The following is a 72,089-nucleotide window of genomic DNA, read 5'->3' as shown; positions in this document are numbered from 1 at the left end:
AAGTTGGAGAAACAGAAGATGGCTTGAGTATTAAAGGCTGCCCAATCCTTGAAGGACATGCACTGTATCTTTCTTTCTGTCTCCATCTACCACAACATTTAGCACAGGTGCATGGCAGAAACTCAATAGGAATTTGTTGAATTGGATGGAATTAAAAAAAGTGTCCAGCTCACCATTCCTCCCTCAGCCATTTCATTCTCTATGTGATACAATATGCAGAGCAGATGAAGTCACAAATTCTAACTCATGTTCCTCCTCAATCAGATTCTCACTACAACACAGGGTCTTTTTTTGACTTTTGATTTTTAGGATTCATACAATTTAATGAGTCTAGTTTGAAAGTGAGCCTCCCTCATTCCATCCCTACTCTGTGGCCCCATGCTGGTCCAGTGATGCAGTCTTGCAGGTGATCCGTTTCTGGGGCTGGAGGGCAAGGTAGGTGGCAGCATGAGGGTGGTGATGTTTTTGGTAGCTGGAGTCACTGTGAGCCCGCTGCAAGGTGTTTCACCCACTGACCACACGGCATCCAATCTGATCTCTCTCCCTTAGGTTCTCAATGCTTTATTATCTTCACGCTAAGAACATAGTTTTAAAAAGATTCTGAGATGCTTTCCTTATTATTAATACAGGTGCTTACTTAGTTCCAGATAAATACAGAACCCCCCCTCCTTTTTTTGAATGTGTTGTAGCTTTATATGAAGCTAATGGAGCAAGGCAATGCTCAAACGTCAAATTAAACTGCACAGCTCTGTAATCACTCAGACTGACATGGCATAAAAGGATAATTAGTAGTTCATTACATGGAACATTGTTTGTTCAGCTAAATTGATTTCTCAGCTGCCCATGTTTTCTGTTTACTTAGTAAGCGCTCCACTGCACATTTTTATTTGAGAGCTAGGAAATCCCTTTCCCTGAACTTTTTTTTTTTTTTTATCAGTGCAGTTTTAAAATATAATTTGCTTGAGCTGGGTGAACCTCTGAATGACATACAGGTGTACAGTAACAATCCTGAGTGTGGACTGATGCTCGGAACATAAAACCGGCTGTGGTCAGAAACCTGCGAGACTACCTAAAGGCCGGAACATACCCGGTGGCTTTGTACCTGGAAATGCTTTTGTGGCTGTTTGCTTTTCAACTGAAGAGTGAACTCCCCTCTCGGAAAGGGAGGGAGTGAGAGAGAAATTGGAATAGACACCTAATCCCCTTACTGTTCAAAGTGGAAATTTTCCAACAAAGTTTTTCTTAAACCCTTCATGTTGCCTGTTAATGCCAATATAAAGGAAACAGTGGCTGTTTTAGGATTTCCTGCAATCCTGCTCACCATCGGTGGGATTTAGAAAAAAGGCTAAATGCTAGCTTTGAAACTTTCTGAAATTGCTCCCTTACAAAGATAATGTGCATTTGCTAGGTTGGTGCAGTATAGCTACCCATTGTACAGAGCCTTTGGTTCCTTCCATGTCCTTTGCACTTCTCTCTGGTGAGTGAGGCATCCACGGACATTTTTCTGGGCAAATATGGATGTCCAGATGTGTGGTCTTTGAGTCCATCAGCATCTACCTCCTAACATGCAGCTCACCCGGGTTTGGCCATTGCTTGCTTGGCTTGGCTTGACCAATGGGTTGATGCGTTGAACTAAATGACCTTGGAGTTTTGACAGCCACCAGGAGAGGAGAGAAACCAGGTCTGCAGCAAGTTCAAGGCTTGAGCACATGGTGGAATATAATTCAGGGCGGCACATCAGACTGAAAGATCTGCCACAAAGAAGTTTGTTTCCCGAAAGATTCTCAACATTAACTAGATTTTGCTAGTCCTTGGAGGAACTCAGGAATCTGCTTTCTTTGATTAAACATCGACATTGTCTTTATTAAGTGGAGAAGGTGAGTCTTTTGAAAGAGGAGACCTTTTGAGGTTGGGCAAAGGAAAGTTCAGTGGCTCACTCTGGTTACGTATTCTTTTATTTTTTTTAAAGATTTTATTTATTTATTTGACAGACAGAGATCACAAGTAGGCAGAGGCAGGCAGAGAGAGGAGGAAGCAGGCTTCCTGCTGAGCAGAGAGCCTGACGCGGGGCTCGATCCCAGGACTCTGGGATCATGACCTGAGCCGAAGGCAGAGGCTTTAACCCACTGAGCCACCCAGGCGCCCCAAGGTTACGTATTCTTTTAAAATACATGCGTGCATCTGGGGTTCGAACCAAGGGAACCAAGAACTGTATTACATTCCACCACAACCAAGCTCTGGTTTCCTTTCCTTGGCGCATTAGAGGGCTTTTATAACACAAACACAGCACATTGAGCAGGCGTCTCTCAGTTACCAATATTAACAGGAGGAAATAGAGCCTGCATGAATGCAATCCAGGATAATCCCAGGGGCTCACCTGTGCTTTTTGATTTAATCTTCTTCCCTAGCAACGCTGTCAGGTGCTGGACTCAGAGTTGAAGGTGTACACAGAGGAGGAGCATCCTGACTTTCGAAGAGAGCACGGATGTACTATACAGGTGTATTCTTAGCACAGAAAAACCCAGCAGAAATAGGAAATTTGAAAATTTTGTAATGCCAGTTCAAAGATTTTTCTCTACAGAGAGTAATTTGGGGGTGAAAGTCCCAGGCAGGCCATTGTCTTGTAGGCTTCGAATGTGGAAACCAGTCAGTGTGAAGATCTGTGATTACCCCAAATGGAGTGGGACCTTGCTCTAGTTAAACAACAATGCTAATGAATGGGCTGCCATGAACTGCAGCCCTGCCATGTGGCTGGCACCGTGCTATCGGTTTTACCTCTGACAGTATAGTACCTTCCCTCCCCACTGTCATTTGACCAATGGGTTGATGTTTGACCAAAGGGCTTCCTTTCCCTTCTTGGGCCAGTTCAGTACTCTGAGTAAAGACAACTGGGTGGTTACCAATATTAGACTGTCCTTTATTGCTGAGTACCACCTGGCGCCGGTCCACTGTTCTACCCTCATTACATCCTGCAAACCCCTTGGTTTCTCTTGGCCAGGACGTGGACCTTCTGGTTCCCCTTTGTCATCCCCTATCTCATTTCTCTTGTTGTTGTTTGCCTTGATTTTTGTCAGTCAGATTAGCTGTCTTTGGTACCTCTGCCCCCAATAATCTCTACCACTAAGGGGGAAATGCGGGCTCAGACCCAGCCAGCTTCCTAAACTGATGCCAACAAAGGCTGAATGCATGGAAGCAATACTCCCCAGCTTGAGCATGGAGCAATTCTATTAAAGTTCTGCTGTCAGAACTGAATTGTCTAGATGTTGTGTTGCAAATCTCTGGGTTTTTGTTTTCCACCAACTCTTCTCAGTGCCAGAGAGACCCAGAAACCATTTCTCTAAGGACAAGTCCTGGGCTTCATACATCTGCCTCCTTAACCACATTCAGGATATTCAGGTGTGTGGTCCCCCTTTAGGGAAGCTCTTGCACTGGGCCCAAGCCACAAGGTAATGTTCTGCCCAGATAGCTCTTGTGGATCCCTGACTAACTGTCCTTGCTATAGTCCCTTCTTAGCTTCCTTAGCACCCAAATCACCTCCTTTTTCCTCCCCTCTCACTAGCTGTTTCTTTGTCTCCTCTTCCTGGCCCCAAAGAGTTGGGGAGACCAGAGATCAGTGCTGAGTCTCATTTCTTTTCCTGCCTCTTCCTTTCCTTCCTGACTCTGTGTGGGTGCTCCTCTCACTTGGCTCCATGGTTTCAAATCCTACCTGTATACACTGATGTCTCTCCATGTAGTATCTTCTAGTCTTGACCTTTCTCCTGAGCTCTAGGTTTACAGCGACATGCCTAATCAGAAATTTGGGGTATAAAAGACATCCTTAACTTAACAGGGGTTGAAAGGAATTTGGGATTTCTTTCCTGAAAATTGTCTTTTGCTTTCCTTCCTCTAAGTTAAATAGCTGCATCCAGTTGCTAAAGCTAAAAACCTAGGACTCATCCTTGACTATTCTTTTTTCCTTACTTCCACATTTAATCCGTCAGTGAGTCCTAGAGGTTCCTGTATTCAAAACGTATTTCTGGCGTGTTAACTTTTCTCCAGCTTCAAGCCACCATCGTCTCTCCACTAAACTCTGGTAATACCCTTCTAACCAATCCTCCCTGTTTCTGTTTGAGCCCCTAAGTCTATTCTTAATAGAGCAGGCAGAGTGCTTTTCAAAAACAAAATTCAAGATTGTATCAATTCCATTTGAAAACTCCTGTGGTGTTTACTGTGCTTAGAATAATACCTAAACTTCTCATGGTCCACTAGCTCCACATGATGTCACCCACTGTCACTCTCTGATATCATTTCACACTTTCCTCTGTTCCCTCAAATTCCTACAGCAGAGTCCCTGCACTTATTGCTCTTTCTGCCTAGAATATACTTCCTCATATCTTTGCATGATTGTGTCTGCCTCGTACTTTAGGTGGCAGCTCAAGTACCCTCTCAGAAAGACCTTTCCTGGACTTCATCTAAAGTCACACTCAGTCAAATTATCCTTTATTAGTTCCTCTCTAGCAATAGTCATTCCTTGTCTTTCGAAAAAAACTATTTTTGGATTGTTTACTTTTTGGGAGTAGGATCCATGAGGACAGAGCCTTTGTTTTGTTGATGACTGAATCCCTTGTGCCTAGAATAAGCCTGGTCCATAATAGGTGCTCAATAAATGCTTGTTGAATGAATGAAGTCCAGCATGCTTGTCTAGACTGGAGAAGGGTCCCACCTTGCACCTGTTAACACTCATATCTCTGCTCTTCCTCCACCAGTATCTTTGGAGCTGGTGTTCTCACCTTTTACTCTGCCCTGTCTTGCTGTGTATGGCTTAGAGAACTTGGATGTTTCACTCCTGAGTTCACAAAGCTGGGTTACAACAGCATTTTCCTCCAGTTTCCCATTGGAATCTCTTGGCTTTTCATCTTAAGCTTCTGAGGCTCTGGATGTCTGCTTCAATCACCATTTTCATGGATGACTTTGGTTTGTCAAGGTCTTGCTTTCTCCCTGATGCTGGCCTAAACCACTAGGTCTTGCTCCATATTCCCCAGGGCCAGCTGCTTCCCACATTCTGGGGAAGCAAGGCATCAGGGGAAGCATTTTGAAGCTAAATTCCAGCAAAGCCTGAAGAATGCAGGTTGACGCTCTATCTCAAGAGACATTTTCTATTGCAGTCATATTCCATGCATGTTCACCACCACTTCCTTAAGGCATTTTATTTAAAGAGTCCCCTTGACCCTTCCTGGTGGAGAACAGCCCCATAACTGAAAATCTTAAGGCCCATTAAAATTCAAAATCTGGTGGTAATATAAATGAAGGAAAGCAAAATTTGCAAGATTCCCTGCTGGGATGCAGTGTAAAAGACTGATATGGGAAAAGAAGGGTAATGGAAGCCTCACAATCAAAAAAGAAATTCCACTCTCATGTCCTGTCTATTGTTTGGCTTTTTGTGAGTAGGTGTGAGTACATGAGCGTAAATAATTTGCATATATCTATACTCCAATTACTGGCTTATAGATGAAGTATGTAAAATGTAGGTGATATTTATGTTTTACTTTAATGAAAACTTATAAAGTGAGTAATAGTTATTTGAGAACCTAGAATAACTTTTTTGGATTTACTTGGATGATTAGGCCAGAAACACATTCAGAAAAATTATATATATATATACACACACACATATATCTATATGTATATATATATATATATATATATATATATATATATATAAATCTAATAATATCTAAAAAATATCTCTGAAAGAACAAATTGCTAGTTCTGCAGCACTTCAACCTGTCAAGCAAATATATATGAACATGTTTTTCTTTTGAAAGGCATATTATTATGTACCTGATAAATCAAAATAAGTTTCTCTGAGTGACTTACATGTGTCAAATACATAAAATTCAATCCCACATATACATCACCTGTTAAACAAATCCAACTTGGGGACAAAATAAATTCAGTTATGCAATGCCTGTAAAAACAAAACAAAAAAAAAAATGAAAGGATGTTTATAGGGGCACCAGGGTGGCTCAGTCAACTGAGCGTTCAGTTCTTGGTTTCGGCTCAGGTCATGATCTCAGGGTCACGGGATTGGGCCCCATGTCAGGCTGCCCACTCAGCACAGAGTCTGCTTGTGATTCTCTCTCTCCCTTTTCCCCTTACCTCACTTGTGTGCATGCTCTCTCTCTCTTTAAAATAAATAAATTAATCTTTAAAAAAAAAGAGATGAGATAAAAACTGAGGGTTTTGGAGGGGAGGTGGGTGGGAGTTGGGGTGAGCCTGGTGGTGGGTATTAAAGAGGGCACGTATTGCTTGGAGCACTGGGTGTGTTGCATAAACAATGAATCTTGGAACACTGAAAAAATAAAATAAAGTTTAAAAAATACGTTTTTATAGTAAAATAATATGAAACTTGTTTTAAAAAGGAATTATATTCCACAATATTGATAATTGATCACTTATGTAACTATTCTGCTATATTAATGGACATTTAATATTAATTTATTATATTATTGTTTATATTTTTATCCACATGAAAATATTTCTTTAAAGTTCAGTTCTTTAAAGTGAAATTATTGCTTAACTGACTGGGTGGCTCAGTCAGTTAAGCATCTGCCTTTGGCTCAGGTCATGATCTCAGGGTCCTGGGATCAAGACGCGCTGTGGCTCCCTGCTCAGCAGGGAGTCCGCTTCTTCCTCTCCCTCTGCCCTTCCCACCCCACCACCTACCACTCTCTCTCCCTCTCAAATAAATAAATAAAAAACATTTAAAACAAGAGAGATTATGCATTTTTTAAAGATTTTATTTTTAAGTAATCACTACATCCAACATGGAGAGATCAAGAGTTGTATGTTCTACCGAATGAGCCAGCCTAGACTGTGGCAATTTGATTAATAGATACTATGAGATTTAAGCTCCAACCAACATTGCATGAAGTTTATAAGTTTATACTGTCTTCACTACTGGGCTCCTACTTTTGCTCATTTGATGAGTAAACAGTTTCCTCACCCTTCTTTTTACGTGTGTGTGTATGTGTGTGTGTGTGTAAACTATCACCACAACCAAGCTAATAAACATTGCTACTACTTCTAGAGGTTTCCTTGTGCCCTCCTATAATTCCTCACTATCTCTCCCATCCCTACCCTACACTGTCCCCAGGCAACTACTGGTCTGCTTTTGTTTCTATTCCATTTTCTAGACTTTCATTTAAATGGAATCAAATAATTTTCCTTTTTTTCTCTGGCTTATTCTACTTAGCATTATTATTTGAGGTTCATTTATGTTGCTGTGTGTATCAGTACTTCATGCTTATTGTTTATTGTTTATTGTTGAATAGTATCACATTGAATGGATATACCACACTTTATTTTCCATTCACCTGTTCATGGATATTTAGTTTGTTTTCAGATACCTCGGCTATTAGAATTATGGGTCGCTATGCTTTTACAAAGTTTTCCAAAGTGCTTGTAACATTTTATATTTCCACAGTGAGAGTTCCCATTGAACAACAGCCTCTCCAACACTCAGTCTGTCACATTTTTATTATTTTAGGGATTGTGCAGTCATATCTCATTGCCATTTTAATTTGCATTTCTCTAGTGACTAATGATGCTGAACATCTTTCTTATTTGCCATCTATATATCTAATTTGCCATCTATATATCTTCTTTGAGGATGGGTCTAACATTTTGTCTCTGGTTTTATTCAATCATGTGTGTTCTTATTAATTTGTAAGAACTCTTTATATATCCTGGGTACAAGTCCTCTACAGGAAATACATTCTGCAAATATTTTCTTCCAGTCTGTGGCTTGTCATCATCATCTATGCCATCCAGGCATCCCTTGATTTTTTTTCTGTACAGTTTGTCCTTTTGTATTATATTTAAGATTTTTTTTTTTTTTCAAAATCCACTATCTGGCTTTATGTATACTAAGTAGAATGTAACCTCCTCTACTAAAATGTAAGCTCCTTGAGGCCGGGGATACTTTTATGTTCATTGTTGTATCTCAGTGTCTATTAATAGTACATGGCAGGTAGATGGGGTGGAATGTCAATATAACTTATTGAATGAATGAATTAATAATCCATATGTTACCACATTTATATAAAGTAACTATATATATATAGGTTATTAAGTTATGATACACAAATACATAGAACAGTGTTTGGGAGACTATATGCTAAACAGGTATTAATGGTTATCCCTGGGGAGGACTAGGACTGGGTAAAGGGGAAGTGAAAATAGACATTTACTATTATTTGATATACTTCTGAAATTATATGTTCATGTCATCATGCATTATTCTTATAAATAAAAATATTAGTAAAGGAAATAATTATTGTCTCAATTCTGATCAAACAACCTTTAAATTTTATTTGAAGATCCTATGCTCTGTATCATTAAGCAGTGCTTTCCCAGGACATTTTAAAGGGACACAAGTCAGAATTAAACAATTAAAACTAAAGGCCAGGTGATTATTATCAGGAAGTGCAAACCAGACTTTGAACAATGGCAGAAATGAAATATGGGTGCATGGTGAATTTCATCATCAGGATTTGGGAAAGATTCAGAAAGTAGTGTCATATTGGGTAGATCAGTGGTGTTGTAATGAGTATCATTTGGGAAGACACTAGAAATTACTTCATAAGGGAACTGGTAATTTGGTATCCAGGAATGAAATTCAGAAACTAGAGAAGAAAAATATACAATCCTTCTGATGAACTGAATTATGACTCATGGGGCAGCTTGGATGATTTTTGCTTGCTGAATTTTATGGCCCAGTAGTACATGTGGCAGTTCTCATATATGGGGTCATTGTAAAGTTTCCAGATGACTCAAATTACAGAAGATCATTCCTTTTGATCAGCTTCATAATCAATATTGATTGTCAAAGGTGAATGTATTTTGTAAGGATTCAGATTTCGTTTAAGAAGACTTTAGGGAATGTTTACAGGACATAAGGATCTGGCATAGGGTCTGTCAGAGATGCAGAGACAAATCAGGGATGGATCCTCTTCTCTAAAAACAGAACCTTGGGAACTGAATCAAAACAGGAATGTAGGGGCACCTTGGTGGCTCAATTGGTTAAGCATCTGCCTTTGGCTCAGGTCATGATCCCAGTGTTCTTATTCTTATTGCTTATTGTTCTTATTCTTAGGCTCCCTGCTCAGTGTGGAGTCTGCTTTTCCTTCCCCCACGCTGCTTGTATTTTCTCAGTCTCTCTCTCAAATAAATAAAAAAATCTTTAAAAAAACCCCCAGGAATATAAATTGCCATGAAAGGATTAGGTGATGAAGATACAAGATAATGAAGTTGTGAAGTAAGACAGTAACCATGGGACAGAGGAGGGGATGAATGAGAGAATAATTGAAGACGGAAAGGAAAGACCATGACCATTGATTGGATGCAGTGACTGTAAGAAAACTGCCAAGACTGTTCACTGAACACCCTAGGTGACTCTTGAGGGAGTGGCTTTAGCAGGATTTGCCTAGTTCCCAGGATTTCCTGGACTATGAGCACAGTTACTTATTAATTATAATATAGCTATTTATTAAAGGGTGTCTGCAACCTCTATGGAAAGCAAGGGAGCCTGCTCAAGCTCTGATCTGGTCAGGACAAGTCATATTTTACTTATTTGTCTCACTCACCAGCCTTTGAGGTCCTTCTGGAAGAGGATTCATAGTTCTCTCTCTATTCCTAGTGTCTTATACAATGCTTGGTATATAGCAGATGCTCAATTTTTTCTTGAGGTGAACATAGAAGCAATGGTTTGTCATTAGAAAGAGAGACCATGACCAATAAATCAATAAATAAGCACTCAAACATCTTCAATTTGTCTAGTAGGATTGAGTCCCTGATGATATGAGATATTCATTTTACAGATGGTGACACTGGGGTTGCACACATCCATTGTATCTCTTGGGTTAATAGGCAGACTGCTCCTGGATGACCAGAACAGCAGGTCTTTCTATGTTGGAACTTACACTAATTTGGGGGGGTATAGATTGGTTATGATAAGGTGCTTCCTCCAAGGTACTTAGAGTCCAGTGAGAGCTCATTAGCTGTACTAGATAGATGCAGAAGGAAACCACAACTCCAAAAGGGTGCGTATACCCATGTGGATTAGCCAGGATCGATTTGGTTATACAGTGGCAAACAATCTCCACATCTCAGTGGTTTCCCAGGACAGTGTTTTGCTTACTCCACATGTCTGTTTTGAGTTGTCTGCAGCTATGCTCCACATCTTCACTCAGGAACCCAGGCTGAAGTGATTATCTTTTCCGTCTTGAATATTGCTGGTCTTTGTGGCAGAGGTATGCACTTGCTTTTCTTCCTGAAAGTCACGTCTATCACTTCACACACTTTGTCAACTAGAACAGGTCACATGGGCATCCCTGAGTTCAACAGGAGAAGTGATATAATCATCCCATGGGAGGGGCAGTGGATATTGATGAACAGAAATATAATCTATGACATCATTCCTCTGCAGTCTAATTTCTCAATCTCAAAACTGACTCCAAGTCTTGGAGGAGAATCTTGGAGAATAAGGAATAGGGTATAGGAATAAAGAGGATGCTCTAAGAGAAGCTGGGATTGTGGAAGAAAATTCAAATAAAGGAAGCATCAGGATAAATGTGAGAGGACTTTTAATTTAGCCATATACCCAATAGGGTAGTTGGTAGGGATGGTTGTGAAGTCATGGAATTTTATTTTTCTCTGCAGATGATATTATCATATGCTTGTCACGACTAGGCTATTACTGTGAATTTTTTAAAAGAAGAAAAATGAAAAGATTTTGATCTAATGTCATCTTTATTTCAGAAAAAAGATAAGAACACTAATTGTTAAGACTGACAAAGATTTAATTTCTAGTTGCATTGAGAGGAAAAAAATTAACAGACTAACAAAATTATAACCTTAACATGATTGAACTCATTACTTTTGAAATGTGGAGCAGATACTTTGTGTTGGTTTTTTAGTTTGTTTATAGAACTGGAAATGACTTTAGCATGTTAATATTTTATCAAATTAAAATTAATATCATTATGTTTTGAGAATCAAAATGTAAATGTAATGTAAATGGCATTATATATGTTAGAGTATGTGCTTTATTTTTTATAAAAATAATACATGTTTATTATCAAAATTTCAAGTAGCACAAAAAACATGAAGAAAGAAAAAATTACTTGTAAATAGCCTAGTATAACATTTGGTGAACACTACTTCAGTTAACCGTATATACATGAGTAGAGATTAACATATAAATTGATAGGGAGATAGGTAGGTAGCTACGTAGGTAATTTTATAAGAAGGAGATCATTCTATACCAAATATTAAAAATTCACTTGATTTTATTTTGATTTATTAGATATTGAGATGCAGAATTTTTGAATTTTTGATAAATGTTTTGCTTCTCAAGAGATATTACTCCCTTAAAATGCTAAGGTTAAAGATTTTGAAAAACCATCAAGACATTAGCAATATCACACTTTAAAACTGAAGTGTTTCATATTTTACAGTGCTCACTGATTTCCTGCTATGAAGGAAGAAGCCTTTAAATGCTCTTATCTTCTCTTCCTCTCTTTCAAATCTATTCGAATCTATTTTTTGTTCTGATTTTATTTAATTTTAATATAATTTCAAACTTATTCCAATGGAGGCATTCCTGTATACATATACCGAATTTTTATATTTTGCTTCATTTTTTCTCTTTATAATTTACACACATGTATATTATTTTTTTTAAACCACATTTAATACATAGTTAAATATGTATTTCTGAAGAACAAGAACATTTTCTTAATCACAGTGCAATTTTCGAAAGCAGGAAATTAAACATGGACACAATACTATTAACTATTCTGTTAATAGTTACAGATACAGAAAGTATCTGTATTCGTATTCAAATTTTATTAACATTTGTCCAATAAGATTTTTACAGATCTTTTTCCTAGTACAGGATCTAATCTGGGATCATGCATTATTTGGTTATCATGTATCTTTAATTCCCTTTAATCTGAAGCAATTCTTCAGCCTCTTATTTTTCTTCATCTTGACAGTTTTGAGTTTAGTCCAGTTATATTGTAGAATGTCCTCCCATTTGGATTTGTCTAATGTTTCTTGATGATTTGATTCAGGTTATGCGTTTTTAGCAAGAATACCACTGACGTGATGTGCTTACTCAAAACATCATATTAGGAGGCACAAGATGTCTGTTAGTCCCAACATTGTTAATAATGTTGATCACATGATTAAAGTGGTATCCACCAGGTTTCTCTTCTGTAAAGCTAACATTTCTCCCTTTTTAATTAGTGAGTATGGTAAGCAGAGATATTCTAACAGTATTTAATATCCTGTGGCATCAAAATTTTGCCCATTAGTTTTAGCATCCATTGATGATTTTCTATTTTTATCATTTCTTCTATATTAGTTGGCTTTCTACTACAAAGAAGAATTTTACTTCATCCACAATTTACTTATTTTTTCATTGCAGTGTGCACTTTTGTAGATTGAATTGTTTCTCCCTCACCTCTCCACTAAGACATGTTCAAGTCCTAACCCCCAGTACTTCGGAATGTGACCTTATTTGGAAATAAGGTTTTTGCAGATTTAACCAACTTATGTTGAGGTTATTAGGTTGAGCCTGAATTCAGGATGACTGATGTCCCTACCAAAAGGGAAAATTTGGACACAGACACACACAGAGAAAAGATTGTATGAAGGCACACAGGGAAAATGCCGTGTAAACATGGAGGAGCAGAGATATGCATCTATTAGCCAAGGAATGCCAAATACTGCTGGCAAACCACCTACAAAGGAGCTAAGAAGCAAAGAAGGATTTCCCTACAGGCTTCAGAGGGAGCATAGCCCTGCCAATCATCTTAATTTTGGACTTCTAATCTCGAAACTATGAGACAACGAATGTGTTTTTTAGTCACCCAGTTTGTGGTAACTTTTTATGGCAGTCCTAGGGAACTAATATAGGATGTGTGGATTTTTTTTTAATATATATATATATATATTTTATAAACATATAATATAATTTTATCCCCAGGGGTACAGGTCTGTGAATCGCCAGGTTTACACACTTCACAGCACTCACCATAGCACATACCCTCCCCAATGTCCATAACCCCACCCCCCCAACCTCCCTCCTCCCATCAACCCTCAGTTTGTTTTGTGAGATTAAGAGTCACTTATGGTTTGTCTCCCCCCCAATCCCATCTTGTTTCATTTACTCTTCTCCTACCCCCTTAACCCCCCACGTTGCATCTCCTCTCCCTCATATCAGGGAGATCATATGATAGTTGTCTTTCTCCGATTGACTTATTTCGCTAAGCATGATACCCTGTAGTTCCATCCACGTCGTCGCAAATGGCAAGATTTCATTTCTTTTGATGGCTGCGTAGTATTCCATTATGTATATATACCACATCTTCTTTATCCATTCATTGTTGATGGACATCTAGGTTCTTTCCATAGTTTGACTATTGTAGACATTGCTGCTATAAGCATTTGGGTGCACGTGCCCCTTCGGAACACTATGTTTGTATCTTTAGGGTAAATACCCAGTAGTGCAATTGCTGGGTCATAGGGTAGCTCTATTTTCAGCATTTTGAGGAACCTCCATGCTGTTTTCCAGAGTGGTTGCACCAGCTTGCATTCCCACCAACAGTGTAGGAGGGTTCCCCTTTCTCCGCATCCTCGCCAGCATCTGTCATCTCCTGACTTGTTAATTTTAGCCATTCTGACTGGTGTGAGGTGATATCTCATTGTGGTTTTGATTTGTATTTCCCTGATGCCGAGTGATATGGAGCACTTTTTCATGTGTCTGTTGGCCATCTGGATGTCTTCTTTGCAGAAATGTCTGTTCATGTCTTCTGCCCATTTCTTGATGGGATTATTTGTTCTTTGGGTGTTGAGTTTGCTAAGTTCTTTATAGATTCTGGACACTAGCCCTTTATCTGATATGTCGTTTGCAAATATCTTCTCCCATTCTGTCAGTTGTCGTTTGGTTTTGTGAACTGTTTCCTTTGCTGTGCAAAAGCTTTTGATCTTGATAAAATCCCAATAGTTCATTTTTGCCCTTGCTTCCCTTGCCTTTGGCGATGTTCCTAGGAAGATGTTGCTGCGGCTGAGGTCGAAGAGGTTGCTGCCTGTGTTCTCCTCAAGGATTTTGATGGATTCCTTTCTCACATTGAGGTCTTTCATCCATTTTGAGTCTATTTTCGTGTGTGGTGTAAGGAAATGGTCCAATTTTCCCAACACCATTTGTTGAAGAGGCTATCTTTTTTCCACTGGACATTCTTTCCTGCTTTGTCGAAGATTAGTTGACCATAGAGTTGAGGGTCTATTTCTGGGCTCTCTATTCTGTTCCATTGATCTATGTGTCTGTTTTTGTGCCAGTACCATGCTGTCTTGATGACGACAGCTTTGTAATAGAGCTTGAAGTCTGGAATTGTGATGCCACCAACTTTGGCTTTCTTTTTCAATATTCCTTTGGCTATTCGAGGTCTTTTCTGGTTCCATATAAATTTTAGGATTATTTGTTCCATTTCTTTGAAAAAAAAAATGGATGGTACTTTGATAGGAATTGCATTATTATTATATCTACATTATTATATCTACATCTACATTATTATATCTACACTATTAAATGTGTAGATTGCTTTAGGTAGCATAGACATTTTCACAATATTTATTCTTCCAATCCAGGAGCATGGAACATTTTTCCATTTCTTTGTGTCTTCCTCAATTTCTTTCATGAGTACTTTATAGTTTTCTGAGTATAGATTCTTAGTCTCTTTGGTTAGGTTTATTCCTAGGTATCTTATAGTTTTGGGTGCAATTGTAAATGGGATCGACTCCTTAATTTCTCTTTCTTCTGTCTTGTTGTTGGTGTGGAGAAATACAACTGATTTCTGTGCATTGATTTTATATCCTGACACTTTACTGAATTCCTGTACAAGTTCTAGCAGTTTTGGAGTGGAGTCTTTTGGGTTTTTCACATATAGTATCATATCATCTGCGAAGAGTGATAGTTTTGATTCCTCTTTGCCGATTTGGGTGCTTTTAATTTCCTTTTGTTGTCTGATTGCTGAGGCTAGGACTTCTAGTACTATGCTGAATAGCAGTGGTGATAATGGACATCCCTGCTGTGTTCCTGACCTTAGCGGAAAAGCTTTCAGTTTTTCTGCATTGAGAATGATATTTGCAGTGGGTTTTTCATAGATGGCTTTGATAATATTGAGGTATGTGCCCTCTATCCCTACACTTTGAAGAGTTTTGATCAGGAAGGGATGCTGTACTTTGTCAAATGCTTTTTCAGCATCTATTGAGTGTATCATATGGTTCTTGTTCTTTCTTTTATTAGTGTGCTGTATCACATTGATTGATTTGCGGATGTTGAACCAACCTTGCAGCCCTGGAATAAATCCCACGTGGTCGTGGTGAATAATCCTTTTAATGTGCTGTTGAATCCTATTGGCTAGTATTTTGGTGAGAATTTTCACATCTGCGTTCATCAAGGTTATTGGTCTGTAGTTCTTTTTTTTGATGGGATCCTTGTCTGGTTTTGGGATCAAGGTGATGCTGGCCTCATAAAATGAGTTGGGAAGTTTTCCTTCCATTTCTATTTTTTGGAACAGTTTCAGGAGAATAGGAATTAGTTCTTTAAATGTTTGGTAGAATTCCCCCAGGAAGCCGTCTGGCCCTGGGCTTTTGTTTGTTTGGAGATTTTTGATGACTGTTTCCATCTCCTTACTGGTTATGGGTCTGTTCAGGCTTTCTATTTCTTCCTGGTTCAGTTGTGATAGTTTATATGTCTCTAGGAATGCATCCATTTCTTCCAGATTGTCAAATTTGTTGGCGTAGAGTTGCTCATAGTATGTTCTTATAATTGTCTGTATTTCTTTGGTGTTAGTTGTGATCTCTCCTCTTTCATTCATGATTTTATTTATTTGGGTCCTTTCTCTTTTCTTTTTGATAAGTCTGGCCAGGGGTTTATCAATCTTATTAATTATTTCAAAGAACCAGCTCCTAGTTTCGTTGATTTGTTCTATTGTTTTTTTGGTTTCTATTTCATTGATCTCTGCTCTGATCTTTATGATTTCTCTTCTCCTGCTGGGTTTAGGGTTTCTTTCTTGTTCTTTCTCCAGCTCCTTTAGATGTAGGGTTAGGTTGTGTACCTGAGACCTTTCTTGTTTCTTGAGAAAGGCTTGTACCGCTATATATTTTCCTCTCAGGACTGCCTTTGTTGTGTCCCACAGATTTTGAACTGTTGTATTTTCATTATCATTTGTTTCCATGAATTTTTTCAATTCTTCTTTAATTTCCTGGTTGACCCATTCATTCTTTAGAAGGATGCTGTTTGGTCTCCATGTATTTGGGTTCTTTCCAAATTTCCTCTCGTGATTGAGTTCTAGCTCCAGAGCATTGTGGTCTGAAAATATGCAGGGAATGATCCCAATCTTTTGATACCAGTTGAGACCTGATTTAGGACCGAGGATGTGATCTATTCTGGAGAATGTTCCATGGGCACTAGAGAAGAATGTGTATTCTGTTGCTTTGGGATGAAATGTTCTGAATTTATCTGTGATGTCCATCTGGTCCAGTGTGTCATTTAAGGCCTTTATTTCCTTGTTGATCTTTTGCTTGGATGATCTGTCCATTTCAGTGAGGGGAGTGTTAAAGTCCCCTACTATTATTGTATTATTGTTGATGTGTTTCTTTGATTTTGTTATTAATTGGTTTATATAGTTGGCTGCTCCCACGTTAGGGGCATAGATATTTAAAATTGTTAGATCTTCCTGTTGGATAGATCCTTTGAGTATGATATAGTGTCCTTCCTCATCTCTTAGTATAGTCTTTGGCTTAAAATCTAATTGATCTGATATAAGGATAGCCACTCCTGCTTTCTTCTGATGTCCATTAGTATGGTAAATTCTTTTCCATCCCCTCACTTTAAATCTGGAGGTGTCCTCAGGTTTAAAATGAGTTTCTTATAGGCAACATATAGATGGGTTTTGTTTTTTTATCCATTCTGATACCCTGTGTCTTTTGATTGGGGCATTTAGCCCATTAACATTCAGGGTAACTATTGAGAGATATGAATTTAGTGCCATTGTATTGACTGTAAGGTGACTGTTACTGTATATTGTCTCTGTTCTTTTCTGATCTACTACTTTTCGCGTCTCTCTTTGTTTAGAGGACCCCTTTCAATATCTCCTGTAGAGCTGGTTTGGTGTTTGCAAATTCTTTCAGTTTTTGTTTGTCCTGGAAGCTTTTAATCTCTCCTTCTATTTTCAATGATAGCCTAGCTGGATATAGCATTCTTGGCTGCATGTTTTTCTCGTTTAGTGCTCTGAATATATCATGCCAGCTCGTTCTGGCCTGCCAGGTCTCTGTGGATAAGTCTGCTGCCAATCTAATATTTTTACCATTGTATGTTACAGACTTCTTTTCCTGGGCTGCTTTCAGGTTTTTCTCTTTGTCACTAAGACTTGTAAATTTTACTATTAGGTGACGGGGTGTGGACCTATTCTTATTGATTTTGAAGGGGGTTCTCTGCACCTCCTGGATTTTGATGCTTGTTCTCTTTGCCATATTGGGGAAATTCTCTCCAATAATTCTCTCCAATATACCTTCTGCTCCCCTCTCTCTTTCTTCTTCTTCTGGAATCCCAATTATTCTAATGTTGTTTCATCTTATGGTGTCACTTATCTCTCGAATTCTCCCCTCGTGGTCCAGTAGCTGTTTGTCCCTCTTTTGCTCAGCTTCTTTATTCTCTGTCATTTGGTCTTCTATTGCTAATTCTTTCTTCTGCCTCATTTATCCTAGCAGTGAGAGCCTCCATTTTTGATTGCACCTCATTAATAGTTTTTTTTAATTTCAACTTGGTTAGATTTTAGTTCTTTTATTTCTCCAGAAAGGGCTTTTATATCTCCTGAGAGGGTTTCTCTAATATCTTCCATGCCTTTTTCGAGCCCGGCTGGAACCTTGAGAATCGTCATTCTGAACTCTAGATCTGACATATTACCAATGGCTGTATTAATTAGGTCCCTAGCCTTTGGTACTGCCTCTTGTTCTTTTTTTTGTGGTGACTTTTTCCGCCTTGTCATTTTGTCCAGATAAGAGTATATGAAGGAACAAGTAAAATACTAAAAGGGTGGCAACAACCCCAGGAAAATATGCTTTTACAAAATCAGAAGAGATCCCAAATTGTGAGGGGGGAGAAAGAGGATAAAAAGAGTTTCAGAAAGAAAAAAAAAAAAAAAAGAAAGAAACATTTAAAAAGAGAAAACGAATAAAGAAAAAATATAAAAAAGAAAAAAATATATATATATTAGATAAACTAGTTAAAAAACGTTAAAAAAGAAAAAGGTAAAAGTTAAAAAAAATTGGCATAAGAAGAGCAAAAAAATTGAAAAAAAAAAAATTAAATTAACTGCAAGGCTAAAGAATCATGGAGAGAAAGCCATGAGTTCCGTGCTTTGCTTTCTTCTCCTCTGGAATTCCGCTGCTCTCCTTGGTATTGAAACTGCACTCCTTTGTAGGTGAACTTGGTCCTGGCTGGATTTCTTGTTGATCTTCTGGGGGACGGGCCTGTTGTAGTGATTCTTTGCCCCAGGCGGAGTTGCACCGCCCTTACCAGGGGCCGGGGTGAGTAATCCGCTCGGGTTTGCTTTCGGGAGCTTTTGTTCCCTGAGCGCTTTCCGTAGAGTTCCAGAGGACGGGAATGAAGATGGCGGCCTCCCAGTCTCTGGCCCGGAGGAGCCAAGAGCCCGGGGCCCCACTCCTCAGTGCGCCCTCAGAGAACAGCGCCCAATTACTCCCATCACCCTGCCTCTGGCCACACTCCGAGCCGACCGAGCCTGCGACCGGTTCAAGGTAACCCCAAGCTGAGAGCTCACTCCTCGGATCTGTCTCTGTAGCCGGCTTCCCCTTTCTAATACCTGTAAGCTCTGCGACACTCAGCCACCCCCGATCCTTCTGTGACCCTGTGGGACCTGAGGCCACGCTGACCCTGCATGGGCTTCACCCGGTTAAGCCTCTGGAGCAATGTCCCTCAGTGGAACAGACTTTTAAAAGTCCTTATTTTGTGCTCCGTTGCTCTGCCACTTGCCAGGAGCCGGCCCCTTCCCCCGGCGTCTATCTTCCTGTCGCTTCGGATTCACTTCTCCGCCAGTCCTACCTTTCAGAAAGTGGTTGATTTTCTGTTTCTAGAATTGCTTTCTTCTTCTCTTTGATCTCCTGTTGGATTTATAGAGTTTGCAATCTTTAGATAAGCTATCTAGCTGATCTCCTGCTACCTGAAGTAGTCTCAGCCTGCTGCTTCTCCGCCATCTTGACTCCTCTCCTGTGGATTTGTATTTTATTCAAACTGTTGTAACCAATTACCATTGTTACTTATTTTGATGCATTAATTGTCCCAGAGTTTGCTGGAGGGAACCCCTTGAAACTGGCTCATGCATGCTTTTGATATGACCCCAACTCTACAGGTAGGCGGTATCTCTCTTTTTCTCTCTCTAACTCTCTATCTATATCTATCTATCTATCTATCTATCTATCTATCTATATCTATCTATCTATCATAATCTATCTATTGTTCCTCTGAATTTATACTGATAGTTTGAGGTCCCAACTGATACCTCAGGATACATTCTTGGCTTCCTTTTGCTTTTTTTGTATCTGCAACTCCATTTAACCACAAGGAGAAGTCTGGCTCTCATTATGTTCAATATATTCCTCATTCGCTCAAGTCTAAAATGTATTATTTATTCGCCTGAACTCACACAAATTAATTTTAGAATTGTTAATCCATCCCACGGAAAAACACAGATTTATTAACCAGAGTTAAATATTTGTATATAGCTATTCACTTCTAGGGGGTAAAATTTAAATACAGAGATATACTCTAATCTCAAGTATATAATTTATTGAGTGTACTGACAAATGAATACACCTATGTACTCCATACCTCTATCGACATACAAAGGCTTTCCATTACTCCAGGAAGTTTCCTTATGTCTATTACCAATTAATTCCCTCCTCCAAGGCAATATGTTTTCCAGTTTTTTTTCACCATTGTCTGTACAATTTTCAGTTGTTAACTTTTTTATTCCTGTTGGTAATTTTAGTTGTTTTCTTTTTTTCTTATGGTTTCCAGATTTCTCAAGTATATGTTTCCCATTTCATTGATTTTTACTCTTCACTTTTCCTTCCTTTTACTTAATTTGATATTAATTAATTTATATTTTACCTTCTTAACATTGGAACTTGATCATTGTGAACTTTTTCTCTGTTATAACTATTTGACACTATAAATTCTATCTAAGCACTGCTTTAGCTACATCCCATAAATTTGGTATCTTGTAATTTAATTATTGTTCAGTTAAAAATATTTTATAATTTCTCTGGGTCTTCTTTAAGTTATATATAATTTAGAAATGTGTTGTTTATGAAATAAGTCAAACAGAGAGGGCCAATTATCATATGGTTTCCCTTATTTGTGGAACATAAGGAATAGCATGGAGGACATTAGGATAAGGAAGGGAAAAATCAAGGGAGAGAAATCAGAGTGGGAGATGAACCATGAGAGACTATGGTCTCCAGGAAACAAACTGAGGGTTTTAGAAAGGAGGGGGGTGGGGGAATGGGTGAGCCTGGTGATGAGTATTAAAGAGGCATGGATTGCATGGAGCACAATGTGTTACATGCAAACAATGAATCATGGAACACTACATCAAAACTAATGATGTACTGTATGCTGACTAATATAACACAATAAAAAGAAAGAAATGTGTTTTTTTTAATTTCCAAATATTTGGTGATTTTTAAAAAACATCTTACTACTATAAACATTGGGGTACATGTACCCCTTCAGATCAGCATTTTTGTATTCTTTGGGTGGTTGCTTAGTAGTGCAGTTGCTGGATTGATGGATGGTTCTATTTTTTAACTTTTTAAGGAACTTCCAAACTGTTCTCCAGAGTGACAGCATCAGTTTGTGTTCCCATCAGCAGTGCAAGAGGGCTTCCTTTTCTCCACATTCTTGCCATCACCTGTTGCTTTTTCTGTTGTTAATTTTAGCCATTCTGACAGGTGTGAGGTGATATCTCATCATGATTTTGGTTTGTATTTCCCCAACGATGAGTTGTTGAGCATCTTTTCATGTGTCTATTGAACATCTATGTATTCTTTGGAAAAATGTCTGTTCATGTCTTCTGACCATTTCTTAACTGGATTATCGTGGTTTGGGTGTTGAGTTCAATAAGTTCTTTAGAGATATTGAATACTAACCCCTAACTGAAGGTTGATGGAGGGAGGTGGGTGGGGTATGGGCTAGTTGGGTGATGGGTGTTAAAGAGGGTACTTATTGTGATGAGCACTGGATTTTGTATGTAAATGATGAATTATCAAATTCTACTCTAGAAACTAATATTGCACTGTATGTTAACAAACAAAATTTAAATTAAAAAAAGTAAATTGAAGAATTAAAAAAATATTTTACTATTATTTGTTTCTAACTTCCTTTATGGTTAAAGGATAGATCTTGTAAGGTTCCAAACTTTTGAAATTTATCGAGACATGTTATGTTTCAGCATATTGAGATTATTTTGGTAAATGTTTTCTGTGTACTTAAAAAGAGTGTATATTCTGAAATTTCAGGTTATTCTATAAACATCATTAGGTCAAAGTGGGTAATAGTGTTTTTCAGCATTTTTAAGTTCTTACTGATTTTTTTGGTAGCTTTCCTCTCAATAACTACGTTCTGTTAAATGTACAAAATATTATTTTATTCAGTAGCCAAATTTTCTCCAAGGAAAATCTTTGGTATATATTTAAGTAGGTTAAAATGTCACCATCACTGCCTTTACCATATGATTTCTTCATTTAGGTTTCACATAGGTATTTTATTTCCTAAGTTCTTTGAAATTTGAATATATCTGGTCTATTACCTTTCTCTTTGAATGGCAACATGATTGGATGTAATATTCTTTTTTTTTTTTTTTTTTTTTTTTTTTTTTAGTGGTTTCAGGTTTTCAGAAAAATTGACAGGATGACATGAAATTACCATATACCCTTTCCTGGCCCTCTGAATTTTCCCTATTACTAACATCTCTCATTATTGTGGTACATTTGTTCAGCCAATATTAATACAGAATTAACTAAAGTCCCTAGTTGATGTTAGGGTTCACTCTGTATTGCACATTCTGTGGGTTTGAACAAACGTATAATGACATTAATCTACCATTGTAGGGTCAGGCAGAGTATGCTGACTGTCCTAGAATTACTGTGTTCCCCCCTCCATCCTTCCCTCCAACCCCTGGCAACCAGCGATCTTCTTACCGTCTCCATAGTTCTGCCTTTTCCGGAATGCTGGCAAGGATATGGAGAAACAGGGAATCTCTTTTGTTGCTGGTGGGAATGCAAGATGGTGTGGCTGCTTTGGAAGACTTAGTTTTTTTGCAAACATCTTAAGAAGTGTTTTTCTTATAAAACTCTCACTGTATGTGTCAGGATCGTGCCCCTTGGTATTTGCCCAATAAATTGAAAATATAGTCACACAAAATTCCGCACAAAGATGTTTACAGCAGCTTTACTTACAATCTTCAAAATTTGGAAGCAACCAAGATGTCCTTCAGTAGGTGATGGATAAATAGACAATGGGATATTATGGTAACGAGCTCGGAAGCCAGGAAAAACAAGAAGGAAGTTCACATATATTAGTACATGAAAGACGCTAGTCTGAAAGTCTCCATACAGTATGATTCCGGTCATATGACATTCCGGAAAAGGCAGAACTATGGATGTAATATTCTTGATCACAGATATTTTTTCTCTTCAACTTTTTAGGAGAAAAAGTTGAATTCAGTCATTGGAGGATGTTGCATAGATGTCAGAGATAGGCTGGTATTTTTCTTCTTAGAGGTGACTTAATTTTTCTCTCTAGATATGATAAGGATTCTTTCTTTATCCTTAAAGTTCAATAACATAATCAGGATTTGTCTTTCTGTAGTTGGTTTTGTGTCAGTTTTCCCTGGTATATGATATGTTTTTTTGATCTTTAGATTTAGTTCTTTCATGTTAGTATCCCTACATATTGCTGAACTTTTTTCTGTTCTCTTGGTTGGGTTCTCTGATACAGGGCACCAATTATAATTATGTTGTAAAGATTTTTATCTCTCCTGCACATCTAACAGTTTCTTTGTAATTCCTTTAATAGCTTGTCTTTTTCCTTTTATATTTAAAAATTATATATATATTTATATAGTATAAGATTTATATACATATATATACACACATATATATATAAATATACACATATATTTCCTTTAGATATAATCATCCCAAGCCCTTTTTCTTTACCATTAATTTGATATATTTTACCATATAATTGCTGTTTTTTATTTATTAGAGCTTCAGAGTTGTTCTTTGCTTCTTAACCTGTTGATCTGGTATCTTCTCTGTGTTTAATTATGTTGTTTTATTAATCTACCTTTGAATAGATGTTCTTTTAAGTTTTTTTATAGATAAAGCAGTCTTGGTGTCTTGTATTGTTTAATAATAATTTGTGAGTTCTTCATCAGGTTTTTGCTCCCTAGGATATCTGATACTTTTGAAAATTCTCTTTTGTGGTATTATTACAGAGTTGTCATATAATTTCTTTTCAAATTACTCAAGCTTAATGTATGAAGTTCAGTCTAGATCTAACATTTACTTTGATTTTTTTTTTTTGATTATTTTTCCTCATTTTTCGGTCTTTTTCCCTGTGATCAGTGTGGGATCATAAAATTGCTTTCTATACCTTTTTTTTTTTTAAGATTTTATTTATTTATTTTGGTGATATAGAGAGAGAGCGGCGGGGGTGGGTGCAGGTGGGGTGGGAGGGGCAGAGGGACAAGCAGAGTCTGGGTTGAGCACAGAACCTGATATGGCCTTCATCTCAGGACCCTGAGATCATGACCTGAGCTGAAACAAAGAGTCAGACATTTAACTGACTGAGCCACGCAGGCACCACTGTGTACCTTCTTAGAGCCATAGATGCCAGCAGACCTAATCTCTGACTACCCAGAGAAATGCTGCCTCTTTTGAGAATCTCCTCCATATTCTGTATCAGGATCCAAAGGTATATCATAATCCCATGAGCTTCAGCTCAATCTCCAACATACCACAGAACGCTGGAACATTGCAAGCTCAGGCTATTATGCATGCTTAGTAGAGGTTCAGAAGCATTATAAGGGAGATTTTACTTTTAGAAGTTTTTCCTTGGAATAATCTAGGGAGCTTTACTCATCTGAGTCTCCTTTGTTCCAAGAGCACAGTTCAGAAATCTCTAGATTTTGCTGACACACTTTGTTTCCTCATTCTGCTTTTAATAGGTTAGAAGTTGTGGAAGCAAGGTTAGAAGTTGAGCTTTGATAAACCAGAATCTTTTATTTCTTCCCTGGTCACCATTTTTCTGAGTTTAGAAACCAAATCTATTGCCCTGTCTTCCAGGTTACTAATAATTTCTACTGTTTCATCTAGCCTGATTGAAACCTTGTAGGGTATTTTTCAGTTCAGTTATGTTCTTCAGCTCTGTGACTTCTGCTTGGTTCCTTCTTATATTTTCTATCTCTTTGTTGAAATTCTCACTGTGTTCATCCCAGATCAGTGAACATCTTTATGACCATTACTTTGAACTCTGTATCAAGTGAATTACTTATCTCTTTCCTCAATGTTACCCCCCCCCCCGGAATTTTTATCTTGTTCTTTCATTTAGAGCATATTCCCCTATTTCCTCATTTTGTTTGTGTCTGTTTCTCTGTGTTAGGCTAAACAGTTATCTCTCCCAGTCTTGAAAGAGTGGTCTGGGATTGGTAGACTGCCAAGAACTGTCTCTCCAGTTATTTCAGACGTTGTGTTGTGCAGCCCATAAATGTAAGACTTCTGGCCACCAGAACTAGGTACTTAAGGGGCATTGCCTGCGTGGTCTGTGTATACTCATCAGATGTGTGTGGTCATTGGGGAGTACCAGGTCTGTGTATACTCATCAGTTGTGTGTGGTCATTGGGGAGTACCAGGCTAGAGCATGTCCACCCCCCAATTTTAGCAGGGTGGGGCTGCAGGTGAGCTCAGGGTTGGGGCAAGGGCTAGAAAGGTAAAAGAAGAGTGCAAAATTGGCAACTGCTAGTGTTTCCATCCTCAGACAGAATTCCAACAGACATTTGCTCCTGTGGCAGCCACTTTAAGATAAACCCATTAATCTTTTCCACATATGGTCTAAGTACTTTTCAACTTGCTGCTATTCTGAAAAGAAAATTTTAATTCCACTATAGTTAACATGCACTGCTATGTTAGTTTTTGGGTGATTCAGTGATTTAGTGATTCAGCAATTCTATACATTATTCAGTGTTCATCATGATAAGTCTACTCTTAATCTCCTTCACCTATTTTGCCAATCCTCCTACCCACCTGCCCTCTGGTAGCCATCACTTTGTTCTCTATAATTAAGAGTCTCTTTTCTGGTTTATCTCTTTTTTATTGTTCATGTTTTGTTTCTTAAATTTCACATATAAGTGAAATCATATGGTATTTGTCTTTCTCTGACTTATTTCACTCAACATTATACTCTAGATCCTTCCATATTGTTGCAAATGGCAAAATTTCACTCATTTTCATGGCTGAGTAATAATAGTCCAATGTATATATGTACAACCTCTTCTTTATCCATTCATCTATCAATGGACACTTGGACTGCTTTCATAACTTAGCTATTAGTAAATAATATTGTAATAAACATATTAGTAAATAATGTTGTAATAAACATAAGGGTGCATATATCTTTTTGAATTGTGTTTTTGTTTTCTTTGGGTAAATACCTAGCAGTGGAATTACTAGATCATATAGTAGTTCTATTTTTAACTTTTTGAGGACCCTCCATGTTTTCCATAGTAGTTGCACCAGTTTGCATTCCCACCAACAGATCCTAAGAGTTTCTTTTTCTCCACATCCTCGCCATTTGTTGTTTCTTATGTTTTTGATTTTAGCCATTTTGATAGGTGTGAGGTAATAGTTCCTTGTAGTTTTGATTTGCATTTCTCTGATGATGGGTGATGTTGAACATCTTTTCATATATCTGTTGGCTTTCTGGATGTCTTCTTTGGGGAAATGTCTGTTCATGTCTTCTGCTCATTTTTAAGTTGGATTTTTTTTGGGGGGGGTTTCTTTGGTGTTGAATTGTATAAGTTCTTTATATATTTTGGATACTAACCTTTTATCAGTTATGTCATTTGCAAATATATTCTCCCATTCAGTAGGTTGTCTTTTAGTGTTGTTGATTGTTTCCATTGCTGTGGAAAAACTTTTTATTTGTTTTTTATTTCTATTTTTTGAAAAGCTTTTTATTTTGATATAGTTCCAGTAGTTCATTTTTGCTTTTGTTTCCATTGCTCAGGAGACATATCTAGAAAAATGTTGTTATAGTTGATGTCAGAGAAATTACTGCTCATGCTCTCTTCTAAGATTTTTGTTTTGGAGGTCTCACATTTAGGTCCTTGATCCATTTTGTGTTTATTTTTGTGTATAATGTAAGAAAGTAGTCCAGTTTCATTCTTTTGCAAGTAGCTGTTCAGGTTTCCCATCACCGTTTGTTGAAGAGACTGTCTTTCTTATTGCATATTCTTGCTTCCTTTGTTGAATATTAATTGACCACATGTATGTGGGCTTATTTCTGGGTCATGATCCCATTCCATTGAGCTATGCATCTCTTTTTGTGCCAGTACCATACTGTTTTGATTACTACAGCTCTGTAATATATCTTGAAATCTGGGATTGTGATGTCTCTAGTTTTCTTCAAGAGTGCTTTGACTATTTGGGGTCTTTGTGGTTCCATACAAATTTCAGGATTATTTGTGCTAGCTCTGTGAAAAATGCTGTTGGTATTTTGATAGGGATTGCATTAAATCTGTAGATTGCTTTAGGTACTATGGACATTTTAGCAATTTGTTCTTCCAATCTATAAACATGGAATATCTTTCCATTTTTTGGTGTCATCTTCAATTCCTTTCAACAGTGTTTCATAGTTTTCAGAGTATAGGTCATTCACCTCATTAGTTTATTCCTAGGAATTTTATTATTTTTGGTCCAATGATAAATGAGATTGCTTCCTTAATTTCTCTTTCTGCTACTTCATTATTAGTATATGGAAATGCAACAAATTTTTTGTGTACTGATTTTGTATCTTGCAACCTTACTGAATTCATTTATTGGTTCTGGTAGTTTTTTGGTGGTCTTTAGTGTTTTCTATATATAGTATCAAGCCATCTGCAAATAATGAAAATTTTACTTCTTCCTTACCAAATTGGATGCCTTTTATTTCCTTGTGTTGTCTAACTGCTGTGACTAGCACTCCCAGTGCTATATTGAATAAAGTTGGTAAGTGTGAATATCCTTGTGTTGTTTCTGATTTTAGGAGAAAACTTTTTCACCATTGACTATGATGTAAGTTGTGAATTTCAAATATGACCTTTACTTTGTTGAGGTGTATTCCCTCTAAAACTACTTTATTGAATGGATGTTGTACTTTGTCAATGTTTTTTCCTCTATTAAAATGATCATTTTTTTTTCATTTTGTTTTATTTTATTTCTTTTCAGTGTTCCAGAATTCATTGTTTTGGTCCTTTCTTTTGTTGTTGTAACATATCACGTTCATTGATTTGCAAAGACTGAATCACCCTTGCATCCTAGGAATAAATCCCACTTGATCATAGTGAATTAGTTTTTTTTTTTTTAATGTAGCATTGGATTTTGTTTGCTTATATTTTGTGGAGGATTTTTTACATCTATGTTTGTCAGAGATACTGGTCTATAATTCTCTTTCCTTATAGTGTCATTATCCAGTTTTGGTATCAGGGTAAAACTGGTTTCCTAGAATGAATTTGGAAGCTTTCCTTCCTCTTCTATTTTTTGGAAAATGTTGAGAAGAATAAGTATTAACTCTTCTTCAAATGTGTGGTAGAATTCAGCTGTGAAGACATCTGGACCTGGGCTTCTTTGTTGGGAGTCTTTTGATTATTGATTCAATTTCATTGCTGGTATTTGGTCTGTTCAAATTTTCTATTCTGTCTTGATTCAGTTTTGACCAGTTATGTGTTTCTAAGAATTTATCCATTTATTCTATGTTGTCCAATTCATTGGCATATAATTTTTGTAACATTTTCTTATAATAACTTGTATTTCTGTGGTGTTGGTTATCTCTCCTCTTTCATTTTGGATTTTGTTTATTTGCGTCCTCTCTCTTTCTCTCTTTCTGATTAGTCTGGTTAAAGATTTGTCAATTTCATTGATCTTTTCAAAGAAGCAGCTCCTGATTTTCTTGATATGTTGTATTATTTTTTAGTTTCTATTTCATTTTTTATGCTCTAATCTTTATTATTTTCTTCTTTCTTCTAGTCTTATGTTTTGTTTTTCTTTTCCTGGCTCCTTTAGGTATAATGTTAGGTGTTTTATTTGAGGATTTTCTGCTTCTTGAGGTAGGCCTGTATTAGTATAAACTTACCTCTTAGAACAACTTTTGTTGCATCTCCAAAATTTTGGACCTATTGTGTTTTCATTTTCATTTGCCTTCATGTATCTTTTTTTTTTTTTTTAAAGATTTTTTATTCATTTATTTGACAGACAGATATCACAGGTAGGAAGAGAGGCAGGCAGAGAGGCAGGCAGAGAGAGAGGAGGAAGCAGGCTCCTTGCCAAGCAGAGAGCCCGATGTGGGGCTTGATCCCAGGACCCTGGGATCATGACCTGAGCCAAAGGCAGAGGCCTTAACCCACTGAGCCACCCAGGGGCCCCTGTCTCCATGTATATTTTATTTCTTCTTTGATTTCTTGGTTGATCCATTCATTGTTTAGTAACACATGATTTAACCTTCATATATTTGTGTTTTTCCCTGGATTTTTTCTTGCAGTTGATTCTAGTTTCATAGCATTTTGGTTAGAAAAGATGCATGGTATGATTTTGAACTTTTTGAACTTGTTGAGACTTGTTTTGTGGCATAATATGTGATCTATTCTGGAGAATGTTCCATGTATACTTGAAAAAAATATGTATTCTGCTGTTTTGGGTTGGGATGTTCTGAATATATCTGTTAATTCATCTGGTCCAATGTGTCATTCAGTGTCACTATTTCCTTCTTGAGTTTCTGTTTTGATGATCTATCCATTGATGTAGGTGGGGTGTCAAAGTTTCCTACTATTATTGTATTACTATCAATTACTTCCTTTTTGTTTGTTATTAACTACTTTATATAGTTGGGTGCTCCATGTTGGGGCATGAATATTTGCAATTGTTATATCTTCTGGCTGGATTATTTTCTTTATGATTATATAGCGTGTGTGTGTGTGTATATATATATATATATATATATATATATATATAGGCTCCTGTTATAGTCTTTGTTTTAAAATCTATTTTGTCTAATATTAAGTATTGCTATTCCAGTTTTCTTTCCACTTTGACTTGCATGATAAATGCTTTTCCATCCCTCCACTTTCAGTCTGCATGTCTTTAAGTCTAAAATGAGTATCTTGTAGGTAGTGTAGACGAGTCTTGATTTTTATCTGTGATATCACTCTATGCCTTTTGATTGGAGTATATAGTCCATTACACTCAAAGTTATCATTGATGGATATGTACTTATTGCCATTTTTTACTTGTTTTTTTTGGTTGCTTTTGTGGTTCTTCTCTGTTCCTTTCTTCTTTTGCTCTCTTCTTTCACAGTTTGTTGGGTTTTTTTTGTGTGTGTGTGTGATATACTTGGATTTCCTTCTCTTTATTTTTGCTTATATATTACTGGTTTTTAATTTGTGGTTGCCATTAGATTTGTATATAATATCTTCTGTATGTAGCAGTCTATACTAAGTTGATATTCACTTAGGTTTGAAACCATTCTTTACTTCTCTTCTCCATATATTTTAAGTGTATGGTGCCATACATTGCACCTTTTCATTTTGTGAAACTCTTAACTTGTTATCGTAGATATACTTAATTTTGCTGCTTTTGTGCTTCCTAATTTTCTAACTCCTACCTATTGTCTTTCCTTTCCACTCAAAGAGTCCCCTTTGACCTTTCTTGTGGAACTGGTTTAGTAGTCATGAACTCTTTTAAACTTTTGTTTTTCTGTGAAACTCTTTATCTCTCCTATTTTGAATGATAGCCTTGCCAGGTAGAATATTCTTTGCTGCAGGTTTTTTTTTTTTCTTTCAGCACTTTGAATTTATTATGGCATTCCCTCCTGGCCTACAGAGTTTCTGCTGAATACTCAGCTGATAGCCAATGGGATTTTCCTTGTATGTAACTGTCTTCCTTTCTCTTGTTGCAATTCTCTCTTTATCACTACTTTTTGCCATTTTAATTACTATGCATCTTAGTGTGGGTTTCATTGTTCTGATTTTCTGGGGGGCCTCTCCACCTCCTAGACCTGAATTTCTCTTTCCTTCTCAAGATTTGGGAATTTTATAGTTATTATTTAGTCAAATAAATTTTCTGCCTCCATTTCTCTTTTCTCCTTCTGAGATCCCGGTAATGTAAATGTGATTTTGTTTGATGGTCATTGAGTTCCTTAAATCTATTTTCATATTTTATTGTATTATTTTCTCTCCTCTTTGACTTGATTGATTTCCAGTACTTTGTCTTCCAGGTCACTGATCTGTTCTTCTGGTTCCTCTAGTCTACTATTTATTCCATCTAGTGTATTTTTGATTTTGGTTATTAAGGACTTCATCTCTGACTGGTTCTTTTTAATGTTTTCTATCTCTTTGTTAAGAATCTCACTGAGGTATTCTCCTCTTTTCTCAAGCCAGTGAGAATCCTAATGATCATTACTTTAAATTCTATCAGGCATATTACTTATCTCCATTTTGTTTAGGTCTCTCATGATTTTGTCTTTTTTTTTTTTTTTTAAATTTGGGACGTTTGTCTCCTCATTTTTGTCTAACTCTCTGTGTGTGTTTCTATGTGTTAGGAGAGTAAGCTACATCTCCTGCTCTTGAAAGTAGTGGCCTTGTAAAGAAGAGGTCCTATAGGGCTCTGCAGTGTAATGTCTCCTGTTCACCAGAACCTGGCTATTCAGGGGTATGCCCTATGTATGTTGAATGCACCCTACTACTGTGGCTGAGCCACTTTTGCTTTCAGTCTAGTTGTCTGAATGACAAATTACTCTCTTTGCTTGTTGTGGGCAGGGTTTTGTCACTGTGTAGTTAGTGGGCCAGGTCGGAGAAGGCAGACCCACAGAAGTACACAGGGGCAGGGCATGTGGTGTTAGGAAGGTTTGTGGTCTGCCATGGGAGGAAACAAGGACCGAGGACTGGCCGTAAGGGTGTGTCCAGAGAAGAACACATGGAAAGGGTGTCCTGTCAGTAAGCTATATAACAAGTGTTGGCACCATGCTGGCTTTAAGCTGGGAAGCAGGGGAGGGAAATGACACCCATCTATTTCTTTTTTTCCTGGGAAGTCTCCCAAAGACTCTGCTCCTCCAGCACATGCTTTTAGATTAGTAAACAAATACTCTCCCTGTGTATACCCCAGGCATTTTTTATTTTTTATATTAAAAGATATTATTTATTTATTTGACGGACAGAAATCACAAGCAGGCAGAGAGGCAGGCAGAGAGAGAGGGGGAAGCAGGCTCCCTGCTGAGCAGAGAGCCTGATGCAAGGCTTGATCCCAGGATCCTGAGATCATGACCTGAGCTGAAGGCAGAGGCTTTAACCCACTGAACCACCCAGGTGCCCCAGACCCCAGGCATTTTTTAAGCTGCTGCTTTTATACTGTATCTTTGCAGGGCTCTTTGTTGTGCCATCTCTTTAAGGGCAGAGTCTCAGCTTCCTCTTACTTTTCTGGCTCTCCCATTAGCTTGCTGATTTTTAAAGGTCCAAGTTTTAAACCCTGCAGATTGCAGATTGTAAGAACTTGGGAAATTCAGCCCTTCTGGTTTTCAAAGCCAAATGTTATGGAGACTCATCTTCCCTGCTTTGGCTGTCTAGTGTGGAGTCTGTTTCTCTCCCCTCTTTGAGACTACAGTATCCCTCCCTCCCACAGACAGTACTGTGGGTCTGCTTAGCTCTCTACCATGTCTCTGTCCTTCCTATGTTCTTCAGTGGGGCCTCTTCTCTACATTTAGCTGTGGAGAGTCTGTTCTGTCAAACTTTGTGTTTTCTGCATCATTTACACCGATGTGGCTGTCATCTAGTTGTATCCATGGAATGAGGTGATCTTAGGGTCCTCCTACTCCACCATCTTTCCCAGAAGTTTAACTCTCTACTTTGTAATGAGTCTCAGGGTGAGTGGTTCTGTGTGCGAACTCTTTGAGTGGGGTCTCACCATTTTTGTAGTCCTTTAGGTCTCCTGAACACAAGCCCTATTGATTTTGAAAGCCAGACATTATGGGGGCTCACCTCTCCGTTGTAGGGTCCCAAGGGTTGGGGTGGACTGATGGACTTGAATCCCTCACTCCTCAAGAAGATTTTCTGTGTTTGTGAGATCCCTCCTGTTCATGGGCCACCATTCCAGGAGTGGAATGTTTGGCAAGACTGCATCTCTGCCTCTCCTACATTTCTTGATGTGGCCATCTTATTTTTTGTTGTGTAGGAGCTAGCTATTCAGTTAGTTTTCAGTTTTTTTCAGAGAGACAGATCATTCTATATGTAGTGGTAGGTTTGGTGTGTACATGGGAGGAGGTGAGTTCAGGGTCTTCTTATAATTCTATCTTGAACAACCCTCCTATTTAGTTAATTTTCAAACTGTTAAAAGAATTTGTAATCTCTGAGGTTGATCAAGTGCACATTAAAAAAAGCCAAATAAACAAATCAAATATAGCTAGTGGCAGTCCACTAATCTCCAGCAGTTACTATAATTTACAAAATTCTGCAATAAAATTTATTTTTTGTATTCTACCTAAAGGGTGCACCAAGTAAATGAAGATTAGTTGTTTAAAGCAAAGAAATAAATAACTTTAAGAGAATTTAGAAGTAGTCACTATAAATGATAAAGATATTAATAAAATCACCTTTTTGTCAAATCATTAATTAATGGATTATTCTTTTTGTGTGAAGATGAACACACTGCAGTCTCTCTACTTGAGTCTCTCACAATATGGAAAGAATATTGGACTATTCTTCCAAATAAGGCATGGATAAAGTATTATGAAAGTTTGAAGAGAGCGATACTAGTTTTTTTTGGATTCTAATCTTCCTGATGAAAGCTAACATTCATAGAATGCTGACTACATGACAAATCCTGGAAAGCCTGACTCTAGAAGGTTTATCCTCAGAGCTGATGGAGCTTGCCTCCTTCTGTATAGAAGTTGTCCCACACTGCAATTTGACAGGAAAGTTTAGCTCTCAGTTAAGGAAACAGGAATTCTCCTGTATATTTATTCAGAAAGGAGGTCTTTGCCTTCCAATTTCTGATAGAAAGAAGAAAGAGAAGCTTAGAGTATTCAAAGTCTGCTTCTCTGATTTGTATTCTCAAAGTGCCAATGTAGAAATATACTTTTCTTAGAAATGAATAGGCATAAACTATCAAATTTAAGAGAAGTATTGGTAAGAGACTTTTGAAATGTCAGAGGTGTGAAGAACTTGTAAGTGAGCATTTTAACTGCAACAAATGAGTGCTGGTTTCCTGTTTTGGGCCACCAGCCCAGGGCACTGAAAAAAATTGTAGATGAGTTTAATCCTTAGGAAACTGTGGAGAATGGAAGAAGCACTGGAAGAGGGACATATGACTTACTGGTAATCCTGGGATAAACCAGTAATCTGGGTATCAATTCCAGATGAAAGTATGATTTGTGAACATACAGAAAAGAAAGCAGTAGGTTCACTTAGTCGTGCCAAATAAGTTAATTTTTCTTTTGTTTTCTTTTTCTTTTTTTGCAGAGATTATTGTTCGGTAGCTGAGGAGACTGCATTAAATATAGCATAAGCATATTTCAGGATTGCATTTGGCTCTGTTTTCAACTTTTCTTTAACAAAATGAAGAAAGAGGAACAGGATGTCAGTATCTGGAGCTCTGTTCATAACTAATCAAGGAAATAATTGAACCCCAGAGAAAGCTAATCAATGGATTGTTGATAACCTTGATGTGTAGTTCTAGAATCCAACCACATAGATTATGCTCTTGTCCTGGTCAATAACTGACGAAGTTTCATTTAGTGTCTATTATGTGTCAAATGTTGTGCTATTTCCTTACACATGCCAGGAACTGACATGCTCATTTTATGAACACATACTCAGCACTTTATGATCTTATTTGATTCTCCCAGTAACCTTATCAAATAGGTATTATTATATCCATTTTATAGATGAAGAAATGGAAAGTTGGAGATCTTAATTAGCCTGAATAAGGTTGACTGCACAGCTACTGAGTGGCAGCACCCAAAAGTAAACCTTGGTCTATCAATTTTTCTTCACTGCCATTTTTTTTTTTTTAATTAATGATTGGAACAAGAGAACAAATCAATATGCATATAAAATGAATGCAAAAGAGATATTGACGTAGGAATGTGCTTAATGACAGAATTAGTATCCAAAAGAATTTTAATAGGCTGGAGCAAATTTAATCAGAGAACATTTAACAGAGATGCATGTGAGATCCTAAGCTGGGTTCCAAATATCCAGCTGCACAGGGCAATGTGGCTTAGCAGCTGCGTAAGCTTAATGTGCTTCAATAATGTGACATAGCTGCCCTAAAAGTGAATGAAAACGGATGCTGCATTTGTACAAATCTAGTATTCCAAGCAAAGAGATGGATTATTCTGTTTTATTATGAAGCTTGTGAGTAGTTCTGGGCAGCATACCTTTGAAGGAACATAGACTTAATCAATCATACGAAAGGACTCAGTACCTTTTTTTCCCTTTTATTCTTTTGAGGAGTATTTTTTTTTTTTTTTGAGTGCTTACTATATGTCAGGCATTGTGTTAGGTACTCAGGAAATGACAGTTTATAAAATAGCCTTCTTGTAGCTTATGTTCTTCCTGGAGAGGCAAGAAATAAACAAATGTACAAATGAATGTGTATCATAATGTCAGATATTAGTACATGCTGAAAAAAATAAAGCAGTGTAAAGTGATAGGAGTAGGTAGAGGCTATTTCAGATAAGTTTGTCAGGGAAGTATTTCTGAAGAGCTGCCGTTTGATCAGAGACCTGGGAAAACTAAGAGAAGACATCATAAATAGAAGAAGAACATTCTATGCAAAAGAAAAATAAAGTATAAAACCCAGAGGTGGGTGTTTGCTTCATACGTTCTGAAAGGAACTCAAGGAAGCCACTGTGCTATGTTAACAGACAGTGAGGAGAAGCAGGACTCCAGGCTGTTGCAGAGGTCAGCTGGACAGAAGGACAAAATGATCCTACCCAAGCAAAATGAGTAAGATGAGAAGAGAGAGCTGATCATTGGATTTGGCAATTTGGTTCTCACTTGGGACATGGCTGTTCCTCGTGAGAATTAGCTGAAAGAGCCTGAAGACATCTAGTCTTGGGAAGAAAAGTCTTAGAGCAATGTAATTGTGGACCATCTGAATACCTCCTGAAATCAGATCTCTAGGGACATGGAAACCTGGAATTTGCATTTTTAACACTAAAGGTTTTTTCTTCACCCTAAAAATTGAAAACTGTTGATTTAGGAATTCCTAGTTGACTTGAAATATGAAATATGTACAAAGTTGTTCTGCATCTCCACTGAGGGGCTGATGAACAGAGGATAAAAGTAGATTTCTGTGACATATGAGATTTAATACTTAAATGCTGGCCATTTTAAAGCAGAATGAGTTGTTTATGACAGAAAAAAGTTCTTGTTAATTGAATCAGAGACTGAATAACAACTCTTTATTTTTTTTAAAGATTTTTAAAAAATTTATTTATTTGAGAGAGAGACAGAGAGGGAGAGAGCAGGAAGCCGATGTGGAACTCAATCCCAGGACTCCAGGATCGTGACTTGAGCAAAGGCAGTCACCTAACAAACTGAGTCATCCTGGCTCCCAGATAACCACTCTTTTGGGGGGAAATTGTTTGAAGGGATTTAATATCATGTGGGGTGGGAAGAGTGCTACATGAAGTAAACTTCTAACCCTGAGGTTCCATTGTTCTGAAATGCAAGCATCAATCCCCCGCTTCCCACTCCAAATAGCCAGAACACTAGCTCCAACTAGCCCTGTCTATGTGTGTTTTGACTTTGAAAATGTAGGAACAAGATATTTCCATTTTGTTGAGTCCTAGGATTGGGGTTGTCAAGGGGCCATGAAGCAATAAAAGAAGAGAATTAAGATATTACTGTACAATGGCAAAAGAAAGAAACTAATAATTGAGAAAGTGTTGTGGCAATGTTTGCACGTTTCCATTATAATATATGAATAAAATCCTGGATGTCTAATCCATTGCTGTTATTGGATTTATTATTATTATTATTTATTAAATTAGGGCAAAAGCACAAAGTCAGAATAGATATCTTGAGTTTGTTAGCAAATGAGATGTTCCAAATTTTGTGTTACACAATTAGCTTGGTGGGTTTCTTTTCACTGGCTATAACATTTCCTGCGTGCAGCAGAGGCCTGGCTGTGGACCTTCTCATTTGTTGAAGCATATGTCGTATTGTTGAGCTCACCACACAGCTGTGGGGGGAAAACGTTGCTCACCCTAAGGTTATAACCCCCCTTTTCTAAATTACTGTTTACTGATGTGGGAGAAAAGGACTCCTGGCATAGCTCAATAATTACTCTTGGCACAGTTCAATAATTAATGAAGTGTTAAAAAGACGCTGCTAAAGTTTGTGCATCTGCTATGGAGGGTATGAAAGTACAAGAAACTCGCCTGTGTCTCTAAGTCAAAGACACACATGGCCTTCCCTGTCTTCCCAGGAGAGGACCCAGTGGGGAGTGAGTGCAAACGAATGCTTTAGTGGAGGAGAGAAGGGGACTCTTACTACCAAGCTGTTGCCACGTTTCTAGAATAGAGAAGCCCAAAGTAGTAGGGTTGTAGTTTCTCAGTTTTTTTCTCCCCTGTGATTTATAGGTAGGTCCTTTAATTTGTGAGAAGAAATTTGTATGCAGAAATAACTGTTCTCCTCTCTCTATTGCTTACAATATAGGACTTGTTAAATCAGCAGTTTAAAATAATTTGATGATGGTAATGCAACAGGGAGAAATAATTCCTGCCACTAAGGTGGTATCTACCTCCTAAAGTTTTAGGAGGTTGCAGGCTGGCATCTCTCCTAGTGAGTAAGATATCAAGAGTGCTTTTTTAGCTGCAAAATTAACAAAGGGAGGAATAAATATTATTTTTCCCTCAAAGGACCCAGTTTGGAAAAAGCCCAAGGATTAACTCTTTGTGCCTCAGTCTGATTTCACAGTGTGTCACCTCTCACACTTGCCCTCATCAATCACTGCCATAGGACCAGGCCTCAGACAGGCCTCTGGGCTTTCCCAGGAATCCCTGCTGCTTGGCTGGAAAGTCGGGTCCAGGCCAAGGTTTTCTGAAACACAGCTCAGGTACAAGCTGACTCTAGCTTCAGGCCAATTTCTTGAGCAAAGGGTCTTTGCTAATATGTGGAACAGAAAAAAAAAAAATGTTGGGAGAATGGGTTGGGATTTCATTCACCTCCTTCCTCTACCCACCCCATCTCCATCTCTAAGTTATTTAAGTTCTATTTCAGATGAAAAGGAAGACACTTGACAAATTCTGTTTTACTAACTCTACTCTGGTTTGCTTGGTGATAAATTAAATATTTTGTTTTCTTTCTCTTTTTTTCCCTCCAGGGTTGTGCATATACAATTCTTTGTGGTCACAGTTTCTTTATGTGACAGCTAAGGGGGAGTATAGGGCAAGGAGTAAACCTTGAGGAATTAAGGTGCAGTCTGCCCTATTTTCTTCCCCTCCTCTTTAATATGAAACTGGTTACAGGCACATTTTTTTAAACCTCTCAGCAGGAATTGCAAAGTTTTCCTGGGTCATCACCTAGCAACAAAACCCAGCAAAACATTCGCAAAGCAGTTTTTGCAATGCAGCCATCACTGACTGGCAGAACTGACTTGTGGAAGGCTGAATTTGCCATGGAGGGGAATTGAATGCTTTCTTCTTTATTCAAGTAGAATGCTGAGATGTGCAGTCTGGATCCTGCTCGAACCAAATTAATGTACATTAAAGAATAAACCATAATGCCCATTGTGAATAGGAGGTTGGAAGGATTCGACAGAATTTGATGATGGGCCAGTCGTTATTGAAACTATTTAAATTGAATTTTTAACAGAGTTGTTCTAAATAAAGCAATCTGAGATTGATATAAATCTCCTTTTATTAGATCAAATATTCTGAGGACTTTTGGGTAGTGTCAGAAACCTTAAGTCTATTGGGTAATAAGTTCAGAATTCAACAGAAGATTACTTCGCCTCTTCCCTGAAAATAATGGTAAAAATCCCCCTCCAGAAGGATAAATCTGATTTGTCTGGTTTTTGACTTCTACTCAGAGTTAGCAGCTGGGCATAATGTCTACAATCATTAAGAAAATGTGCTACCTTGGAACTTGCTTATAATATCTATCTGAAGGTCTATGCTGTGGGTCTTTTTCCTTGGAAGAGTCTTACAGCAAGATCCTTTTGCTTTGTCATGTACTTTAGAACCAAAAGATGGAATGCAAACAGGTCTTATTTCAGTTGTTTTTTTTTGTAATAGCATATGTGGAGACTCAACTGTCTCAAGCCAGTGAGCCAGCCATCTAGATTTTTATTTTAATACTCAGATACAGTCTGCTGTGCTCATACCTCTATTAATAACAGAGGCATTTCTTTAGCTCAGTACTTCAGGCAGAGAGCAAAAAGATTCATTAAGTGTGACTGAGTTCTAGGGGCGCCTGGGTGGCTCAGTGGGTTAAAGCCTCTGCCTTCAGCTCAGGTCATGATCCCAGGGTCCTGGGATCGAGCCCCACATCGGGCTCTCTGCTCCGCAGGGAACCTGCTCCCTCTCTCTCTCTCTGCCTGCCTCTCTGCCTACTTGTGATCTCTGTCTATCAAATAAATAAATAAAATCTTAAAAAAAAAAAAGTGTGACTGAGTTCTGACTGGTCAATAAGAATCCTATAGAGTTTGCCCCACATGTGTACAGTATGTGCATGAAGGACATGAAGTGTGTTCTCATATCAGGCTTCAGCTCTTGATCATTGAAGAACTGGTGAAGAAATTGTACTCCAGTTTAGATTCTCTTCTATGTGTCCCATGTTCTTGTGGAACCTGGAATGCCAATTCTCCTTGATATCCATTATTGTTGATGACAGAATTGTTCTAAACATTCGCCCCCGTCCTTGCACAAGATGTAGACTTTAAGTACTGAGTCCTTCTCAGATGATTTGTGTAAAAGGCCTTGCTTCTCTCTATTATGCTCTGTGAAATGTTGGTTGTCTGCTTTATTTGTCCATCTCTCTTCAGGTTGAACTCTCTTTGACAACTTCTTCTCCATCACATTGGTGTCTTCTGCGGCTGTGGGAGCAATATTCTAAATCCTGGCTACTCAAAGTAGGGGCCAGTGCCTCCACGTCATCTGAGGATTTGCTATAAATATAAATCTCAGGCTTGCCACCCCTCCCCCAAGTACTGAATTAGAATCTGTATTTTAACAGGTTACCCAGGTGATTCATATGCCCACTGAAGGTTGGAGAACACTATAGATCTTTCTGGTTCAATAATTTGATTCCTGTTGGGAGTTCTAGGTGAACATGGATCTTTCTGCTTGCATTTCTTCTAAAATATGAAACACGTCTCACTCTCAACAATCTTGAAGTGAACTTAGAGGATGAACCATAGGAGCATCAGGGAAACTTGGACAAAGATGTAGAGATTTCTCATATGTTAGCTGATACTCACAGGCAGGACAACCCCGTGATTCCACATGACCCAGCAGACTATCAGACAGTTTTTTCCACCTTGTATTTCTTATTGTATATCTTATACCCATTTTAGAGAAAATGCTACATTTTGTCTTATATTGTACTTATTTTTATATATGACAACTCTCCTGTAAGATGGAAAACTTCTTGAGGCAGACAAAATACTCATATTTATCCCCGTCACATCCCATAGCTCAGGGCTTTTATTATAACAGAAGCTCAATGAATGATGGTTGCACTGAATTGTTAACATTGCCAATAGATGAAGTATGTTTAAAAGGGTCATGACATCACTCTTTCTAGGGAAAATGAGAAGGAACTTGATAATGACCTAATATAAAGCACTGAAGGGATAGTCGGCCTTGGTGACTCTAGGCATTTGAGTTACATTGTAAATGGTGCAGTCTGGTCCAAATTAATCCTTCCTATTAAATATTAAATATTCTATCAAATAGACCAGGTTTTCAAGGTATTTATGAAAGATACCATAATTTGGAGGTATCCTTTTGATTTGGGTATCTAAGGGTTAGATGTCCATCCAAAGTGGCCTAAAGAACTTTTTTTTGGGAGAACCCCCAAAAGTGGAGGGGATATTCTTTTAATGGTTTTCATGAATCTATTAATCCTTCTCTTCAGAGGTAAGAAAAACTAGAGATAGAACCCGGGAGTATGAGAGGAGTACATGTGGAAAAGATTGACAGCTGAGAAAGAATTTTATTTGTGTTGAACATTGGAGAATGTATTTTGCTCCTTTGCATATTAGTTACCAAAAATATGTAGATATTTCAGTAAAATTGTCGGTTGTAAAAAGCGTAATCCAATTTAGATTTTCTAATTCCTGGTTTACCCAATAGATTACACAGATGAGGTGCTGATATTTTGGGAGTATGAAATAGTCTATTTTTATTTATGTGAAGTTTTACAAAATTTGTGAATGGTAACATGTTAAGGGCTTAGTTACATTGCCCTCACATCAAGGTTTATGTGATACATTGACAATTGGAATTAGTAGTGGAAAAAATGGAAAAGAGAATTCTGTCATGTACGTATTAGGAACCCGCGCTGGGGAAAGGAAACTAAGCACAAAGAGTCAACTTTGTTTCACCTCATGGTAAAAGCAAGAGGTAAGAAGACATTTAAAGGTTTATACAAATAACTGCATACATCATCCTTAAAAAAAAAAAAAAAAAAAAGAAAAGAAAAACCAACAGATGGCCAAATGGGAATTTTTATCCTGGCTTCATGGAAGTATAAATTTCTTTTAAAGGAAGAGTTATAGTTATAAGAAAATACAACTGATTAAGAGTAAAAGCGGTACTGGTTTCAGAAGCACGTAATTTCATTTATAACCAAAGGCAAATTTGTCACTTAATTAGTAATTCTGACACAGGTAAAGAGGAAGACAGCTGCTTTTCTAGGCATTTTATGCATCACTGGTCCCCGGTAACCAGATGGCATTGTTATTGCTGATGGATGAACCAGAGATGTGGGAGAGGATCCACCCCCACCCCAACTCCTTGAAATAACAAACTTGTATTTGAAATCTCACAAGGAGTAAGCTTTCTTCTGTGTTCATCCAGGCCAGGTTGGGGTGGGGAGCAATGTTGGAGCTGAACAAGTACTTTTGCTCTCTACTCTTCTGACTTGTCTGAGGAGACCCCACAGTTAGTAGGTAAAGGAGTAGATGCACACACTAGTTTTCTTTTGTTTAGAAAAAAATTCCAATTACAGAATTATTCAATAATGTTGCAGTAATTGCAATAATTTTTTTGTGTAGCATTTTAGAGTTTTCCACTTGTGTTTTCATGATTTCATCCATTATTTTCTGACCACTTCCAGTAACTTGTGGAGTAAGGCAGGACTGGGATTATTTATTTCCATGGTGAGACTGAGAAACTGAGGTTCAGAAGGGTAAATTTAGCTGATCAAAGTCTGCAAAGCTAATCACAAACCTAGGACTAAAATCTAGTTTCTAGATTCCCATAGTTAGTGCTTCCTTTAATACAAAGATTATGCAATGCATAGATGAAATGATGATCAGTCTCATCAGTAATTAGGGAAATAGAAATTAAGATATCAAAATTTTTGTCATCAATTTGGTAAAAATTAAGAGAATTAATTTTCATTATTGGCAAATATAAAACACACTGTTGATATTTGTGTAAATAGATGCAGCTTAAAAACTTTTGTACTTTTTAACATAGCATTTCTCTTTCTAGTAATCCATCCTATAGAAAAAAATCACATTTGTATATAAAAAATGTATGTATAACGATGTTGATTGTTTATATCAGTAAAAAACTGCAAATAAATTTAAAGCCCCTAGTTTGGGAATTATTAAATAATTATGGCATATCCATATTATGAAATACAAATTATTTTAGAAAGGACAGATGTACAGATATACTGATATGGAAAATTTTCTCAACATATTGATAAGTAAATGAAGCAAATTGCACAATGATTCTTAAAGTCTAATTTATTAAAAAAATGGTGTATGTACATATACATGTATAAAATACAAATGCATAGAGAAAAAGGTCTGTAACAGCACAGACCAAACTGAAACTAGTGGTTGCCTATGGTGGGAAGAGTGATATTATGGGAATGGGAAGATAAAGAGGATATTTATACTTAGTCTATATTTCTGTATTATTTGACTCTTGTATAAGATTTTCCTTATGCATCATTATAAAATAAAAAATGTTTAAAAAGAAAAGTTAATTTTTCCTGGGTTGCCTTCATTTCTTGCATCCTGGATAGCTGCCTCTCACGCTGTCTGATGACTGGAGTCATTCCTGAGTCTCAGCAGGAGCTCAGCCCAGTGTCTCTAGCCTGGCATCTTCAGGATCTCTAAGTAGGACAAGGTCCTGAGACTGACAGTTCAGGATTATCTAGATTTTCTATCATTGCATTAAGATGGATCTTTACCAACCTAGATATATAATACCATGCTGATATTTTTAGCTTTCACTAAACCAATTGTTTCAAAAACACTTCTGGCCAGAGAAGTTATATCCAGAAGCCCAATGCATGAGAAAACAGAAGTGGAGCTCCTTTGGTTGAATTTGAGGATGGTGAGGACTGAGGGCTGAGGGCTTCTTATCAACCTCACCACTACTCTCCCCACCCAAACTCCAAAAAATTGCTTTCTGAAAACACGTAGCCCTCCATAAAGTAGTTTTAAAATCACTGACATTGTGTCATTTTGTAAAGAAACAAGAGTCCAGTGAAGTGAAATGATTCAGGTAAGATTACATAAATGCTAAATGTGGAGCCAGTCTTTGAATCCAGATATTCTGCATGCAGTTTTATTGACTTTTCCAGAATGGTGGTTCACCTTTTAATCAACTCCAATTAGTTTTGGCTGTCCAGACTTCTGCAAAAACAGAGAGCTTAAATAGCATCTCTACTAATGTTAGAATAGGGTTTTGTGTGTGTATTTGTGCATACCTCTCCAATACCCTTTATGACTAACTTCTCAATTACTTTTCCTCAAAGAGCTCCACAATGTAAAGAGCAAAAAGCAAATTTTAGTTGTCTTGAACTATTTTACTTTAGGAGATGAGATGGTAAATATTATTATCATTGTAACCTGTGCCACTTTGTAATATCCAAATAGTGTTAAGCTTGTATTATTCCACATTGAGCCATAATGCTTGACACCAAGAGCTGTCAGTGTGCAAGCCTCCTCAGTGTCCTAGTGTTGGTGAGTTGGGCCAATTAGCCTTTAACTAGACTAACAAAACAGGCCATTCTAATCTATGGTTACTAATTTTCACTCACATTGAAACTATGGGTGATTTACAAGTTTAGAGTGATGTCTTCAACTTATTTTCTAGTTGATAAATTATTCAGCAGTGTAAACCACTCTTAAACATCATAAACTTTTTTTTTTAAACAATTAGAATAATGCAAGTTCTAAGAATAGGATTTGATCTGTAGGAAGTGGAGTAAAATATTCCTCTAACTGTGGCTGACTTGGCTAAAACAAGTTAATCTGTTTAAGTTGAGAATGCTTAAGAACACTAGTTTACCGTATAAATCTTTCCCTTATGCAGTTCTACTGAGATATAATTGACATACAGTGTATAAGTTTAAGGTGTGATGATTCGACTTACATATATTATAAAACGACTATCATAGCATCTAAAACTTAATACCATTATTATAATCATCATTGTGATTTATTAAGGGTCTTTTGTTAGTCTTTAGGAGTGAAGTATAAGACCAAGAATATAACTATGCTATATTTGACATAGGGCCAAGAGATAGAAAATGCAGATCCAGTCTCAACACTTGCCTTTCTGGGACTCAGTTTCCTAATCTATGAAATAATAGGTTTTGACTAGATCAATGTTACTGAATTGGGATTATCTGAACCTCTAAGAATTCATAAAGGAAACAATGAGAAATTGGGGCCCGTTTTCAGTGAGACCCTACAAGGGAATTAATATATCAGTCATGTTATTGATTATATAAATTCATCAATTTTAAATGTTGATGATTGCCTATTGCTCTTACTATATTTTATATTACAATTTTATAAAAATAGAATTTAGGAAACAATCCATTACTTAACAAATAAAATATGCCAGGAAGAAAAAGTCAAAACACAAAATACGTAGAATGTTTAAGTGATCCTTGGTGGTGAAAATTTGGGAACCCCTGGTCTAGAAGATCTTCAGGCATCTTCTAAGAGGACCCCAAAGGATCACTAGCTTCTGGTATTTATGCTCTTGTGTAATCACTTCCCTTTGAGTTTGGCTTAGATTTAATGACCTCCTTCTAAGAGAATAAAAATGAATAGAATAGAATATGACAAAAGTGATGGGATGTCATTTCTGAGATGGGGTTATATAAAGATTGTGGTTTCCATCTTGGGGCTTCTCTTTTGGATCATTTACTCTGGGGAAAGCCAGCCGCTGTGTCTTGAGATGACCCTGTGTAGGGATGAGTAAGTTTAGAAGCAAGTCTTCTAAGACCTGCCAACAGCCATGTGAGTGAACTTGGAAGCAGGTCCTCCTATAGTGGGGCTCTGTAATGCCAGTAACATCAGGGGACATCTTTATTGCAGTCTCATGATAAACCCTGAGCCAGAACTATCTAGCTAAGTGGCTCCCAGATTCCTGACCCATAGAAACTGAGATAACAAATGTTTGTTGTTTTCAGGCCCTAAATCTGACATATTCTGTAATGTGACAATAGATAGCTAATATGGACTTTTCACCTTTCCATGTTTTAATTTTCAAGCACCTTTAAAGAGTCTTTCATAAGGGAAAGGGGTAATACAAAGAAACATAGTGACTACAAAAAGTAGGGGAAAAGAAGAACAAACAAGAACAGGAAACATCAGACAGGCAGAGGGAACGACTGTCCTTGTGCACCGCAGAATATCTCTTGCTTCTGAAGAAGTTGAATGAATACAGTGACCCATCATTATCATTTGAGAAGAATGTCTCTACCCTGGAGACAGTTGGATGGAGATTATGGTGGTAGTCAAAGAGAGCCTCTCCCTTCCTGCATCTCTCCAGAAGTAGAGCCTTGACCTAGGAGTTTCTTGTTGTTTTCCTTCACAGGTCAGCAAGCATCACCATGGCAGTTTATGTAGAAAAGCCATGCTTTGTACTAAATATGAGGTATGTTTTCTGTATTATCAGTGCAAGCATTACAAAAGATGATAGAGGAAGAGCAGAAACAAGAAAAATTTGTGCAATTAAGACAGAAGTCTTTATTTCTTTAACTTTTAAATTGTGTTTATTATGCCTTTTTAGTCTTTGTTAAGAAAATGCATTAAAGAGTAGGAAAAGGAAAAGGAAAAAATAATTTTTAAAAAGAAAGGAAAACATAAGGAGAAGGGAAGATTTCTAGACAGGATGTCTCAATAAGTTTCTACTTCGACTCATTTACTTCACTCCAAATACAGAGCAATGGTAGATAAAATGTGAAAACTGAAAACTGAGGAGAGATTTACTCTGATGAAAACTCAAGATAAACATCGGTGTAGACCAGTAGGGACTGATTTCAGAAGCCTGGGGGCTCCAGGTCGAGAAACAGATAGTGGTTTCAGAAGCCCTGTGGGGAAAGTTTTCCATGAAAGAAGCAGTCACAACAAGGCTAACAGTTTTAACTCGGGGACGAGAATTAGTCCCTGTCCTGATCATTTCCTGGGATTCTGGCTTTAGCAGATGCCGGGATCCAGCAAGGTGGGAGGTGGTTTGGTGAAAAGAGGATGATACAGATCATTTGTCAGTATTAGAGAGCTCTGAAATGCCATTATATAGCTTGATTCTGGACTAGGGGCCTGGGAGGCAGGTGAAGACAACCTCAAAACTACTAGATGAAAATGGATAAATACAAATGTGAGAGAAAGACAGAGAGAGAACTATAAAAATACCAACTTAACATTTGTTGAACATTTTTTATGTGGAAGGTACATGGAATGCTTTAAGTACATACAGTATGTAACTCATGTGTCATTTCAAGAACTATGGGGTAGTTATTATCTTAATTGTTGTTGTTACTATTATTATATCATCATGAGGAAGTTTCCTCAAATGAGGAAACTGAGCTATGTAGAGGCTAAATAAATTGCCAAGATCACCCAACTAATGAGAGACAGAACTTGGATTTGAACTGAGGAAGTCTGAGTCCAGAGCACACTTGCTAATCATTTCACTATTCTGTCCTGAATACAAAACTCACTTAAAATCATTCTACTCAAAAGGAACCTACAAACTATATTCCAAATACAAATACATCTAATTTTGTGAAAGACAGGAAAATAACTAATTGAAATATGAATTTGATACAGATGAAATTAGCCTCAAAAAGCCCTTAATGTTTAGTATGATTAAAGAGATTAGTGAGAGAATAGCTTATTTTTTAAGAAAACAAGAAATTCTGAAACAAAAGCAGATAAGAATAAAGTGGAATAAGTGGATAGGAAACAAGTTAGAAATCTCAGAAATAAAAAGCAGTCATTGCTCCAATCTTAATTTATAGTTGAGTAATAAGTATTGGATTCACCCTCCTACTGTAAACAGCCAGAGAACTGGACAAAGGATATATAATAATTGTTCTCAGGTATTAGATGACAGGCAGCACTGACTTGTGATTCTTGAGAAGAGAAATGGGAAACTCAAGAAGAGCACAGCAGTTTCACTGAATTGAGGAGACAGTGATCAAAACATGAAAATATGAAAATAAAAAAGAAATAAAATTTCTATAGGCTGAATTGTGTCTTTCCCCACCCCTCCCCAAAAATCTGTATGTTGAAGTCCTAAGCCCCTGTACCTCAGAATGTGACTGTATTTGGAGAAAGGTCTTTATAGAGTAATTAAAACTAAATGAAGTCATTTGTGTAGACTCTAATCTGATATTACTAGTGGCTTTCTAGGAAGAGATTAGCATATACATGCATAGAGGGAAGACTGTGTGAAGACACAAGAAGAATGTGGCCATCTACAAATCAAGGTGAGAGGCTTCAGAATGAAAACAAACCTGTTGACACCTCAGTCTTGGATTTCTAGACATCAAAAATGGGAGGAAATAAATTTCTGTTGTTTATACCACTCTGTGGTATTTGTCATGACAGCCCAACAAAGTAATATGAATATATGTTAAAAAAGATAGAACTCCTAGAGATGAAAATTACAAAATTTGAAATGGAAAATTGGCTGAATGAGCCTAGCAGCATATTAGATACTACAGAAAAATATGAATGAATTTGAAGTTGTAGCAATAGGACCTCTTCAAACTGAAGCACAGAGAAGGAATAGGAAAGAAAGAAACAAAATAGAACAGAATCTCGGTGACCTATAGAGCAGTGTTAAGCCACCTAACATATTGTAGACAGAAAGAAATATGAAGGAGAGAGAGTGGAGAGAATATTTGAGGAAAAACTTGACTAAAACTTAATACATTTGAAATAAAGTACAACATATATTTGAAGGAGATCAATAAACTCCAAGTAGGATAAACACAAATAAAATCACACCAAGGAGGATTATAATAAAATATATAATGAAACCAATGGTAAAGAGAAAAGCTTCAAAGAAGCAAGAGAAAAAACCCCCACATTAATACAGGGGGAAAAATAAGAATGACCACTGTCTTCTTATCAGAAACAATGCAAGAAAAAAGAAAAAGGAAAATGTCTTTGAAAAGTGAGAAGAATTATAGACTGTTGTAGCTCAGACTGCCATAACAAAAAATACTATAGACTGGTTGGCTTAATTAACAGAAATTTATTACTCACAACTCTGGAGGCTAGAAGTACAAGATCAAGGTGCTGACTGATTCAGTTCCTTATGAGACTCTTTCTTGTTTGTATTCAGCTGTCTTCTTCCTATGCCTTTATATGGCCTTTCCTCCATAGGTTGTAAAGGGGTGGGGAGAACTCTGCTCGCTTTCTCTCTTTTTCTTAAAGATTTTATTTATTTATTTATTTATTTATTTGAGAGAGAGAGAGAGCAAGAGAGCACAAGAGGGTCGGGGAGGAGGGTAGAGGAGTAGAAGGGGAGGGACAGGAACACTCCATGCTGAGTGTGGAGCCCCAGGTGGGGCTGAATCTCACAACTGTGAGATCATGACCTGAGCCAAAATGAAGAACCCAATGCTCAACTGATTGAGCCAACCAGGCGCCTCTGCTGTTTCTTGTTATAATGACACTAATCTTATGGGATCATTGTCTCACCCTATGACCTCATTTAACCTTAATTACTTTCTTAAAGGTCCCATCTCCAAATACAGCAACACTGTATTAGGGCTTTAATATCTAAATTTTGGGAGACATAAACATTTATCCATAACATCAACCTAGAATTCTGTATATAGCAAAAATATCCTACAAGATGAGATTAAGACATATTCAGATAATCAAAATGTAAGAGAATTAACCACCAGCATTACAAAACATTACATGTGCACTATAAAATTGTTAAAACTTTAAAGCTGAGACAAAATAGTACCATATGGAAACTAATGTGTACACAAAAGAATGAAGAGTACCAGGAATAGAAAATATTAGTGTAGTATGAAAATATTTTTAATCATTTTAATATCTTTAAAAGATAATTTAAGTTTAAAACAAAACTATATTAAGGAGATTATAACATGTGGAAGTATAATGTATGACAAAAGACAAGGCAGTGATAAAATGGAAGAATATTGTTGTAAGAATCTTATACATGAAATGGTGTAATGTCATTTGCATGCAGATGATAAAAAGTTCAACATGCCTATTGGAAAATCTAGAGAAAACAATAACAATTAAAACAGAGTTACAACTAGTAGGGCAATTGCTGGGTCATAGGGTAACTCTCTCAAAGGCACAAATGTAGTGGTCCAAAAAAGCACCTGCACTTCAGCGTTTATAGTAGCAGTGTCTACAATAGCCAGACTATGGAAAGAGCCCAGATGTCCGTTGGCAAATGAATGGATAAAGAAGATGTGGCATATACTCACACACATACACACACTGGAATATTACTCAGCCATCAAAAACAATGAAATCTTGCTATTTGCAATGATGTAGATGGAACTAGAGGGTATTATGCTAAGCAAAATAAGTCGATCAGAGAAAGACAATTATCATATGATTTCACTCATATGTGGAATTTAAGAAACAAAACAAAGCAGCCTACAGGATGGGAGGGAAAAAGAAAACAAAACGTAATCAGAGAGGGAGACAAACTATAAGAAACTCTTAACCATAGGAAACAAACTGAGGGTGGCTGGGGGTTGGGGCGGGGAGATGGGGTAAATGGGTGATGGACATTAAGGAGGGCATGTGATGTAATGAACACTGGGTGTTATATACAACTGATGAATCACTGAACTGTACCTCTGAAACTAATAATACACAATATGTTGATGAATTGAATTTAAATTAAAAAAAAGAATGAACCCCCACGCCCCCGATTTACAACCAATAAGCCAACAGAGGGATAAAATGAAATTGTTAAGATCTCAAACTCAAAGGAATCATAGCAGGGCAAAATAAAAACAAAGATAGGTAGGACTAAGATAAAACAAATAGTAACATGGGAGACTTAGAACCAGCTGTATCAATAAGTGGACTATATATTTTGGTTAAAAGAATAAATAAGGGGGCTCCTGGGTGGCTCAGTGGGTTTAGCCTCTGCCTTCAGCTCAAGTCATGATCTCAGGGTCCTGGGATCAAGCCCCACATCAGGCTCTCTGCTCAGCAGGGAACCTACTTCCCCCTCTCTCTCTGCCTGCCTCTCTGCCTACTTGTGATCTCTGTCAAATAAATAAATAAAATCTTAAAAAAAGAATAAATAGGGAGGTTTCATAATGATTTAAGGATCAATTTATGAAGAAAACATAACAATCTGAAATATGTATACTCATAATAACAGATATTCATACTACCTGACTAAAAAACTGTCAGAACTGAAAGGTGAAATAGAACATTGCAAATTAAGAGTTGGAAATTTTAACAATTTGCTCTCACTATTGTTAGAACAAATAGAATATTAGAAAGCATATATGACATTAACAATACTACTAACCAACTATTTTGCATTTCAGAACATTCAACTAAATAATAGCAGAATATATATTCTTTTTAACTTAACATAAAACATTAACCAATGTTGACCATATTCTGGGCCAAAATCTAAACTCAACAAATTTTAAAGAGTTGAAATCATACAAAGTGTACAGCTTTTTTGTATGCCAATTATACCTCAATAAAGTGGTTTTGAAAAAACTAACTAAATATCCACTAATGAGCAACTCATTAAAGTATAATAGTATAATAATCATAAAATTGATGATATATACATACATTGATTATTGATATGGTAAGTTGTCTATGACTTACTGTTAAGTTGAAAAAAAGGTGAGAAAACTAAATGTATTATGGACATTGCTACTATGAACATTGGGGTGCATCTGTCCCTTCTCTTCACTACCTCTGTATCTTTAGGGTAAATATCCAGTAGTGCAATTGTGGATTATAAGGTAGTGCTATTTTTAACTTCTTGAGGAACCTCCATATTGTTTTCCATTGTGGCTGTACCATCTTGCATTCCCACCAACTGTGTAAGAGAGTTCCCCTTTCTCCACATCCTTGCCAACATTTGTTGTTCTCTGTCTTGTTAATTTTAGCCATTCTGACTGGTGTGAGGGGTTTCTCATTGTGGTTTTGATATGTATTTCTCTGATGGTAAGTGATGTATTTTTTAATATGTGGAATATAAGGGATAATGCAGAGGATCATAGGGGAAGGGTGGGAAAACTGAATGCGAAGAAATCAGAGCAGGTGACAAACCATGAGAGACTCTTGACTCTGGGAAACAAATTGAGGGTTGCAAAAAGGGAGGTGTGTGGGGGGATGGGGTAACTGGGTATTGGGTATAAAGGAGGGCATGTGATATCATGAGCACTGGGTGTTACACACAACTAATGAATCATTGACCATTACATGAAAAACTAATGAAGTATTATGTGTTTGCTAATTAAATTTAAATAAAAAAAGAAAACTAAATGTACAGATACTAAACAAATTTCAACAGTGTTAACATTGAGCTGGCAGGAGAGGAGGAACAAGATGGCAGAGGAGTAGGAGACCTAAATTTCATCTGGTCCCAGGAATTCAGCTATCAAACCATTGTGAATACCTACAAATTCAACAGGATATAGAAGACAAGAATAGCAGCAATTCTAGGAACAGAAAAATGACCACTTCCTGGAAGGTAGGATACCTGGAGAAGTGAATCTGAGGTGATGTACGGGAAGATAGATCACAGGGTGTGGGACTGGCTCCTGGCAAGTGAGAAGCAGTGGAGCACAAAATCAGAACTTAGAAGTCTGCTCCACTAAGGGACGTCGCTCCAGGGGCTAAGCGGGGGAAGGAGGGAGAACTCTCTCTGGAATAGTGTGGTCTCAGGACCTGCAGGGTCACAGAAAGACTGGGGATGCCTGAGTGTGACAGAATTCCCAGGTATTGGAATGGGGAAGGTGACTGCAAAGACAGAGCCAAGGAGGGAACTTTCATCCATAAACCATGATCTGAGGCAAAGTCAGGCCACTATTCTTTGAGCAGGGACTCCACAAGTGGCAGATCTGGGAAAACTGCCCCCTTCCTCCACCAGGAGGAGTGGCATGGGGGCATGCTGCAGAAATCTGCTGAGTTTGTAGACTCCAACTGGGGCCAGGTGCCAGAGATAGAAACACTTCGTCACAGGCCAGGGGAGCTCAGGGTACAGCTGGAGACCAGGGAGTGAGGAGTGACTGAATGGTGTTCTCTGAGGGATCACTGAAGAGGGGGCCCCTGAGCTCTCAGATCCTATGGGACTGGAGATTGGGAGGCTGCCATCTTCATTCTCCTACTCCAAAGCTATACAGAAAGCTTTCAGGGAACAAAAGCTACCAAGAGCAAACCTGAGCAGATTACACAGCCTATCCCCTGGCAAGAGAGGTGAAATTCTGACTCAGGCAAAGACATTTGAGAATCACTGCAAAAGGCCCCTCCCTCAGAACATCAGTAAGAACATCCAGCCGAGACCAAGTTTACCAATCAATGAGAACTGAAAAACATCAGTACTAGGGGAATACAGCACATAGAATTCACGTCTTTCCCCCCATGATTCTTTAGTCTTTCAAGTTAAACTTTTAAAATTTTCATTACTTTTTTGAATTTTTCCTCTTTCCTCTTTCCTATTTTAACCTATTTTAACTATTTTATCTTATCTTATCTTACCTTTTAAAAATCTTTTTTAATTTTCATTTTTATAGTTGTATGCTATCCCTTCATTGTATTTAACCTTATTTATTGTATACATATAAGTTTTTCTTTCTTTAAAATTTTGGGAGGCAGTTTCTTCAAACAGACCAAAATGCACCCAAAATCGGGTGTGTTGTTCTGTTCTATTCACCAGCCTAATCATATATATATATATATATATTTTTTTTTTTTTTTTCCTTTCTTCTTCCTCCCAGTTTTGGGTCTTTTTTGATTTGGTTAATGTATATTTTTCTGGGGTCATTGTTACCCTTTAGCATTTTGTTCTCTCATTCATCTGTTTTTCTCTGGACAAAATGATGAGGTGGAAAACTCACCTCAAAAACAAAACAAAACAAAACAAAACAAAAGGCAGCACTGACTGCTAGGGACCTAATGAATATGGACATTAGTAAGATGTCAGAACTAGAGTTCAGGATGACAATGTAAAGATGCTAGCTTGTCTTGAAAAAAAGCCTAGAAGATACTAGAGAATCTCTTTCTGGAGAAATAAAATCCTTTTCTGGGGAAATAAAAGAACTAAAATCTAACTAAGTTGAAATAAGAAAAGCTACTAATGAGGTGCAATAAAAAGTGGAGTCTTTTACTGCTAGGATAAATGAGACAGAAGAGAGAATTCGTGATATAGTAGACCAAATGATGGATAATAAAGAAGTTGAGAAAAAGAGAGATAAACAACTACTGGATCACAAGGGGAGAATTTGAGAGATAAGTGATACCACAAGATGAAACAATATTAGGATAATTGGGATCCCAGAAGAAGAAAGAGAGAGAGAGGGGCAGAAGTTATATTGGAGCAAATTATATCAGAGAACTTCCCCATTTTGGGGAAGGAAACAAACATCAAAATCCAGGAGGCATAGAGAACCCCTCTCAAAATCAATAAAAATTGGTCAACACCTCGTCATCTAATAGTGAAACTTACAAGTCTCAGAGACAAAGAGAAAATCTTGAAAGCAGCTTGGGACAAGAAGTCTGTAACCTACAACAGTAGAAATATTAGACTGGCAGCAGACCTATCCACAGAGGTCTGGCAGGCCAGAAAGAACTGGAATGATATATTCAGAGCACTAAGAGAAAAATATGCAGCCAAGAATACTATACCCAGCTAGACTGTCATTGAAAATAGGAGACATAAAAAGCTGCCAGGACAAACAAAAGCTAAAAGAATGTGCAAACACCAAACCAACCCTACAGGAAATATTGAAAGGGGTCCTCTAAGCAAATAGGGAGCCTAAAAGTAACAGATCAGAAAGGAATGGAGACAATATACAGTAACAGTCATTTTACAGGCAATACAATGGCACTAAATTCATACCTTACAATAGTTACCCTGACTGTAAATGGGCTAAATGCCCTAATCAAAAAACACAGGGTATCAGAATGGATAAAAAAAAACAAGACCTATTGATATGCTGTCTGCAAGAAACTCATTTTAGATCCAAAGACACCAGATTTAAAGTGAGGGGGTGGAAAACAATTTACCATGCTAATGGACATCAAAAGAAATCTGGAGCCGCAATCCTTATATCAGACAAATTAGATTTTAAGCCAAATACTATAAGAGATGAGGAAGGACACTGTATCATCCTTAAAGGATCTGTCCAACAAGAAGACCTAACAATATTAAGTATCTATGCCCCTAACATGGGAGCAGCCAATTATATAAACCAATTAATAACAAAATCAAAGAAACACACTGACAATAATACAATAATAGCAGGGGACTTTAAACTTCCCCTTCACTGAAGTGGACAGATAATCCAAGCAAAAAATAAACAAAGAAATATAGACTTTAAATGACACACTAGACCAGATGGACATCACAGATATATTCAGAACATTCCATCCCAAAACAACAGAATACACATTCTTGTCTAGTGCACATGGAACATTCTCCAGAATAGATCACATCCTGGGTCACAAATCAGATCTCAACTGGTAACAAAAGATTGGGATCATTCCCTGCATATTTTCAAACCACAATGCATTGAAACTAGAATTCAACCACAAAAGTAAAGTTGGAAAGAACTCAAATACATGGAAGCTAAAGAGTATCCTACTAAAGAATGAATGAGTCAACCAGGAAATTAAAGAAGAATTTAAAAATTCATGGAAACAAATGAAAATGAAAACACAACTGTTCAAAATCTTTGGGATGCAGCAAAGGTGATCCTGAGAGGAAAGTATATAGCAATATAAGCCTTTCTCAAGAAAAGAAAGGTCTCAAATATACAACCTAACCTTATACCTAAAGGAGCTGGAGAAAGAACATCAAAGAAAGCCTAAACCCAGCAGGACAAGAGAAATCATAAAGATCAGAGCAGAAATCAATGAAATAGAAACAAACAAACAAACAAACAAAAAAACAAAAACAAAACAAACAAACAAAAAAACCACAATAGAACAAATCAACGAAACTAGGAGCTGGTTCTTTGAAAGAATTAATAAGATTGATAAACCCCTGGCCAGACTTATCAAAAAGAAAAGAGAAAGGACCCAAATAAAATCATGAATGAAAGAGGAGAGATCACAACCAACACCAAAGAAATACAAACAATTATAGGAACATATTATGAGCAACTATATGCCAGAAATTTGACAATCTGGAAGAAATGGATGCATTCCTAGAGACATATAAACTACCAAAACTGAACCAGGAAGAAATAGAAACCCTGAACAGACTCATAACTGGTAAGGAGATTGAAACAGTCATCAAAAATCTCCCAAGAAACAAGAGCCCTGGGCCAGATGGCTTCCCAGGGGAAGTCTACCGAACATTTAAACAAGAATTAATTCCTATTCTTCTGAAACTGTTCCAAAAAATAGAAATGGGAGGAAAACTTCCAAACTCGTTTTATGAGGCCAGCATTACCTTGATCCCAAAACCAGACAAAGACCCCATCAAAAAAGAGAATTACAGATCAATATCCCTGATGAGCATGGATGCAAAAATTCTCACCAAAATACTAGTCAATAGGATCCAACAGTTCAGTAAAAGGATTATTCACCACGACCAAATGGGTTTTATTTCTGGGCTGTGTTTGGTTCAACGTCCACAAATCAATCAATGCGATACAATACATTAATAAAAGAAAGAATAAGAACCATATGATACTCTAAATAGATGCTGAAAAAGCATTTGATAAAGTACAGCATTCTTTCTTGATCAAAACTCTTCACAGTGTCGGCATAGAGAGTACATATCTCAATATCATAAAAGCCATCTATGAAAAATCCATAGCGAATATCATTCTCAATGGGGAAAATCTGAGAGATTTTCCCCTAAGGACAGGAACACGGCAGGGCTGTCCACTATCACCACTGCTATTCAACATAGGACTAGAAGTCTTAGCCTCAGCAATCAGACAACGAAAAGCAATAAAGGGCATCTGAATCAGGAAGGAAGAAGTCAAACTCTTACTCCTTGCATATGATATGATACTTTATGTGGAAAACCCAAAAGACTCCCTTCCAAAACTGCTAGAACTTATATAGGAATTCAATAAAGTGTCAGGATATAAAATCAATTCACAAGAATCAGTTGCATTAATATACACCAAAAACAAGACAGAAGAAAGAGAAATTAAGGAGTTGATCTCATTTACAATTGCACCCAAAACCATAAGATACCTAGGAATAAATCTAACCAAAGAGGCAAAGAATCTGTACTCAGAAAACTATAGAGTACTCTTGAAATAAATTGAGGAAGACCCAAAGGAATGGAAAAATATTCCACGTTCATGGATTAGAAGAACAAATATTGTGAAAATATCTATACTACTTAGAGCAATCTATATGTTTAATGCAATCCCTATCAAAATACCATCAACTTTTTTCAAAGAAATGGAACAAATAATTCTAAAATTTATGTGTAACCAGAAAAGACCCTGAACAGCCAGAGGAATGTTGAGAAAACCAAAGTTGGCAGCATCACAATTCCAGACTTCAAAGTCTATTACAAAGTTGTCATCATCAAGACAGTATGGTACTGGCACAGAAACAGACATAGATCAATGGAACAGAAGACAGAGCCCAGAAATGGACCCTCAACTCTATGGTCAACTAATCTTTGACAATGCAGGAAAGAAAGTCTAATGGAAAAAAGACAGCCTCTTCAACAAATGGTGTTGGGAAAATTGGACAGCCATATGCAAAAGAATGAAATTGGACTGTTTCCTTATACCACACACAAAAACAGATTCCAAATGGATGGAAGACCTCAATGTGAGACAGGAATCCATCAAAATCCTTGAGGAGAACATAGGCAGCAACCTCTTCGACCTCAGCATGAGCAACTTCTTCCTAGAAACATCGCCAAAGGCAAGGGAAGCAAGGGCAAAAATGAACTATTGGGACTTCATCAAGATCAAAAGCTTTTGCACAGCAAAGGAAACAGTTAACAAAGCCAAAAGACAACTGACGGAATGGGAGAAGATATTTGCAAATGACATATCAGATAAAGGGCTAGTATCCAAAATCTATGAAGAACTTAGCAAACTCAACACCCAAAGAACAAATAATCCAATCAAGAAATGGGCAGAAGACATGAACAGACATTTCTGCAAAGAAGACATCCAGATGGCCAACAGACACATGAAAAACTGCTCCACATCACTCAGCACCAGGGAAATACAAATCAAAACCACAATGAGATATCACCTCACACCAGTCAGAATGGCTAAAATTAACAAGTCAGGAAAGGACGGATGTTGGTGAGGATGTAAAGAAAGGGGAACCCTCCTACAGTGTTGGTAGGAATGCAAGCTGGTGCAGCCACTCTGGAGAACAATATGGACATTCCTCAAAAAGTTGAAAATAGAGCTATCCTATGACCCAGCAATCACACTATGGGTATTTACCCTAAAGATAAAAATGTAGTGATCTGAAGGGGCACGTGCACCTGAATGTTTAGATAGCAATGTCCGCAATAGCCGAACTATGGAAAGAACCTAGATGCCCATCAACAGATGAATGGATAAAGAAGATGTGGTAAATATATACAATGAAAGACTGTGTAACCATCAAAAAATCTGAAATCTTCCCATTTGCAACAACGTGGATGGAACTAGAAGGTATTATGCTGAGTGAAGTAAGTCAATCAGAGAAAGACAATTATCATATGATCTCTCTGATAGGAGGAATTTGAGAGGCAGGGTGGGAAGGTCATGGGGGGTAGGGAGGGAAAAAATGAAACAAGATGGGATTGGTAGGAAGACAAACCATAAAAGACTCTTAATTTCAGGTAACAAACTGAGGGTTGCTGGGGGTGGGGAGGTGGGATAGGGTGGCTGTGTTATGGACATTGGTGAGGGTATGTACTATGATGAGTGCTCTGAATTATGTAAGACTGATGATTCACAGACCTGTACCCCTGATGCAAATAATACATTATATGTTTATAAAAAATGATTTGCACATTAGTTTTCAGAATTAAGTATTGGGTTTTGAAGTGCATGGGAATACGCAACAAAATCCATTTGGCATCAATGTGCTGATCCCCACTTTTCCCCTAAGATTTCATATCATTACTACTTGGATTGTAAAAATTACTTCGGTAGCATAGCAAAAGTGTTTCTTCTAGTGCTTCACCCAGTACTTTGGATACTTTATTACAATGAAGTTGGATCATGATGGTTTGACATCAAGGTAAAATGGAATAAAGAAAAATGACCATGAATATAATGGAGTTCTTAGGGGTTATTAAAAAGAAAGGAGAACCCCTCTTTCTCACATTTCTCTAGGTATAATATTGATAACCTCCTGGTTTCTAGTTTTTCACAAATGGGAAATATAGAATTGGTAAGCATAAAATCCATAATTTCTAGAGGTGTACCTTTGATTATGTTTACCTGAATCAAAAGCGAAGAAAGGGTGTACATTGAATCATTCTAAAGGAACTGGAAATTGCATACTTCAAACACACTTTCAGTGGTCTACTTCTGTCATTACAGTATTAACAAAAGGCTCTAGGGATGCCAGCAGTCACATCTACCTACTTTCTTGGGAAGAAAATCTAAAATGAAAAGACTCAACAAAAGACCATAAGATGGAAGGAGATTGTTGTGAAGGAAATGTCCTGGATTTCTTTTTTTATCTGTTGCCAAGGAGCACAGAACCCAGCTTACATAAAATCTTTCCTGGCTGTATTGCTGCCAATAACTTTAATTGCAAGTCAGGTAAGATATGCAAATGCATCTTTTTTGACATCATATACACTCAGGTAGCATATAAGCTCAAACTGAAAATTAAATCCCATAATGGACAAAACAAATAAAGCATATTTTTTTGGTGATGGATATGCATGATGAAGGTAAAAATAAAATGAATAGGTCACCTAAAGTGGTACAGATGAAAGAATACTTCAGAGTTCACAAGAAGTTTTCCTTATAAAAAGATCAAACAATAGTTGAAAGTATATTTAAAAGCTGTACTGTGGTAGAACTTCTATTCTAAAATTCTTCTTTAGCTACTACATTTGAAAACACACATTAGCTGTTAGGTTAGCATCAAATATGGAAATGTCAAAATGACCACAGTCTCAGTAAGGATGAAAGGAAAACTAGGGACTTGTTGTAAAATACATCCTTAACTATATTTGCACCTCTGGTTCATTGACCTTGAGAATACAGGTCTTTTTTCTTTACCATCACAGACAGTTCCATCCTCTGGAGGAATGAACCCCTAATGTTTGGCGAGGAGTGCCTGGGAGTTTTTCTTTGAAGATACTATGTTTCAGCATAATGAAGACTTAATTGGATCTATCTCAGTCATTTCTGATCATCTTGGACATCTTTTAAAAAATAGATTTCCTTTTAAACAAGAGTAGCATAAAACAAACACAACCAAAACAAACATACGAAGCAAGATGCTTTTTGAAGATTTTAGTAACTATGTTTTAATTTTTCAGAAATCACCTAATTACTTTTCTTTACTTCAAAGAGATAAGGTAGGACAATCAAGCAACTTACACTGATTTGAATAAACCAACAGTTTGTTTCACTCAGCTGCTTAATATAGATTTAAAAGTACTTGAAATGAATATATATATCTTGGATAAATTATGTTGGATTATATTACATGTTCAAAAGACTTCTAGGTTTATAACTGACAATCTGTCCTGGTTTGAAATCTCTGTGGGTCCCGCTGTAAGTTCTTGGACCACGTGTTCAGCATCTCGAGTGGGAAATTAACCTATTCTTCTCCTGAGCACATCTTTGTATTTGTGCTCATCAAAAATATTAATTTACTTATTTTAAATTCCTTCGTGGGAAAAACTATATTTATTTTCTAAAGTTGTATATTATCACTGCCTGAGCTGTTAAAAAATGAGCTACAGATCTTGATATCTTGATATGCTCCACTGTCAACTTCCTTCTCAAACTTTCCCTTCTTTGTACTTACCTCTTTGTTGATTTTGTTCTTCAACCACAGATGAAACAGGGTCATAAATTATACCATTAATACATTTCTTCTCTGTCACCTTTCGACTTGCCTAGCCTTTTTGCTCATCAGAAATGGTAAGAAACCCAAGACTTCAAAAAAGCATTTTAAAGTAGCAGTAATTTATTCATAACTTAGACTCTGCGTTTTTCTTTTTTTAATGTAAAACTCATTTCTGAAACACACATTTTGTGACAGGCATGTCACTTCCCTAAGTTGTATTCTAAGAGAACCTACACCTATTTTAATTGGCACTCCTTTCACTGATTTGAGGGTTGCCACACACTCCAGTGATGCAGTGACATGACAGGAGCTTTCTAGGAATGCTTTGCTGTGTATGTAATGGATTATTCTAGGATGATTGTAAAGGGTGTTGAGTAAAAATAAGAAAAATAAGTGAAATTATTTAGGAATAAAAACAATCATTTATTTGAGTATCTGCTTTGTACCAGAAGATTTGTATATATTTTTCCCATTTAACCCTGATGATAGCCTTATAAAGTACATATTATTACCTTATTACATAATTCAAGAACTGAGACACAGAGAGGTACAAAACAGAAGAGCTCGGATTCTGCAGGGAAACCTGACCCTAGAGCTATGTTCATTTCAGGTGACAGACTTATTAGCAGGAAAACAGTGACATATTTTATTTTTGTCAGTTAGGGAGTCACATGGACCAGCCCCTTCTCTGTCATTGGACCCAGCTTCTGTCAAACAAGTCAACAGGGATAGGAGCAATAATTTGAGAGGACCAGCCCAATTATGAAAAGGGGTTTACTCTTCTAGCACTCAAAAACATTGAAGTATCTACAAAGGATAAGTACTCTTTGCTGTTCATAGACTTTTTATCTAATTTAACTTATATTTGTAAGAAAAGAGCACATATCATCCTAAGAACTTTAAGAACTTTATATCATCTGGTGATTATTTCTGGCCTATTATGAATGAAAAAAAATCTTTTAATACATTTTTGGTTTGGTGGAAAGAATAGGACCTGTGGACTCACATATTCAGGTTCTAGAGATATTTTTCAAGAAATAAATTGGGGAAAAAGCAAGGGAAGAAGAGAAAAAAGCTCACAGAAGTGTTCTTGAATGCTCACACAGTCTTCTTAATGTTCACATGGCTCATTTTTGGCAGTGGTTAGGACATCAGCTAGGTTTAGAAAGGAGAAAGAATTCAAGATTGTCTATTGGGCAGGCAAGAGTATGTAGTGGGATGTTGAGAAGTTTCCTACCACTGCAATTAAATCCTAAATTCGGGTCTCTACCATCATTGTGATTGATGAGAATATACCATATGATATGATGTGACAGAAGAGATGTTTAGAAAGTAAACCTTAATTATTCCATATTTATTTCTTTAAACATTCTCATTCAACTTTAACATCTGAAACATTGTGCTAGGCACTGAAAGTGAAGCACTCATTCCTTATTGGATGTGACTTGAAGGAGGGTACCTATTGTGGTCCCATCTGTCAGAGACAGCCCCACAGAGGGCAAGGAAAAGACAAACCAAGTAATTCCCATTTATATTATCAGCAATCCTAGGGCATAGATACTGTAAATAGGATGTACATATAGTTTTTTTTTTAATTTGGAAAGCAAACTGTCTCCTTTTCCTTCCATAAACAATTTAGAAACTCTATTGAGAATACTAAGAAGACCTATAACTCAAGCACTAGTTTTAATAGATATGTAAGTTAGCTCCTCACATACATGTCAGATGAAAAATTTATGGAAAGCGGGCAATAAACTTAATAAGGTGTTATATAATATGCAGAATAAATATTAGTACAGTACATGAACCTAAATGACAGCAACAAATTATAAAGCTTAGCCTGCAATTAAAATCACTAATGGAACACTGTACAGATAGAATGTGTTCATTTGTAGATCAGTCAAAGAGCAGCTATTCTAGTGTCAGAGCCACCACTTGAACTAATGACACCCTCTTAAACTTATTTTTAAACACACTGTATCTGTCATGCAATAGCTACACTTTATGGGTGACTTTAGTTCAGTCTTTCAATGGATATACATACTAATAAAGTGTGTCCTCCAGGCAGAATGGTCCTCACAGCCAGGACACAGTCTTCAGGTCTATGTTCAAGTGAATTTTTCTGATGTCAAATTTATGGGCAGACAACAATAATCGTATATGTGGACCAGCATGCTGACAGGGTCTTAGATTTAAAAGCTAGGAAGCATGAACTGCCAGAAATTTGTCAGTGAATTGATCTGCTGCCTTGACCACCATTTTACCCTGAGTTTTTGTTTTTGTTTTTTCCTTGCAAGGTTTTGTTTTCTTGGCTCCAAGCTCTTGTGCATGTGATTCCACCTGTCAGTATCATTTCCCTCATCTCCATGTGTACAAATTTCACTCATCTCTCAAGACCCATCTACATGACACCGCCATGAAGCTCTCACCCAGGCCTCCCAGCAGGAAGCAATGTTTTCTTTCTCTGAACTTTCATAGCATTTATTTGTACCTTATTCACCCCTTTCACTATCCAGAGTTGATATTATGTGATTGTTAGATATTTTGCACATTTTAATAACTATATCTATAAAATACAGATCATTTTTATCATAGTTGTTTGTGTATGTACTTTATGTCTTATTTTGGACTAATAGAGTGGAGAGGCATTCCAGAATTAGGTATGGGAGAAAAGGAATGCCAGCTTTGGTTTACAAGCTAGATATGAACATTTACTGAAAGCTTAGCACTGAAGTGGGAGATATTTGAGAAATGATGGAATGACTTTGTAGTCTTTGATGGTATTGGCACATAGAGATACTCTTTCTATGTGTTATTTTAAAAGTTGACATCTGTCAACTCTCTTGATGAAAGAAACATTCACATAAATGAAAGGTTTAAATCCATGCCCACATTTGAATGGGAGAAAGGAATGATCCCCTGTATGTAAGGAGAAAAAACTCACAGAGTTCTTTTTTGGAAAGAGAAAGAAAACTAAGTGTCGGTATGGAATTTGTTCATTGTAAGAAACAGGGAACTTTTTGGTTTCTGTGGCCATGGAGATGTTCCACTATGACTCTCCACCGAGAGAGAACCTAATGGAGAATATAACCAGCAGATAGCCTCCATATGTTGCAACTCTGAGATCTACCACAGCCTTTAACTCTAAGTTCATACTCTTCGAGGGTTGCTCATAGTCAGAATCAGTACAGAAAGGGTTTTGTGGGCCAGGTGCTGTAGACCAGGTCATTTCTGCGCAACCTGGGACTCCTCTAATGGGCAGTGTTTGCTCTGGGGCTCTGCATTGACCTGGCTGGGACTTACTCTAGCTACACTGCAACTGGAGGCTCTTCCTACACAAACCTCCTTCCTTCCTGCTCTCCTTCACAAGTGTCAAATCATCATTGTGATACCAAGGCCTTTCCTTCCTATTCTTGCACAGTTTGTCTTTCACAGTGATTTATTTCCCTCTGTACATCTATCTTATCCCAGATATCTTATTCCAGAAGTATCTAAACTGACACAGCCTCAGACTAGCTATCCTATTGAGTAGTGTCATGGTAAAATTGCATCTGAGTACTCACACTTATGAATTTATTAATTTATTCAATTTATTTTACAAACATTTTTGAGCATTTACTATGTGTTAAACACCTCTGTACTAGACACTAGTGATGTAGGAATGAATGAGGCAGACAAGATTCGTCTTTTGAATAGAATCTACGTTTATAAGGAAACTAATTAAGTGGTTATTGTTGTCCAATTATTTATTATACCATAAGGTTGTGTAACTCATGACTATTTCCCAATTCTTAGCAACTTTGTGTATAAAAGATTTCTTTATGTTTTTGTCCTTTTTCTTTTTTCCTTCTTCTTCTGTCTTTTCCCTCTGTCCCTTCCTCTTTCCCTTCCTTCTTTCTATCCATTCTTCTGTACCTACTTACATCAGAATAATTAATAACATATATTTCTAATGAGAGAAAACTTACAGATTGTAGTACATTTAGAGATTATACTTCAAGCTCAGTGAAGGCAAAGCACATTTCAAGTTGGATGGGATTAAAGAATGTTAATACATTATCAACACAGAATAATAGAAAAGAAGGAGGACATTGGGGTTGCCCAAATTTGTGACTGGCTGCAAATTTGACTTCCTTTCAGAAGGGCTGGTTTCTTTCATATCCCAGGGAATTTTGCATGTGGGAAAAAACAATACCATTTATATTTTATTTACTGCCCAATTTGTTTATCTTTTGAATTAAAAAAAATTATCTTATAAAATTATAAAAGTTAGTACTCCTCTAAATCAGGAGTTGAAAATTTATGGCCTGTGAGCCAAAGCCAGCCTGATGCCTATTTTTGTAAAGTTTTATTGGAACACAGCCATGCCCACTCATTTAAGTATTATCTTTCGTTTCTTTCATGCTGCAACAGTAGAGTCAAGTAGTTCTGACAGAGATGATCTGGCCTGTAAACCTAAAATATTTACTATATCGCCTTTTATAGAAAGAGTCTGCTGATCTCTGGTCTAAATATTTTCATCTCCTGACCCAGTTAATGTGAAAAAACTGATGGCTTTATCGAAATAAGTATCCCAAAATATAGTGCATTGTTTACATCTTTAATCACACTCTTTTGACTTTATACTAAGTCCCTAAGCTTAATATATTTTATTCTACTAAATAATTTATATATCCCTCCCAAATAAACCAAACATGTAAAATATCACATTTGCTACAAAATATCATAGTGATTGCAAAACTCAATTAAAACTGTTAGACTAAAACTATTTACCAAAGTACTAATACTATGGATTTGAGTTTGTTCTTCAGTACATTTGTTGATATCCTTGCACTTAATTTTAATTTTATATCTTTCTCGAGATGACCTTCCTGTCTGCTATAATTAAACAGATACTACTTCTACGATTGCAGTAATCTCCATAGTTGCTGAAATATTACCAGATACCAAGGGTGGAAAACAAAATTAGCTGAGGCTACAAGGTCTGGATTGATTTTTTGTGAGGAAAAATTGGACAGCCCAAGTTAATGAAACTCTTGTCTGTGATCATTGAAACCCTTTTTATGGTTAAGTCTTATGCTTGGTAGTTAATAGTGGAATGTTAAAATTCTTGACTTTTTCTTTTTTTTGAAGTTTAGAGTGCCTTCTCAAAATTGGGTATTGTTTTACCATTAAGATATTCTGTTCTAGTTTTAGAATTACTGTAACCAAATTACATGTCAAATTAGTATTTATTTTTTTAAATTAATTTTTAAAATTTCTTTTCATATGCACCACACCCAGTGCTCCATGCAATATGGGCCCTCCTTAATACCCACCACCAGGCTTACTCCACCTGCCCCCTCCAAAACCCTTGGTTTGTTTCTCAGAGTACACAGTCTCTCCTGGTTTTTCTCCCCCTCCAATTTTCCCCAACTCTCTTCTCCTCTCCTTCTCCCAATGTCCTCTGTGTTATTCCTTATGCTCCACAAATAAGTGAAACCATATGATAATTGACTCTCTCTGCTTGACTTATTTCACTCAGCATAATCTCCTCCAGTCCTGTCCATGTTGATGCAAAAATTGGGTATTCATCCTTTCTGATAGAGGAATAATATTCCATTGTATATATGGACCATATTTTCTTTATCCATTCATCCATTGAAGGGCATCTTGGTTCTTTCCACAGTTTGCTGCAATGAACATTGGGGTACAGATGGCCCTTCTTTTCATTACATCTGTATCTTTGGGATAAATACCCAGTAGTGCAATTGCAGGGTCATAGGATAGCTCCATTTTTAATTTCTTAAGGAATCTTCCACACTATTTTCCAAAGTGGCTACACCAACTTGCATTCCCACCAGCAGTATAAGAGGGTTCCCCTTTCTCCACATCCTTACCAACACTTGTTTCCTGTCCTGTTAATTTTGGCCATTCTAACTGGTGTAAGGTGGTATCTCAATGTGGTTTTGATTTGAATTTCCCTGATGGCTAATGATGATGAACATTTTTTCATGTGTCTGTTGGCCATTTGTATGTCTTCTTCAAAATGGATGAAAGACCTCAACATGAGACAGGAATCTAGCAAATTCCTAGAGGAGAACATAGGCAGTAATGGCCACAGCAACTTATTTCAAGACATGTCTCCAAAGGCAAAGGAAACAAAAGTGAAAATGAACTTTTGGGACTTCATCAAGATAAAAAGCTTTTGCACAACAAAGGAAACAGTCAACAAAACAAAGCGGCAACCCATGGAATGGGAGACGATATTCGCAAATGACACTATAGACAAAGGGCTGATATCCAAGATCTATAAAGAACTCCTCAAACTCAATACCCAAAAAACAGATAATCATGTCAAAAAATGGCAGAAGATATGAACAGACACTTCTCTAAAGGAGACATTGATAAGCATTTTTATCACCACTTATAGACAAGAGGACTGGAATTCAAAGTTCCATGATTTGATATAGGTTTCCTTACTCTACTTTTTGACAATTTATTAAAATGAAAGATATCCTAATCCTGCATATTTGCACAGAGATGTCATAAGAACCTTCATAAATAATGTGATAAAAGCAAGACATATACTTATCTATTTAGCCCTTATTTTAGTCATTTTCAAATCTCAAACTCTTTACCTCTATTCTCTTATTACATCTAGTGTCCAACACCTTTCCCAAGTCAGAAACCTGGAAGTCACCGTTGGTTTTTCCTTCTTTTTCATTCCCCTTTGTTAGTCATCAAGTTTGTCAAAATTATAATTTGAATATGACTATTTTTCTTCCTTTCTGTTGCCATCACTATAGTTCAGTTTACAATGATCTCTTTTTATCAGTGATAGGATTACTGTAATGACATTCTAACTATACCTAAAAGGAAATATCTCAGGTAATCTGTGCTTATGCAGACCTATTGAAGCCATGCATTTTAGGAATGATTTGTGATCCTGGAGGGGTATAGAAAAGGGTGGAACTAAGTGATAACGGATGGTCACAGACCTGGATGAGACCTGGGGCAATCTGTATTGGGGTGGATTTTTGTGGCAGGCTAAAATCATTATGAAACCCCTTGAGCAAAGTGTGAGAGATTAAATTTAATAAGCAGGAAATGGAGCTAATTTTGGATTCTGGGCTTAACAGATCAGTGTGTCACACTTTTGAAGCAATATAAATATACTAAAGGAACAATGGATGCCAGCAATATATGAGGAGAAAAGAGCAAGGTAAAGTTAGAGAGGTAAGATGGTGACTTTCTTAACATTTACCATGTTCTAAGTAGGACATGTTTGTTGAATTATAGAAAGGCTATATTCTCACTTATACAGTATCAAAGTCTTCCTAGATTGAGGGTAGACTCAAAGTGCCTGGGGTAATATAGACCTTTAGGAGCTAAGGGCTTGATGCACAAGCATCAATTCTATGAGTTTTATAATGCTCTTTGGCCAAAACTTTTCCTTAGCTAGGGGTTTGAAAGTAGGCAATATTGTGTCCAAGCAGGTTTGGTCATGCCCATTTTGTATGTCCAAAGGCAGAATAAAAGATAAGTAACAGAGGTATAGATAGCCAGATCAGGTGGGATTTTTATAAAAGATAAAATGAAAGAAGCTCGCTTTATATGAAAAAGACAAAAAGACTTTAAAAGCAGAGAGATCCATCACCTTAAGTGAAATAATGTTAGATGGAATCCACAAGGCTGAGACTGATGGTTTTTGCTTAATCGCTATGGATTATGTTTACCCGGAGTCCCAGGTCATTGTGAGGTAGATGGGGTGTTGGGAGAGAAGTAAAAAACAGTGGGTTCCTATCAAATAGCACACTTTGCCTGGGAGAGAAACATTATTGGGCTCTCATAGCCAGGATGAAACAGTATTTCATTGAAAACCTTCTCTAAACTCACAGGGAGCCTGATTTCTAAATTGGTTTCAATTAAATATGTTTTTTTCTCTTCTAAGAAAACAACATACACCTATAATCTCTTCTAACTATTGGCACATCTGTGATGCTATAGCACTCTACATCTTCCCAGTGGCTGCAATTACACACATCAAATTTCAGGATGACTACAAGGTAAGATTCTAGAGGTAAAAGGCTACCACTTATGGTCTCCATTTTGCTCTCATGTGTCACAGCCTTTTATTTTCAGGAGTTATTTAGAGAAACAGTCATCAGCTAACAAAACCATCTGTTAGTTAACAACAGCAAAATATGAGTCTATTTCAAAATGGCATGGGACATTTCAAGTTAAGGGCAGACGGGTGCCAACTATTTTTTTCCCTTCAGTCTTTCCTTGTTAAAAAAGAATGCATTTGTTATCAAAGCCAGTTTGGTTAATGTGCTTTCACCTCATACATATCTAGAAATCAAAGCTGCCTAGAAAGTTATTTGAGGGTATGTTCTCCCTTTGGAGCCCATTTTGCTCCAGTTTTGCTAATAGGAATTTCATGTGTGCGTCAAGAAGACAATATAGCCTTTATGCAATTCAACCAACATGTCCTACTTAGAACATGGTAAATGTTGGGAAAGCAAAAATGATCTCGCCAGACAGATTTATTAAAATTCTTCACCTTTGTGCTTTTCTGTACAACTCCATTACTTTTTCCAGCTGGGAGAGGTGGGGTGGTAGAAGAAGAATCTCCCCACTCTTCCTTTTCCCTCAGCCAGATAGTTTCCCAAATCAGCTAAATATAACTCCATTTATTGTCATGCTAAAATGTTCTATTTAGCTGTGTTTAACTGGATATCATGATTCCATGGGCTGACCTTTCGCTCCTGGGAAGTCGTTTTAAATTCAATCCCGGCAAAGGAAAATCCTTCCAATTCGTTGGCTGTGAAAGGTCACAAGTGAAATGTGTTTTGATGGTATCTGCCTATGGTTTAATTCTCAGTAAACCTGAGCACTAACTGGGCCTCAATTGTGCTTTGTCTTGGGAATCTGAGTTCTAAGAAGCCTGGGAGAGCTGAGTGGGAGATGTGGGGCTGAGTTGCCGGCATCAGCCAAGGGTACACAAAGGTACCAGCTGAAAGGTGAGGTATATGGTGCTAAGTTAGGTCAATGTTGCCTCCTTTCTGAGCTGATGGGGGATTCAGACTAAAATATATAGTTTCTCTCCCTGTTTCATTTGATCTCTTTAAAAGGGACATTTCCCACTTTCTGGGAGGCAAAGAGGGCTTAGGGTGAGATAGGGAAGGAACTAGAAGTGTGTGAACCAGTCAAGAGGAAATTGGAGTATCCTGAAAATTTAGCCATTTTAGGGTCTAGAGCATAAACTCAGTCTTCTAAGTCTGAGTATTTCCCTTCTTTGACCTTTTCTTTTCATAGTTCAGTAGCTGGTGTATTCTTCACCATCATCATTATGCTGATTTTTAGCTGCAAAAAAATATTTTTATTAAATCTTATCAAAGACCCTCCCTTTTAAGAAATCATTTTTTACCAAGCAATATTAGGATTTCCTTCAGAAATTTTTGAAGAGTTCAGTAGATGGGATATTGGGGTGAAGTTTCTGGAAGTTCTCCTTTGTTTTGTTTTCACTCTATTTCAACTTTATAGTCACTCTGTTCTATAATCTCTCAAAAAAGTGTGTTTCTGAGTTAGAAAGAAGTCCAGAGAGCAGTTTGTCCTTTCCCATTGCTCCATTACACACATACAATACTCAATTCCAGCAAGTATTCAATGTCTCCTGAACACAACTTGCAAGTCTATACTTCTATGTCTGTGTTTATGTTGTTTCCTCTTTCTGAGATATTTTCATGTTTTCATCAAAGTTCTATCTTGCACAAAAGCCAAAATGTCATCACTTTCTGTGAAGCCTTCAAAAGTTTTCTGTCTCCCTCTCTTTCCGACTCCATGGAGAAGGCAAGCATGGCTTCCATAACACTTTGTTAATGTATCTATTATACCTTGTTCTGTGGTAGCACATCTGTGTTTCTCCCACTCAACCAGCCCTCTGAGGGCAGGAGCTGGTGGCTTTCTTCATCTTTATACCTCAGTGCTTACCTCAAGGATTACTCCCAGAAGAGGAGTCTTTAAACCTTCCTATCACAGAAGTATGAATAGTCAGGCTTTTGATATCCAGGTGAAGAAATGAAATGATGTTTCTTCTATCAAATGTATCTTGAGAGTTCATAGCAGCTGCCCAGAATAAGCAGAAAGCAAACATTCATTCTCTAAAAGCTGTGAGGGCAGTACTCTGATAACAAATGAGAAAAATTCTGCTTCCTGTTTCCCTTCTTTGTGTTAATCAGTTTTTCTTGGAAAAAATGGTTGTAGGGAGACCTCTTAGAATGTTAAAACAGGGTTCTGATAGGGAGAAATGGAAGTGGATCTATAGGTGGAAGGGAGGCAGTTATATATTGCCTCATTTTCCCAGCTTCTCATTTTCTTCTCCATTCTGGGCTCTATCATCTAGCTGATTGCAGCCCAGCTCTGATTCCTAAGCTTTCTTGAGAGGATAAAACAGTTTACAGTAAGTAAAACTTATTACCCCTGAGGTAAGCCATGTTCTGTAGAAATAGCATCCAGTGATCTGGTCACAGTTGATAGACCAAGCTACATGCCCTGTCTCCTTTTGTTACCATCAATGAGATCTGGCATTTAGTGGACCAAAGGGGGGGGGGTGTTCCTGAGTGTCCATGTCACAAATCACAGCATTCTCTATCCTTCATCAGGGTGGGGCCATCCTCCAAAATTAGTTTAGCCCATTATACCTGTCAGGATTGTTGGTTGCAAGAATTCAGTCAGGCTAATTTAAGCAAAAAAGCACCCAATATCCTGATAGATCAGAGACCCTGGTTTGAATGCTACACAACCAGAAACAATAGCCAATTATGCTACAAGGGTCTTTGTTGGCAAAAGTGCCACTCCTGACATCCCATGCCTCAACTCCATAGCTCAACAAACATTGGGCAGCTATCACTAATCACATAAGGGAGCAGGAACTCCACCCCTTCTTGCCCTCCAAGACTTGCTACATTTGCTACATGTTCTCTAGAAGGTAAATTTCACAGGCCTTCTTAACATGGTTTACTTTTGAATACAAGTCTCACATTTGATAGGTAAATACCAGGTCTCATGTGCACATCTTAGCAGCTAAGGAGTTGGGGAGACTTGTTTTCTTGTTTCCACAAGGAGGTGAAATTCATGGGATAGAAAGTTTCTAAGTATTATGAGGGCTCTCAGAAGGTGCTAAGCAACTGGAAAATGTGACAAAAATCTACTACTTCCTTTAAGGCACTAATACTTTATTTTGACTAATATAAAACAGTATGACACGATTATATCAAGTTCCTCAGTCTGTCCAGAAACTTAGTAGTATGTGAAAGATTTTTTCTGGGGTTTAAGGCATGGCTTACCTTTCCCATCCCTGACATCTCTCTTTCCTAATTAAGACCTTGCTCTTTACTATCTTCATTACATCATCTCTTCTCCTAAATTCATTCTCCTACATTTTGTGGGGATGGGGACTTGATGCATGGAATATGTCTTTTACTGGTGACTCTCAACTGAGACCCTAGATACCATCCTTTGTGGCCATGGCCCAGCCTTGAGATGGGAGATTCAGTTGCCAAAATTTCCTGAGCTACACCTCAGCTCATGATTTTCTTTGAATATCATATCCTTGATTCTTTGGGTGTCCCTTTAAGACCAACCACTATAGCAAAGTGAGTTTGCCCTAAGCCCTAGATTTGAGTCTCTATGAAAAAATTTCTGCTCTGATATGGCTTGATTTTTCTCCAAGGTGACTCTGTCTTGACAGGGGTCAATGTACTCTGCTTATAAGAGGTAGGCATCCATATAGAGAACTGCCAATGAAGATTTCTCAAATTAAAATAAATTAATCTTGTCTAGTTGATTTCAGATATGCTGTCAGTTCCTCAATGTCCAGAATCATGTCTTAATCATTAATCATCTCTGATTTCCCAATGCTTAGTGTGGCATCTGACATGCTGCGACATGCAATTCACTTTGGTTGAATGAATGAACAAATGAGTAACTGCAGATTG

This window comes from Lontra canadensis, unplaced genomic scaffold, assembly GCF_010015895.1.
Source record: "Lontra canadensis isolate GAN:19392208 unplaced genomic scaffold, GSC_riverotter_1.0 scaffold56, whole genome shotgun sequence".
Classification (NCBI taxonomy): Eukaryota; Metazoa; Chordata; class Mammalia; order Carnivora; family Mustelidae; genus Lontra; species Lontra canadensis.
This window is presented reverse-complemented; position numbering follows the sequence as displayed.